Source organism: Daucus carota, chromosome 5 (genome assembly GCF_001625215.2).
Source record: "Daucus carota subsp. sativus chromosome 5, DH1 v3.0, whole genome shotgun sequence".
Classification (NCBI taxonomy): Eukaryota; Viridiplantae; Streptophyta; class Magnoliopsida; order Apiales; family Apiaceae; genus Daucus; species Daucus carota.
The window spans coordinates 6,660,621-6,715,622 of NC_030385.2; the positions used below are offsets into that span (position 1 = coordinate 6,660,621).

Genomic DNA, 55,002 nt, shown 5'->3' on the forward strand with positions numbered 1-55,002 from the left:
TCTTCTTTTATAATTTAATTTAAAATTTACAAAATATTAATTAAATTTAACTTTATTATCTTAATAAAGAAATTGATTAAAACTAAATTCAAATTAAATTAAATCTATAATAATAATATATATAATATAATTATTAAATATAAATGAATATATAGAGGGAAATGATGTGGAAACAATATAGATAATGCGTATTCATTCAATAGATGTGCGTGTTTTACATTATCCAAAATTATGGCTAACACATCACAGCTTTGGAGTAGTCTGGTTTTCAACTATTAGGTATATTTTTAAACATGACACCTAGATGCATCCCTTTGGAAATACTCTTAACTAAAGAAAATGTGTCACATAGATGTCACATAAACACTTTTACCTAACAGGTCTAATGCTTTGGAGTTGCTCTAACCCAACCTTGCTAATTAAAATTTGGGTTGGATTGAATCGGTTTAGGTCGGGTTTTAAAAATAAAAATAAAACTATCAATGCTAAGAGAACAGACTCCCTGTTTCATAATGAGTCATGAAACCAAAGTAATAAAACATTTATAAATTTTGAACTATGTGTATGCACTTAATATCAAAGCTAGATATTCATTAGAAATTATTACTCTGCTAGCTCGTTGTCGTTCATTCTTCTAGAACAAAGCTAAAAGGTACACATGAAAAATCTTGCACGAATTAGACATATATTACTTAACAAAACAAATTAAAATGCTGAAATACAATATAAGGCTGTACATACGAATTTGCATTCACTATGTTGTTACATCACTATATTTAAACATAAAAATGACATGGCAGAAACTAATTTGTTTGTTTGGTATATAAACGGGGTGGGTTAGGTTGATTAAGAGTTATAATATGTTAACCCTGACCCAAAATTTATTAGGGATTTTAAAAAATGAACCCATTTAATTATCGATTTTGAATGTTTCATTTCAATCGATTTAAAAGAGGGTTGGTTTGGGTCGAGTTTCGCGGTTTGGTTCGGTTTTGTTCACCCCTACTAATTACATACCTTACAGATTCGTAAAAAAACCCGATTAAAATAGGTTGGACCTTAAAAAAAATGGCTCCAATCTCAAATAAACACATGTTAAACAGATCGGTCCGGAGTATGGAACCCAATATTTTGAGTTCGAATTTATTATATTTAAAAACTTGAATCTGACTTAATCGATGAATATATGAAACAAGATTTGATCACAAATTAATAAGGTAATTAATTGAATTATTAGACATTTAATCAATTCGATGAGCTATAACACATATGATTAATCATGACTAATCACTGACTTTTAGGACATTATGAAAATCATGTATTAGAATTTTTTTTTTCGATATATCAACTTTTTTCATTTATTAACACCCACTTAAAATCAGGTGAACCACTAGTAATCTTGCACGTGCTTCACACACGGGAAACATTTGTAATTTTTATATTTTAATAATTGATTATAATATGTTTTTAATTGTAATGCGCTCAGTAATAAATATATAGAATAATACAATACAATGTTCAGAGTCGTACGAACCACAACTATTATTCTTTGACCTGAAATCTAATATTCATCTAAAATCTATCAAATATATGATGTAAACAAATTATAATTTGATTAAAGGAATTATACCATTTACTGAGTACAGATACTAAGTACATGTTACTGGAGATTTAAAAGTGAGTCGGATTTGTAACATACTCAAGGTTAATTAATTAGACCAAAGTAAATAAGTAAATATGAGATGCTTGAGACGGTTGGAGCAATAGTCTTCAAACTTAAAGCCCGTGCTTCGCACGATAAAAGTTAATTTTTTTAATATGATAAAAGATATTTTTTTAATAATTAGTTATAATATATTTTTAATTGTAACTCACTCAATAATAAATATATAGACTAATACAATACAATGTTCATAGTGGTACGAACCACAACTATTATACTTTGACCTGGAATCTAATATTCATCTAAAATCTATCAAATACATGTTGTAAACAAATTATAATTAGATTAAAGGACTGTAACTTAAAGCTTGAGACGGTTGGAGCAGTAGTTTTCAAACTTAAAGCCCGTGCTTCGCACGATAAAAGTAATTTTTTTTAATTCGATAATAAACAGTTATTTTCCAACTATGCACTCAATTAGTGAACATATTTTATAAATTGTAGCGTGTTTTTAGTAATTTTTTAATGTTGATAATTTCAAGCTAAAAAATCATCGATAAACAATGACAAGATAAAATATTTTAAATCATCATGTATCAAGTAAAAAATACTGAAGTCTCAAATAATCTTAAAATAGAGATGAGAATATCTGACTTTTTCCTTCAATAGTACTGTAACAGGTTATTGTCTTCAAAGTTTTCACTTTCTCCTGAAATCAAAATTGATGGCCGACATCTCAGTGACACGGACTTTGACAGTCGAGTTTGTTCTGCTTCCATCAAGAGAAGAGAGTTGATCATAGGTATTAATGGTGGTTTTTTTTTTTGAAAAGCAAGCATACATTTGATAGATAGCAACAACCACCAATTATAGTAAGGGGAGATACATAACCAGGACCTAAAACAGACATATTACCCTAAACTGATACTAATTATACCACAACAAACTTGCAGAGGAGAAACCTAAACATACCGACCCATACATAGACTAAGTACTCGATCCACTAGTGCAAAAATGACTTTCAACGTCGGTCAAAATAGCCCTAAGGCGTCGGTCAACAGCGTCGGTTAACCTAGCGTCGCTAATGGTGAACCAACAGCGTCGATCTTCTAGATTGCTGAAGCTATAAGTCAGTACAAAAGCGTCGGTCTTCTGAATTGCCGACGCTATAGGTCAAGACCAACAGCGTCGATATTCTAAAACGCCGACGCTATTGTCTTGACAACAACATCGGTCTTTTAGAATGCCGACGCTTAAAGTTGTGCCATCTGCGTCAGTTTTTTAGAATGCCGACGCCTTTGGTGTTGATATGGCGGCAGCTGTTTTTCTACTTAACCGACGCTTTTGGTATTTTTAATTTTTCTTTTTTCAGATTTTTTTATACCTACTAAACCCATCAATTATAAACCTGTTTCATCATAAATTCAATATTCAAAAACTAATAGCTCAAAATTATAAATACAATACACCCAAAATTTAATATAGCTCAAAAATTATATTATAATAAATTGAAAAGATTGTTTACATTAGAAAGAGTACAATATTAATTATAATCTCTCTACAAATTAAGTCAGATACATTAAACATCTTAGAGCATAAGAATCTCTCAACTAACTCCGCTTTTCTTAAAGCTCATTTTTCTGCACTCCCGTTTTTGCATTAATTGCCATCTGTCATGAATCAAAATAGTTTATGTAAGTACATAAAGCATATTGAAAATCACTCTTCGAGAAATCATGAATTGAGAATATGAATTATTTACATGTACTTCAACAAATTACCCGGCTAGAGACATTCAAGAGTAAAAAACTGAGCCCAAATCTCTCGAATCTCATTGATTTCCTTTTTGCCATAACTCCTAGAACCAAGAACCTGCCAAGTATACCAAATATAAAAGATAACATATTTCAAAAATAAAACTCTAGAATTAAACTTGTAAAATAGTGTTTGAGTTGTTTCTCTTACCACTTTCCAGTTCGTGTTAGAATTTTTCTGAGAAATCATGACTATGTCATACATGTACCTCATGACAAAAAATCCACATTCTCTACCTCCTACCTGTTGAGGACACTATACATAGATAAACAAAATTTAGTAAGTAATAATTAAATAAATGAGTAAGAAAATAATTTAAACAAAAGAAAGTTATACCTGAACCTCAGTGTGATGCCATATAAATTCTTTTCTATTGTTCCTCAGTCCACCTTGAGACACGTATAATTTGAATGCCCTATAAAATACGTATATGTCATCAAATCACTTATAGAACTAGAATACATACATTACATTACAGAACATGAAACTTGAACTTATATATAACATACATTCGTGCAGGTATTGTCAACCGTATCTTCCTTTCTTTTTTCAATGAATCAAACACGTAGATAGCACTTTCATTAAGACAAAAAAGGAGCAACATCCAGTGGTCACTACATTAATACAAACATATATAATTAGATAGGACTACATCATATAACAATACAATTACTAATTAAAAATGATTTTGTTCTTACTCTTGGATGTAAGGTGCTATGATATAACGTTTATCTTTATTTGCAACCAAAAAATTAGTCAAGTACTCAGTTGCTTCTTCCTTGCGTCGTTGTTGGTCATGGTTATTTGGTATTGCTAATCTAGATGGCAACATGAATGCAAACGTATCATCCTTCAATTGTTTGCACAATGTGCTAAGATACCTGCATATATTATTTATCACAATAAACATGTGTGTAGGGATAGCTTTTAAAGTAATAAAAAGACTTAGTCTTACTTCTGAAAGATTTCCAAAATGGGTATGTTTAACCAACTCATTGTCAAAAATTGATTAACATCTTCAGGAGTGATGTATATTGGCTCCTCTCCATTTTCCAAAAAAATGAAAGGGTCAGTTTTCTTAGGGTGCCTCTTTTTAAGTAAGAAAGTTAAACCCGCACAATGGTCACTTAAATTTATGTCATCACCAGCAACTGTAGGGCTTTTTCTTATAGGCGTCACCGACCCTATACTTTCAACCTTTCTTGACTTCTGAATTTGTTTAGGGGCCATCTCATGGACTTTTTTCTTTTCCAATGATATAGGATCCTAATCAAAGACATTCATAACTTATTAGACTACTACAATAAAAAGGAAAAAACTTTATAACTGAACCACAAAATATATACCTGTCCCAACATCACAAGGTCCTTCGGCCATTGAACAAAGCTACCTGTTGCATTTCCTACCGTCTCATGTTCATCACATGGCATAGGAAGTGGAGTAAGTTGGTATTCAGTTATGACATCATCAACTGATACTCTCACATTTTGAGGAGCAATGGGGTTATTATGAATCATCTCTCCTTCGTTATTTGTTGGGAAAAGAGTCCCCCTTGCAACAACAACTCTTCCCTTCTCTGGATGCAGTACACAAAGACGACAAAGTGTAAGAACCTGCATCATATTAATTTTTAATCTAAAATAGAAAATGCATTTTTTGTAAATCTGTGTTGTAAAAGAATTTATTACATATAGTCAAAATTTCAATGCATATAGTTAGGAAAAGTATGTGCAATTGGCAAAACAATGCATATAATCAGAATTTTAATGCATATAGTCAGAAGTAACTTGATATTAGATAAAGGGTCTTCCCGCTGCACTGACTGACAACTACTTCGAACAATTTCATTTTTTTTGTACACCAGCATCATCCATAAATTGATCAGCTTGTATTGAAACACCCATCTGCCTTAACTGGCTAAAGACACCTTCCAATTTTGAATTCATCTTGTTCAATTTTTCCTCGAACTCTTTATGAACCTTTTTTGTAATTTCTTGTGTAATGGTAGCCAACTCATGTACTGATAGGAGACCACTATGTTTGCTTGCCCCTGACTTAAATACATCTTTTATTTTGGCGCCTCCACCAACACCTCTTACTCGTCCCCCATGCTCCTTCATCCCAAGTCCACGTGATAATAAGTCATCATGGCCTTGTGGACTCCATGACCAATCTGAAACTTGTTTTTGCAACTCATCCTGTTAATAACATTCATTAGAAACACCTCATTTGTAGTATACAGCGTCGGCATACCAAATAACGAACACTGATTGGTATCAAGGGTGTCGGTCCTCTACTTAACCGACACTAAAAGTGCGACTCCAAAAGTCACTTTTGTACTAGTGATCGAATTTATAAAACTGACTACACCATAACAAAGCAAGCATTGTACTGACACTCATTCAACCCACAATCACCACAGCTTCGTCCTCTTCATTTTCCTCGATTTCTTCTTCAAGAATATCAAATGCAGACAAAACAACAACATTAAGATATGCTTAATTTTGTATTTTTCTTTATTTTCATGTCTATTTATGTTTATATTATCAGTCAATGCTTAATTTGAATATATAATTATGTATGTGAACTTTATCAAATATAAAATATTAATTAGAAACTCATGAATATTTTTTTAAATTTTGCTGTGGAGAAGTTTTTATATGAGTCGTATATGACCTTTTTTTAATTTTTTTTGATATTTGGTGTTTTGTAAGGAAGTTCGAAACATGTGTCAATATTTAATACTTTTAAATACGGTGTGTAAACCACATTATGTTTAAGAAAAGCGACCCGAAAAATTAATAACTATGACTTTGATATTTAAGAACTTTCGCATAAATAATATTAAATCATAGAATGAAATGAGTATAGTTATATAAATATAAACATAAATAAATTTAAGTATGACATATTTTAATTCGAGCTTAAAAATATTCATTATACCTATATTCATTAAATTTATTAAGTATCATTTTAAATAATAAATATATATATGTAACAAATTTATTATGCTTTATAATAGGAAATCTTATTTATTTTTTTTGAAAGGTGGAAATCTTATTTATTATTATCAAAAGGGAAGAATCAAATATTAGTATCTAGACTTAATTGCGTTTTGATGGACCCAGCTAGTTTTTTTAGCAGTAAAATGCCTTAATTAAGAATATTAACACAAAATGATCGAACAACTAATTTGTAAGCAGTTTATTGAATTCCGTTGAGAAAAAACTAGCGGCGTTACATCTTCTCTTCTGACAACATAATAGGAGGGATAGACAAGTAATTACAACAAATATGTCAGGCTTTGTCCCACATCGGTTGTGGGAGGGGCATAAAGCTAGAATATAAGCAGTCACAACAACTCCAATAAAACGAGGTCTTTTGGGAGGTGCCCAAAAACAAAGCCGTGCGGGCTAGGCCCAAAGCGGACAATATCGTACTATTGTGGAGTTAGGCTCGCTTAGCTGGCCCAACAAGCATTGTTAGGGTTATACTGAAATATTCGTTTGAAGTATATAACAAGTATTGTTAGGGATAGTAGAAGATTAGATTGTCGAACTCCTTATATAATATAATAAAAGTTCACGGGATAGTAGAAGATTAGATTGTCGAAATCCTTATATAATATAATAAAGGTTCACAGTCCAAATGGTGTTAGACAAACCATTGGAACGACTGAAGTATTATTTGGAAATAGTTTATCTTGACTATTTTATATACTTTGTGTATATTGAACGGGATCAAAATAGTAGAATAATTGTTTCTTTAATTCTGACAATAAAAAACTAAGATTCTACGATGTTATTATTGCGTAGGTTCTTGGATATAGTAATTGACACTTGTATTTAATGCACATGTCTTGATTCATATGTTAAGTAATTTATTTTAAATTACGAATTTATGTATTGGGCAATGACATTATATACAGAGTGGAATATTAACTATAAAAGGAAACCATGTCCGAAAAATATATTCGGGTGATGATGTCATCTTGAAAGCTCATAAATATAATTATGCTTTAGTCCTGCAGGCAGGTTTGTTCTTGCATAATTATGAGGGTTGAGTGGATGATCAAGGATAAAAGATATTGATTAAATTAATTGTCAGAAATTAATTTAATTAATGGACATGCGATATCTTAAACGTGGGGAATTTATAAGCAATTAATATGGGAGCCGAATTAAATAATTAATTTACAGAATTAGGAAAGGTAGTGCAAATATTAATTCTTTAGTGGATTGAATTAATATTTAATGACATTGGGCCTCGCCCGGAATGTCATTGGAAGGCCTAACCTAATGGTCCATGATCCCTACTGTAGCCTATATATATTCTCATTCTCCTAAAGCTAAAAGATACACCAAAACGAATTCTTCGTAGGGTTTGAGAGAGGCAGACCAGAATTATTAATTTTAAGGAGAGACACCCCTTGGGAGATCGTACCTCCCAGGTTTTGGGTTTTGCGTTATTAATTTTATCTTTCCCTACGTACTTTAATTTAAATTTAAATTTTTGTGTTGCCCTTACCTCTTGCTGATAATCGTACCTGAATTTCATAATTCATGGGGGCCATATAAGATGGATTTATTATGCATATTGTACCATTTATGGTTAGTTGGTGTATACCAAATTTATATTGTGCTAATAAAGGATATTTGCTAAAACTACGATATTTAGTTTTCACAAGATTTTGACTTTCAATTTTAGATTTGTTTTTAATTTCAAACAGTATTTTCTTATATGTATTATTATGATTTCACTCCTATTAATAGGCAATTATTTTCAAGTGAGATCTAAACTTTATTATATACTTATTTGTTAGGTTTCTAACCAAAGAGATTTCATTATCTCTTTGGTGTAGATTTTTAAATTTTTTTCTCTTATTATAGTTTTGAGTTACTTTCCTTATTTCTTAAGAATCTCTATAATATCTTTATATATTTATTTTTTAATTATTAGTTTGCTGACTTTTCTCTTATGTTGATTTTAATCGATTTTATTATATTTCTTGTATATATAATATCTTTATATATATATATATATATTGACCGCTTATATACAAATGAATTATCTTAAATTGATAAATTTAAATTTGAAATTAGTTTTTTATTTATATGTCTTAAATGTGTTGTAATGCTCCCTAAATGTGTTGTCTGTATATTATGAAAAATTGGTCAACTTTTCTTAAGTTATAATAAATTACCATCCTAATTTGAAAATTGATTACTTTTATTAATTTTCAAAGATTCAAAATTTAAAAACCATTTATGGGTGTCATTGATGATGACTTTATTGTGCCTTTAATGGCTTTATCGTGCCTTTTATGGCTTTTTGTTCCAATTATGGATGCGATTTTTAATGGCTTATTGACCATTTTGATGATCATTATATTTAATTATATTTTATCCTTTGTTTTTACTCCTCACTTAAATTTTAGTTTTTATTGTGCCAAAAAAAATATTAATTTTTATGTGTCTAACGAAAGGATTTTCCTTTGGTTAGAAATTAATTAATATTTCTATATTATTTTATTTTCTATCTATTATATATATATATATATATATTGTTTTGCTTTTTATTAGATTTTCTATTTTATTTAAATTAAATTTATTTGTGTGTGATTTTCTTGTATGTTGATTTATGTTTTGTTTGATTTGTTTTTTCAGGATACTCTGGAAGCTACGGGACTTATGGGTTTTTTTTTCTTATTCATTTAAATTTTATTGTCTAAGCGTCCGGAGTTATGTTTGCATAATTTTCGGTTTGATGATAAACTTTCTTGAAAAAAAGAAATCCCGGATGCGGTTTATTGTATTTCGGTACAATTCATCTACGTATATGTAGACCTTTAAAAAAAAACTTCTTATGTTCTTGTATTTATGTTGTATTTTTTCAGGGTACCTGACATGAATAAAGGACGAAAAGCAGATCGGACCTCTTATGGGTGTTTTCTTATCGAACATTAAAAATTTATCGTCTAAGTGTCCCCGGTCATCTCTGTATGTCCGAGGATTAGATGGTAAACTTTCTTCATCGAAAGGAACTCCTGGCTATTGTATTCAGATACAATTCGTTTATACGAGAAAGTATCTTGTGACAAAAAAACTGTTTTATCCTCATTATATAGGTAATATTTGTTATTAAAATATTTATTATTTAAAATATAATATAATATAGAAAAAAAATGGAGTGTAAGATTTTTTTATAAAATATAAATTAAGCGGAGAAGTGTTTTGAAAATAAGGTTAAAAAGATTGTCCATCAATATGTTGGATCAATTTTTATAAAATAAACTTAAGTATAATTTCTCTTAGAAAGTTACAAGCGTGTAGACAAAATATCAATATAATTTTTAAACAATTTCTTACTAAATAAAAATATTTATATTCAGAAAAATCTAAAATTAGTACCGTTCAAATCGATATATTGTGGCAAAAAAAAAAAAAAAGTACTGTTTAAATCGATTATAGATACTCCCTCCGTCCCTTTTTACATGTCCCTTTTGGAAAAAAAAATTGTCCCAAATTACTTGTCCACTTCTCTTTTCAAAGCAATTTTTTGTATGTTTTTTCAAAATGTAACAATTTCCAATGTTTGACTAGCATATATATACACACAACTCTATCTAATTCATTACATTTATTAGGGATATGTATGAAAACAAGATATCCACATAACATTTTCTTAAGATGCGTTATTTTTTCGAAAGGGACAAGTAAAAGGGGACGGAGGGAGTACTGTGCAAAACGTCAAACCAATTGTATAACGGAGCAGAGGGAGTATACATTAGACTGCATCTCGCCAGCAAAATCACCTTCTGAACGGCTATACTGAGAGAGAGAGAGAGGGGAGGGGGGGAGAGAGAGCTGCTGCCGCCGCCGCCATTGTTTAATCCTTACATAACTACAAAGCCTCCTCACCTTGTAGTTGTAGTTATTATTCACATGTGACTAATGAATTCATCAATGTCTGAATCTGAAATGAAGTGAAACATACAAGGATGAAAATCACTCGAAATCTGGACCCTCCATCCATACCAACAACTAAATCCCCAAACCCATCTGCTTCACAACACTCAGATCTTCCCACCAAGACACGACTACCCAGTAGCATCCGCAAGCCTCCTCACCGGAAACCTCGAAACACCGCCGCCGGAATCAGATTCAAGAGACACGGAGCTCCCAGTGGTAAACGGAGCAGACCCGAGAAGCAACTAGTTACTGAGTCAACTCGGAAGAATGTGAGAATAGTTAATAAAGGCAAGGATGTTTCCGTTTCCATCTCGGCCAGAAAACTCGCTGCTGGCCTTTGGAGATTACAGCTCCCGGAAGCTCCTTCTACTGTCGGCGATAGACTCAGTAATGAGCAATTAGGGTTACAGGTATTTTTCTTTTTATTATTATTAACTGTTTCTCTAATTGGCTTCATTTTCTTATAAACTTGTAATCTCTTCAATGTGTGATTTGGGATCTGTACTATTTAGGGGTTTTTTCAAAATTACTCTGCAAATTTTCTTTTCAAAAATACGGTGCTAACTTATACAACCTAAGTTGCAACTGTTAGCTACTGTGTTGCAACCTCGAATGCAACTTTGACCGTATTTTGAAAAAAAGTTCAAAAATATGGGTATTTTTACAAATTTCCCTGCTATTTATGCTTGTCTTATTGTTTGTGTTTGCAGCAGTCTACATCGGGGCACATCGAATATTCTCATTTTAGTCATAGTAATAGTAAACTGTATTCTTCTCATCTCAAGGATCTGCCTTCAAGTCCTCACTCTGCCCATGGTCGGAAAAATGAGACTTCTCGTAAGGTACAACTGTTTTCCTGATTAAATATATATGTTTCTCACTTTCTGTTATTAATTTGGGGGATAAATTTTCCATCTTTGATTTTGTTCCAGTTGTATCCACATATTTGTTGATCGTAAACCATCAAGTTGTTTCCTGATTAATTTGTAGTTTTTATACTATAAAGTTGCTATCGACTTCTAGATGCCCTTAGCTTATTGTAACATATTGATTGAGTAACTACACTGCTAAGAAGTTTCCAGCTAGCAGTACAGAAGGGAGGTGTAGTAAAACTGTAAGGAACTTGTGACGACTACAACAGAAATACTGAAAGTCGTAAATGTGTAGTTGGCCACTGCATTTCACCTTGGGCTAGATACATGTGTTTTGACACGTGGGTTTATGTGATGTCAATTACCAAGTGGCAGGAGTAACATTTTTTAACTCTTCTGATGGGAATTTTTCTAATTAGTTTCAGTTTTACTTTGTGTTGTACCGAAAGCTAGTGTCATTTTGGATTATTTGTTTGTAACTAGGTTCTCAAATAGCTTTTAATTTTTTTATAGAAATTTTCATTACATAATTCCAATCCTGCAATGGAGGGTGCGACGAAGTGGGATCCTGTGTTATATAAGGCATCAGATGAAGTCCAAAGTATATACAGCCATGCGAAGCCTATCCGTGAACAGGTAGGTGCTGTGTATATGGTCTCTTCACTGGAGCTAGAACTTGAGCAGGCTCGCGGGCGAATTCATGAACTTGAGACTGAACGACGATCATCAAAGAAAAAAGTGGAACAGTTTCTTAAGAAATTGAGTGAAGAAAGGGCTGTATGGCGAAGCAGGGAGCATGAGAAAATTCGAGCAATTATTGATGATGTAAAAGCTGATCTGAACAGAGAGAGGAAAATTTGTCAGAGAACTCAATTAGTTAATTCCAAGTTGGTCGCTGAGTTAGCCGATGCCAAGCTATCAGTAAAACGTTTCATGCATGATTTTGAGAAGGAGCGAAAGGCTAGAGAACTGATTGAGGAAGTCTGCGATGAGCTTGCTAAAGAGATTGGAGAAGACAAGGCTGAAGTGGAAGCACTAAAGAGAGAATCCTTGAATCTGCGAGATGAAGTGGAAGATGAGAGGAGGATGTTGCAGATGGCCGAGGTATGGCGTGAAGAACGAGTGCAGATGAAGTTAGTTGATGCAAAGGTGACACTTGAAGAGAAGTACGCACAGATGCAGAAGATAATAGCTGATCTGGAGACATTTCTTAGTTCAAAAAATTCGATAACTGATGTAGAGGAAACGGGAAAAGCAGAGTTCCTTCGACAGGTTGCAGCCTCTGTGAATATTAAGGACACAAGTGCATTCACATATGAACCATCAAATCCTGCTGATATTTTCTCTATTTTTGAAAATACCAACTTTGGTGAAGCCAATGAGAGGGAGACTGGACATTGTGGGATGTACAGTCCAGCAAGCCATGCTTCGAAAGTTCGCGCAGTTAGTCCACATGCAAAAGATTTGTATAACAATGAAGAAAATCAGAAATATGCAAACGCTCATCTCAGTCAAAATAGAGATTTGGAAGATGATGATAGTGGATGGGAAACTGTAAGCCATGTTGATGATCAATGCTCAAGTTATTCGCCTGATGGCAGTGATCCATCCGTTAACAAGATGCACTGTGAAAGTACCGTGTCTGGCAGTGGAACTGATTGGGAAGATAATGCAGGTGAGAACACACATACCGAGATCATTGAAGTCTGTTCTGTGCCAACTGGGCAACTGAAGAAGGTATCATCCATATCCAGGTTGTGGAGGACACTACCGAACAATGGTGAAAACTACAAGATCATAACAGTGGATGGTCTAAAAGGGAGAGTTTCTCATGGAAGGCTTTCAAATGGGACTGTTACATCCCCAGATCAAGGTTCAGGTAAAGGAGGGTTCAGCCCAACAGAATTGACTGGACAGTGGAGTTCACCGGAGTCGACGAACCACCATGTAAATCGGGGGACGAAAGGTTGCATTGAATGGCCACTTGGTTCCCAGAAAAAGAGTTTGAAAACAAAGCTTCTGGAGGCAAGAATGGAAACCCAAAAGTTTCAGTTGCGCCAAGTCTTAAAGCAGAAGATCTAGGTTCAGTTGACCTGTACTAATAAAACTGGACAAAGTCAATGTTCTCGTACCTGGTCATGCAAGTTTTATATCTTGCCCGCATAAGATTACTCAGATGCTGATGGAGGAGTATATGAAACGAGATACATGTTGATTTCTTGGAAGTTCTATTTACCGGGTCTTCCTCATTAATCACAATTATGGATACAGTTTCTCATTACCTATTGACGCCTTAACTACGGTGATCTGCATTTGAGAAGCTGCTCTGTTCTGTCCCAGGTGGAGCTCTAGTTTTGCTTATTTAGAGAATTCATATTCCTAGATAGAAGTAGACCTGAAGGTATGATGTATTGTGTACTACCTTATCATAGTAGAAGGTTAAAATTTCTCCTACTGTTGTTGTAACTTTATGTATAGGCATGTCACTAAAATGGTAAAGAACAATAGTTTCTTGCCCTCTCTGCTTCGATGCCACTTTACTATTATTATCTCATTATTTGTTGCTAATTGACTTTGCTACTGAACATGACAGATTTCTTTCCAAGTTGACAAGTTATTATTAATATAATATTGCTGTTGCGGCGCGAAAATCAGGAAAAACATGCTTCAGCAAGCACTGCCTTCTGCAACAAAATTCACGCTTCTAACAAATTCTAAAAGCTTGCAAAACCTACCAATTGTAGCAAGACCCTTTCTAAACTTTTTAGAACTCGTGGTTCGACCACATTGGTTATCAAGGAAGATGGATTTTAGTTTGAATTTGAGTTTGAGTTTTCTGGCCAACAAAGTGTTTTCCTGACTTGATTAATCACAATAATTGGTTGCATTACAGAACAAATAAGCATGTTAGATTAGAAAAGAAAATTTATTTTTATTTTTTAAGCCAATGATATCTACTTGCGTATCTATATTTCTATTTTTTAATCTAAAATAAATTATGTCTTTTACATGTTTATAATTCCTTTTTTAATCCAAAACAAATTTATTACCTACTAATTTTAATTCCGAAATTATATAAATCTCACGTTACAAAATCACTTTTATCTAATATATTTTCTTAAACAATATATTAAACAAAAATAATATTATGCAAATTATTAAAATTAATAAATTTGATTTAATCTCCACGTAATAAATAATTAACATCACAAAATTATTAACAAAAAATATTAAAAGAAATAAGTGAAAATACCGTAATACGAATTGATATTATATATAAAATTATCTCATACAAATACAAATCACATCCGTTACGATACCAAAATTTTCCCAACATAAAATTGACCAAGATCAGAATCTACCAAGTCGTCTTTACTGGGCATTGAACACAAACCACTCCATGTCGGCTCACCAACTTTTTCAATATCTCTATCCAAAAATCGTTATATAAAATTTTGTTAATATCTAAATATAAATTTGTCACAGAGATCAAGAAAAAGTATACGATATTTCATGAAAAATATGTCAAATATACACAAGATGATCGATAAGGAAGTTATCGTAATGATAGATGTCGCGAACAATACAACAATGATACTAAATAAACACGAAGAATTTAGTATGGCACAAGTAGTTTTGAGTTACAAAAAAAATTATTTTATATTTTATCTTTATTTAATTATATAATTTATTATTGATAAATTACTGTTTTCAACATTTTTATTATTTTAGTATTTAGGGACGGAGGGAGTACAATTTTAAAGAGCATACAAATTTTCGGAATGTATTTATTTGCTTTTAAAATTCACAAACTCCATATTTGCAGGCTGTTCCAAGTTTTAACAAAGCAATCAAGTATACTTTGCCCGGGACTTGCTCCCAAAGCAATTCAGCAGTTACGATTACAAAACGATGTTTTTGGTCATGAAGAGTTGGGAAACTTCTTTTCGGTTCTGTGAAAGCTGCCAAATGAAAAAACAAAAGGGAAGCGGTATTCAATAAAACATCTCAAATCGTAATCCAATACAAAATAAATTGCAGTACACCCATTGTTCATTAAAGATGCTCCACAATAACAAGTCTGTATCTTGATGCCCGGATTTGAGATGAAAAGGTAGGAAAAGATCCAGGATCCACCATCCAAGAAAATAAGTTACTCTTATATTAGTAATCGTGACAAAAGCCAAGTTGGATATAATGATGAAACATAGCTGATTAGAGCGCTGCTATGCACTCGATCTCTATCTTTGCATCCAATGGTAATGCTGCAACCTGGTATGTAGAACGAGCTGGTGCAGGTGCTGGAAAGTCTGCAAGGCAAACCAGTGTCAGATGTTGAATAAATTGTAAGAAATGCAAGCATTACTGCACGCACTATACTTAATTCTCGAACCCCAGGCCAGGCTATCAGAAAAGGCATGAAGATGAACTGTAAACAATATGCATCCATTCGGATGATTGCAAGTTTAACATCTGTATAGCCTGATGTAAACATCTGCTAACAAGTATATATTGAAAGTACATACTACTAGATATTCTTTATATTAATTCTAAACTCCAAGTACCAACGCACAAAGATGATCAATAACAACACACAGCCTTTACGAGTGTCAAATAATTGAATCATATATCGTGCAGTCATGCACAAGAAATCAATGATCAAAGAGCAAAATAATTGCTAGTCTAAGTATTCTGCTAGCATGCCTATTTAGTTTTCTCAAAATCGCCATACTCAATTTACATGTTTTTACCCCAAATTCTTCTGATAAAGATATACTACATCAGATCCACCTCAGGCATCCCCAAGAATCAAGATGACAACTACTTAGTTGTCCCCAGGCAACAACAGTAAACTGTGAAAGGTAGTAATTTAAAATATGGAATTGTCAAGGTGCCCACTGCCCAGTGACTATAATGTCATAGATACATAATTATTATCAGTTCTATGACTTACATTTAGCATAGATCTCATTCACTTTCTTGAAGTCTTTCAGATCAGCCAACCTGTAAGGAAATTAACTTGTTTAAAAATCATATATCATATCTTAATTATTTATAGAACAGATTATAAAGAAATACAATAACTAACATAATTGTTGTCTTCACTACGGAGGAATAGCTAGCACCACTTGCTTTAAGAATCTCCCCCATATTCTTGAGGACCTGGTAACATTAATACATGCTCAAATTTGACAGTTATAAGTTAACTACCACAGCCAACTTGAAAATTGTCGAGCTGTAACATGACATCATCTAGTGAATCAAACTCTGTAAACCATGTAGAAATTGTAAAGTACTAAATTTGGAATTTTAATGTGACATATTTCATGTTTTATACTGCTGACGCGGCTGAGAAGTGAGATCTGTAGCTTAATTATCAGATACATATAAAAGATATCCAAGTTTACAAGGTTATAAAAAGAATTGGAGAAGGGAACAGTATGAAACAAGAATCTCATGCTCGAGTCCAAACAGGTTTTATCCCATAGTTTGAATTCCATTATTAAACAACAGAAACACATTGGTTCTTCCGTTAACAGAAAGAGAGATGCAGAAATATTATCAACTTGCAACAATCATGCATTTTGAATTCTAGACATATAATATACATAAAAAGCACTTGAAACTTAAAATACATTACTTAATCCTAATTTACCTGCTCAGTTTGTTCTTCTACACCATCTGAGACGAACTTCCCCGTCTGCATTAACATCATACTAATATTAGAAGAGGAGCTAAGCATATAAGATTAAGCACCCAACATGACAAACCTCGGGGTCCAGACCAAGAACACCAGACATGAAAAGAAGATTATTGGATTTGATGGCCTGACAATAGGGGCCCAAGGCGGCTGGAGCTTTATCTGTTTGAACAGCCTCCTTGACACCTAAAAATACATTTTTATTCAAACTGAGTTACCCAAGTCACATGAAAAGAAAATGGAAGTCAAAAACAGACATGAGTATTAGTCTAATGGGGACAATAAGCAAAATGATTACGAAAACCACATTCCTTTAACCCAAATTCTGATCACGAGTGATTAAAAACAATAAGAAAAATTCAGTAGTACATCTTCAATAAGCCAAAAGTAATTATCTTAGGATAACAAATGATGTTGATGACAATACGAGGGCAACAAATTGCTTAGGTTTCTAATTTCCCCTAAAATATAAATATTGCAATTATGATAAAACAAGTAGAACACAGTTACACAGATGCATAAAACGAGATGTAATTGAGGAGAGAGCAAAAATGAGAACTAACAGGCTTGAGAAGAAATGGTGAGGGAAGCAAAGGGCTTTGATTTAGATGACGGGGATCGCCACAAGGTGGTTCCGGCGACGGAAACAAAGCCCAGCCCAGCTGCATATGGGCCACAACGGCTGCGTAATGCGCCCATGTCCACCGCCGGCACATTCAAGCTTCTTGCGACTGCTCCACACCAAGCCATTGTTTTTCTCTCTCTGACACTTCAGTCTTCAGCCGTCAATTAGAAATAGGAAAAATAAAAAGTGGTCGTGGGCTGGGACGCAGCAAATTCTCTGATTTGGAAGGCCCATTACGTATTGCAAGTCTTTTCTCCGAATTGCATTGCTATCGAACCGATTTTTTCTTAGAAAAAAGAACCGCATAAAGACATTCGAAACATGTAATTTTTATCGCGGCAAAAAAAAACATGTAATTTTTATAATATCATATTATTTGTGTATATATGATAATTATGTATATATGAACTAGTTCAGAAGCCGCGTTGTGACGATTTTCTAATAATATATCAACAATAAAAAAATATTTCTAGAATAAAATTAAATTTCTAATCTTAAGATAAAAAATTTGAAAAATTAGGCTAAAATCCACACATCTATCTACTTATATATATAATAAGATAATTAAGGGCGAAAATTGCCAAGAAAATGATTATGAAATCTCTCATATACCCCTACTACTTATATAATTACAAAAATGCCATTCAAAAAATTATTTAAGATCATTTAACCTATTATTGTTATTGATTGCTCTTCGAACATAAATTAATGACATTAGTTATACTTTTCATCTTATATAAAACTTTCATTTAGAAAGATGCCAATGACAAATTTATTGATACAAAATTTTAGGAGTCATCAATTAAGCTATTAATTTATGTAATATTTAATCAATTAAAATAAAAAATATTCATATATTTTATTTAAACTTCGCAATCATAATCACTTAAGTGATATCCCTCATGAATTTTATTTATTTTAGAGTTAATTGCATGTGGCACCCCTTTGGTTTCAGTATATTAAACATTGCACCTAATAATCTTGAAATAAACACTTTGCAGCCCTTACTTTTAACCTGTAGACACTTTGCACCATTTCTGTTATTTTATGCCGTTACTGTTAACTTTTGCAGGAGCATTTTGGGAAAATTTATTATATTTAATTAAAATCAGACCTTTAATTAAATTTTCAGACCATCTAAACGATATTTTTCGGAAAAACTTAAAGAACGAAAGTTGTAGAGAATAAAAAGATTTAGAAAATGTCTTGAGATATTTGTTTAGAATTTTAAATCACTCTATAAAATCTAGTAATATCCAATTAGAATTTTAAATTATATTTTTTTTGAAACGGAATTTTAAATTATATTTAAAAATCAGTTGGTATTCAATTAAGGTAATTTGAAATTCATTTAAATCTCGTATTATTTAATAATATATTTTTCTAATGTCATAAAATGATTAATTTTGTGAGATTGTACAATATATTGTTTTTTAAAAGTTTATCATAATTTATAAATCTTAAAAAGTCTATGTCAATTCGAACAATTTATCAAGAATCACATTAGGATCAAAATTAGATAAATTTTATTAAAATTTATAAATTATATATCATTCATTACAATTTCACTTGAATATGCATACAAATTATTCCAACCTATTCGATTTTTACCTTTTGGTTTTTTGCATCTCGCTTGTCGAAAGTTCAATTTTTATTTTCAAAAATTTTCAGAATTTAAAATCAAAAACACTTATTTTATAAATACGATAATCTTATTCTACGACCACACATTGCCGGTAACAAGCATATTATTATTATTATTATTTTTTGGTCACATTTTTTCTGTGTAATCACACATCTTAAATAAGTGTCTAAAATGTACACATCCTACTTATTAAACATAAACGATCTTCAACAATTTTAATACATTGGTGATATTTGAGGAACATACTTCACAAAATAATATATTTAATAGTGATTTGATGGCAAAACATACGCAATCTTCGAGATCTCCGATAAAATAACAGTCTTCATAAAACTTTACTATTTGGACTCTAATATTCTTTTTAAGAACTAGATCCAACTGGATTCACAGGTTCGATTCAATTTTTCGGTTCCGAATTAGTTTTGTTCATCCTTAACTTTCACACCCTGACTAGTACAACTGAAACGATGTATCTTAGAAATTTAACAAATTTTACCTAATGAATATTTTTTTTTAATTATCTTAACCAACTATTTTAACTAACTTTAGAGATGTTCTCACAAGAGATCAATTTATAAATTGCGTACCAGGGGAAAGAGTGAATTGTATGAATATAATTCTAATGATTTCGAATATAATTCAAAAAATTTCAGAAAATTAAAAAAATTTCAGAAAATTAAAAAAATAGAACTTACTTAATAGTATAATTTGAAACTGCCTTCCAACTGTTTCGAAACCGAAAAAGTTAGTTTTTAAACTTTCTTCCAATACCATAAAAGGTAATTTTGGAGATTTCTCCTTCCAATATTTTCGAAATCGGGAAAGGTAATTTGTTTTAGGTCCGGAAGTGATTGTAGACGGGGTTTGAATACAATCACCGAAAATTCGCGTGGAATAAATCTGATTTGGATATAACTGGAAATCAGATTTTAATTAATTAAATAAACAAGCTTCAAGTAAAACGTAATTTAAACTTGAAAGTCGTTATTAAATTAATTAAGTTTCAGTTTTAATGTCCACTAAATGTCTTATAATAAATTTGACAGAAGGTATTCTAATTTAGAGATTAAAAAACCGAGATCAAAGCACAGAAAATTGTGGATATAACAATAAGCAAGTTTAGCAACAACTTGAAAGCTTTTAACAGATGATGGAACACCAGCATGCTTTGCTCAAAGGTCCAAAGGCCACCCTCCATGACTTTCTGCAAATCCAGCATATGAAAGAAGACGTACCGAAAATTTCTCAGATCATGAACCTCCATTCCAACTTTTGGCCTCCAGAGTGAAGCCATGACATTTTGCATCGCATTGAAGTTGATATTCTTATCAGTTAAGAATCTCCCTACAAGAACATACGTCTGCACATCGTTTGTTATAGGCTCCTCTCCCACTAAGACACCTCCTTCGTCCTCCTCTTCCAATGTCATTTTTTCATACATATCCTCCAACGACTGTTTAGATTCTCCATGATAACAGTAGAAATTATTGATAAAGAAGATGGATAAGACTGAATAAAAAAGACTCACAACCTGTCAAGAAGACAGACAAAACTTGCCAATTAGCAAGACATATTCTTTTTAAGTTAATTCTATTTTCTATTTAACTGGATTAGTATTCATTGCCTTTTGATCATGACTTCTGTCATAACTGATTTTCTTTGATCACATTAGTGTTCATTGAGATGATAGATATTAGTTGTTTCTTTGCCAGAGTCAAGACTCAAAATATACTTCGCATGAGGGGAAGGATCAGTATGCAGTTTGCAGTGTCATTTGGCCGTAATGTAGGAACTCATATATACTATCAAAAGAACAGCCCTTTTACTTCAAACCGCTATGAAAATACTTCAAGTGAGCCCTTTCCAATGTTATATTGTATATGATTCTCCTTGCAAGGTTCGAAGAAAGTAAATTATACATCTTTTCTACAAATTGGGCAAGACCCTTGTCTTGTTAGCCATTCATCTATACAATGTAAATGAAAGCAGTGTCTGCAATCCGGTAAAGTCCTTGCCAAGTCCCCGTTCTTCGCATCCTGAAGAACCATTTCACAAAATCAAATTGGTAAAGTAATTCAATATCAAGGTTTTAATGAAATGTGTATTGATTATAACCTGTAAACAAATTGCACAAGAAGTCTCATAGCAACTACTTGTGATACTGGCCGCGCTGAATCTGTGTACGGGTAACTTGTTGATGTAATTCTGAGATAAACCTTTGCTCAAAGTGACTTCAAACAGATCTGAAATTTCTATTGATGAGCTTGCATCAATAGAACTGACCTGATTTTAAACAAACGAAAGTTTGCTTAGTAAATTTTTAGATAACAACAGCATCCTTAGATTTTGATAACGTATGAGTGATAACAATACAAGTATACGCGTGTTGGGCTATATATAGATGGATACATATACACTTACTTGCCACTGGTATGCTTTCAGTAATGCAGGACTCGCCCATTCCACAAAGACCTTGCCATTTAGAAGGCTACAGAGCAGAGCGGCCTGTAATATTTATATACGTATTAGCATAACAAGGATGACGACGCAGGAAGATGATTTTAAGATCATTGGATTACTCTGGACCACCTGTTATTCATAGTTCAAGTAATTTTTGTTGATTCTGTGTATTCTATGTTTTTAACCATCATATAAGATACGTAATTCTATGTAGTATATATAGTTAGGCTCCTTAATTGGATGGAGAAAAAGATTAGTGGGAATGACTTGCTATTGCCTATTGTTATGCATTCAACAGACCAGAAGTTTGCAGTGTATCTGATTAGCAAAATGGTAAATAAAAGGGTCTACTGTGATTTGAAATGAAGTGCTAATCTGGGGAAATCTTATTTGGAAAATGACCGCAATTCAAAGTTGTATACAGGAGTAACATGTTAATCTACCTTGGAAAATGACTCGCCGTTAGTTATAGAATCCATCAACTGGATGGCAGTGACAGCCCCTACAACCGCACCAATTCCAGCCCCACGTGCAAGCCCAGTCTCTGTTGTCTGCCCCTTAATGGCCCCTGTAATTGTTCCTACGACTGCCCCTCCTGTTCAAACCGACCATAATAACTTGATTAGTGCATGGAGACATAATAACGACAAGTCTACAACTTGATCTTAGCTACAGCCTATGAACCCTAACTATTTTTAGCTGGGAAACCAATTCATACATCTTAGCTACTAATCAAAAGTACGAGGATGATATAGGTAAGCCTGTATTGGTATCGAGTATTGGGGTTCTATGACGACAATTGGAACGTACCTAAAGCAAAAAGACACGTCGTAAGAGCCCATATTGCTTTCTTAATAACAGTGAAGAAAACAGCGGCTTTGATCTGCATGATGAATATTACCCAGAAAAGATTAACAGCCTTGAACCTGTTGTTTCAGAAAGAGAGGTCTAAACAAAAAAACACAAATGGTATAAAAGGTATGGTACAAGCAATGAAAGGTGTGAGCTATATATAGAGGTGGGAAATGGCAAGGGGAAGAAGCACATAGATAATAGAGACTAGAAAGAGCGAGAGAGAGCATTTAAGATAGTTTAGATGTGGGGAGCTACCAGCCATCAATTGCACATACCAAATAGGAGTAGAAGTATAACAATGTAGGCTACTCTACTAGACAAATGCATTGCATACCAAAATGTCCTGAATAACAGCAGCCTAACTTCCCTTTCACACCATATTTCTTAAAACCTGTATTGCCCATCCCGTACCCAGTATCCCATCCCATGCCATCTTGGTCTTTAAAGGACACAAACACACACACACACACACACACACACACACACACACACACACACTCACTCTTGCATAGTTGCATACTTATGTATATGGTCCTCAACAGGGGATAAGGCCTGTCACTACTTTTTTGCCATTTTAAGTGGTAAATGCTCCTTCCCAGGTTCACACATTTTTTTGTTTAGTTACATGCTCTCCGATTACAGCAGATCTAAGATATGACTACCAAATCGATCAAAAAAATATATTGTAGTCTGGTAGATGAGAGAGTTGTGCAGCTATAGAGTAATATCAATATGCAAGTTTTATCCGGGATACGATTTAATTTTTAATTCGTAATAATTTTTATTGTTAATTATACACTTTGTTAATTTGAAGACAGCGCGCAATTCTTGTATTCCTACAGGCTACAACAGTCCTACAGGACTCCTGCTATATGAAAGATATGACAATTCATCTCTCAGTCTCTCCACATATGGAGCATCTGATATGTCTTTATGCACATAATATCCTAATCAGTCCCATATTCCAAGCATCTGTCTAACGTACCATAAAGACCAGTAGAATTGATAGTGATAAAACGCTCATTTATATCTTGAAATGATGGATACAGACTACAGTTATGGTACTACTCATGCAATATGGGTAAAGTTGAATTCCAATGGACTCTTGCGTCATTATCACTGCACTAATCAATTAAGCGCTGTCCATTTTTTATTTGTCCTTCATAGCAAATATATTTCCATATTTTTTTTCCAGTGTCGCATTTGGTTTACTGGACAAGGAGGGTGAAATGAGAAGTCGAACCCAACTCCCGTGTAAGTATTTGCAAGTTTTCTGATTGTTCACAGAATAGGTATCAAGATTTTTGTAAAATATTATTTCCACCAATAATTACTAAGAGGAGAATGGTAGATGTATCATGCCAAGATTTGGAAGGAAGAATTTAATAGATTCAAACAATGGGCTATATAAGTATCTGTGTAAAAAAATCTTCAAAACCAGGTGCAGGATGCCTGGAACCATGGTTATAATTTAGCTTCTGTGGGCTTCTGAGTAAAGCAATTTATACAAATATGGGCTGCTGAGAACAAGTGGTTCTGCATTTTGCATTTATGAGGCTTACATATTTTTAGTCTGCTGCGTTGTTCCTCCTAGTTCAATACGAGTATATCCTCTGCACCTCAAGAGCAACATGGCTTTTTTTAAGAAAATGACAACAATTAAGAGGATAATAAATTACCTCCAAACTTGTTAACAGATTTGAACTCACTTAATCGAGGTTTCATTCAATTTAAGGATGCATAATTCAAATTATGATCAGTGCTTCACACAAGTCTTGTGGCACAGGGTGTGTATAGTTATATGAGTTAGGTTGTGATGCCCAGCTGGATGGTCTGCTGTTAGGTCTATCTCAATTTAGCTCCCGTTTATGAACAAATGCATGAATAAACAGTTCTGGAGGAAACTGTGTCTTATTTTACAGTTTTCCTTGAATGCATCACTTGTTGGCATCTTTAAACTCCAACAATCTGGAAGTAGCTAGACCAATTTTCTTTTATGAGCTTACCTGAGGAAATCAAGTTGAGATTATAATTATGTTAAGAGTGGGCTTTAAGTTGATTCTATAAGCTGTTTAACGGACTAAAACAATCATTTCTAGAACAATCTGGTTTGCAAGTGCACTTCAAATCTCTTCAGCTATTGATAACTGATGAATGCTCCCTCCGTCCCTCTGGATTCTATATGTTCACTGTTTGATACGCACTTTAATGCTTCTGTAAAATATGGTTTCATAACTGATTTTTAAAATTTTCTTTTTCTGAATAAAAATTTAATAATTAAACTTTTATTCAGAAAAAATGTTTTCAAAAAACAAATTATAAATATTTATTTTTCTGAACAAAAGTTTAAACATCTAACTTTTATTCATTTTTTTTTAAAAAAAACATCATGGAACTATATTATAAAGAAGTCTTAAAAAGTGTGCCAAAAAGTTATGTTAACAATCTAATAGGACGGAAGGATTACTAACATACAAAATAACAAACCAGCGGTCACCGAAATGTACCAGGGAATACCTTATATACTGATCAGCCTGGGCATCGCTCAAGTTCTCTGGTTTTAATGGATTGACTACAAAGAATCAAAACTGATCAGATATCAGAATTTGACTGAATTTTATGAAACAACTTTTACAAAAAGGTTTTACAAGAATATCTATGTCAATTCCTTTAGCGAATCGTCTGGTTATCCTCATCTTGAATGATATCTGTCTTCTCTCTTTTGGGATATTTAGGAACTTTATGTTCTGCTACGAAGTTTGTAAGTGATGCTTTTTAGACATGGGAGCACAATTTTAGGAAGAAACACAATGGAAATCTAGATTTTTGACTTTAATAATAGTCGGTCTGAGTCAAATTACCATTAAATATCACGATTGTTCGTTAATTTGATCACAACTTTATTCAAACAAAAAAGTTATTGTTTGTATAAATAATTTAAAATATTAATATATTTCAAAATTATATTAAAACAATAATGATTGATATACTCCCTCCGTCTCAATTTATAGGTCCAGTTTGGGAAAAAAATTTGTTCCAAAATACTTGTCCCTCTCTTCTTTCAATACAAATTTATCTACATATTAATTGTGATTTTTTTGAAACTCAACATGATTCTCATTTCTCAATGCACTAAATCCCTATATTTATTGTGATTTTTTTGAAACTCAACAATATTCTCACTTATCAATGCACTAATTAATGATACATGAGATAAGATTCCATCAAACCAACTTTTTTCTTAATATGTGTGTTTATTCCAAAATGGACCTATAAATTGAGACGGAGGGAGTAGATTTTAATGTCTCATGATGAATACTAGATCAAAATATACCATATTCAAATATTTTCTTCAGCTTTAAAAAGAATCCTACTAGATTCTTTTTGGTGTTATGGGTAATTGTGTAACTTTTTGTCTAGAGAATTTAAACATCAAATACAAGAATCTTTCTGGTTGAGTTAACTTCATTAATCATTAAAAATAAATTAATTCAAAAACACTGATACCTTTGTTTGAGGTGAATTTAACGAAGGAATGAGAACCTTCAAATCAAGGAAAATGTTCACAAAATTATTTTGATGGTATTAAATTTATTCATTAAAATTTGTATAACCCAAGGTGCGTAATTGTTTATAAAAAATTTAATTTGGCATAGAGGGTCCTCTTGGTGTTTTCTTTTTCCAAGTTAACTGGAAAATAAGACATTAAATTTTTAGTACAATTATTTATATTTTTAAAATGATTAATTCAAGTTACCCAAAGATTTAGATCGTACTGGATTCCTTACGGTGTTCGTGAGGAAATAGTTCAATGATTGCGGTCAAACTTATTCTAATTTAACCTTGTGTGTAGAATCTGTAGATTCTCTATTGTATTCGTTAATGGGTGAGTATAATTTAAACATCAAGTATAAGAATCTTTATGGTTGAGCTAACTTCATTAATCATTAAAATAAATTAATACAAAAATACCAATACCTTTGTTTGAGGTGAATTTAATCAGGGAATCAGAACATTCAAATCAAGGAAAATGTTCATAAAATTTATTCATTAATATTGGTATAACCTGCGGTGCGTAATTGTTTATAAAAAATTTAATTTGGTATAGAGGTTCCTCTACTTGTTTTTTTTTTCGGTTAATAGGAAAATAAGACATTGAATTTTTAGTACAATTATTTATATTTTTAAAATGATTAATTCAAGTTACCCAAAGATTTAGATCGTACTAGATTCCTTATGGTGTTCGTGAGGTGTTAGGAATATGTGATACTTGATGATACAAAGTTATCTTCCTCTTACTTAGAATAAAATTGAATGTAGCTGATCACTGGCTAGCATGCTTATGCAGTAACAATTGATCAGATTCACCCGTCAATGGCTGATGTGGTATTGTAACAAAGCTGGAGTACCTTAGCAATCGATAGGCTAATAATATGAGCTTTTAGATTAGTAGTTGATCTATCACTGGATGAGTAGATAGTGTGACATAATTGTAAATATTTGAAGTCATGTAATCTATCCAAGTGAAGTGATGATCGATCGCTAGTCAAGAAGTAGTTGATGGTTAGTAGTTGAAAGCTACAAGTTAAGTAAAGGACAGAAAGCATATTGGTTGATGTGACAGGTGCTGCACCAGTTTTGGAAGCTAAACTAAAAGCAGTTTAGTCAAATATTGAGAACCTCGAAGCCTACCATTTCTAGCAAAGCAACAAGAATTTCAAGCTGCCAAATGTACTATCAAGTCCAAGAAATTCAACATTTGTAACAGCTATAAAAGGTGTAGGAAAATACTTTGGCAGACTAGCTTTGTTTGTAGTAGTATATATTCACATTGTAATTTTTATTTCAATGTATCCAAACATTGAGAACTGAAGAGCAAATCATTAGGGATAGCAAGCAAGAAATTGTAAACTTCTGCTCTTCATTCTTTTGTAAGCAGCCAAGTAATTTCTACTTGGAAGGTTCATAATATAAAAAATCTCTCAGGTGGATCAAACAATCCACCTGAAATTTTTAAAGATCCTTGTTCTTTTAATTTCTGTTTTAGTTGTAATTTTCTCTTGTATCTTGAATATGACCTGTTAAACAAAAATTAGTTGAAATGTTTGTCGATTGTATTCAACTCCCCTTCTACAATCTAACTTATTGTTTGCATTGTCTCAATAACAATTGGTATCAGAGCGAGGCGTCTAACATACAAGAAGTGAAAAGATCTCAGACAATCAACAATGGGAAGAAGAGATGAAGGAGTCAAGATTCCAATGCTGGTTAATGAACACTACTTTCACTGGAAAGTGAAAATGAGGATGCATCTTCTCTCTCTTGACACTGCCTTGAGACTTGATGGAAGTGAAGCTGAAGATATTGAAGTACCTAAAACTGCCTCTGAGTTCACAGAAGAAGATGAGAAAGAGGTGAACTTCAGAGATTTAGATGGATTAGCAGATTGTAAACTTAAAAGTTTAGTGTCATCAAATGTAACATTGACACTAACTTTCACTAATAGAGTATCAATTACAAAAACTCTATAAGAAGAATTAGTATAACCAACAAAGATGGCTTCATATGCCTTTGGTTCAAATTTGTTCAGGTTCCCTTCTCCATCCTTGAGAACATAACACTTAGCTCCAAAGACATGAAGGTGTTAGACATATGGTTTCTTGTTGTTATACAGCTGAAATGGAGTTTTCATATGATCCTTATTGATCAAAGTTCTATTCTGGGTATAGCAGGCAATAGTCACAGCTTCAGCCCAAAAGTACAGTGGAAGTTTTGCTTCAGCAGTCATTGTCCTTGCAGCTTTAATCAATGTATGATTCTTTCTTTCGACGACTCCATTCTGTTGAGGGGTCCTTGGTGCTGAATACTGCCTTCTAATTCCCTTTTTTGAGTAAAAGTTGATTAGAGTTTGATTCTTGAATTATGTGCCATTGTCTGACCTTATTTCTTTCACTGGCACACCCTTATCCAATTCAACTTGCTTTATATGATCAATCATTATCATCGGAGTTTCATCCTTAGAAGTAAGGAAGTAAACTCAACTATATTTCGAGAAGTCATCCACAATGACCAAGGCATATCTTTCTCCATCAATTGATGTAACATTCACGGGGCCATACAGATCCATATGCAACAGTTGTAGTGGATCAGTGATGTTGTTGATGGTTTTGCCTTTGTGCGATGCTCTCTTCGTTTTTCCTTTCTGACAAGCTTCACAGAGATCATCAGTTGAGAAGTCCAGGGAAGGCAAACCTCTCACTAAATCTCTTTTGACTAGAGAGTTCATAGTTTTGAAGTTGAGGTGTGAGAGCTTCTTATGCCATAACCAACTATCTTCAGCAGACGCCTTTGCGTAGAAACAGTGAACTGCATTCCCTGGTCCTGAAGACAAATCAGCTACGTATATATTGCCTTTCCTTATGCCACATGGTGAAGGACGCTCATTCTTGATATGTTTAATGATACATATCTCCTTTTCAAAGTGAACATAGTATCTCTTGTCACAGAACTGACTGATACTCAGGAGATTATGTTGAAGTCCTTCAACTATAGCAATATCCTCTATGATGATCCTTCCAACTTTATACTTGCCATATCCAACAGTACGACCTTTGCTATTATCAGCAAAAGTAACTGACGGACCAGTTGTTTCTCTTATGTCTTCTAGCAGGGATCTTCTGCCAGTCATGTGCATTGACGCTCGACTGTCAAGCACCCAAGAAACTCGAACAAATCCACTGGCACCCTACAAAAGACAGGTTGATTAAATCTTCTTTGGGACCACACTTGATCGAGTCTAGCAAACTTAAAGAATTGGTTTCTATCAGGTAATACAACAGAGCCTCTTGGACTGATATTTGGCTCACTCTTGACTTAACTTACTTCCTTAACAACAGCCTTGTAAACTTTGGTTTTAGGCTTTGGAACATAAGTCTCTTTCCTAACACGAGGAGGACTAGTAGTCTTTGATCTAGCATGCTTATTTTTTGTGTCTTGTCTAGGTGATGTGTTTTCATTTTTAGCATGCAAATTTCTAAAATAAGCAGACATTGTATTGAAAGCACAAAGCATACAGTTATCAACACCACAGCATTTATGGCATGCATCAAATACAGGAGCAACAGGAATATCAATCACAGTAGTAGGAACATCAATAGATTCAATTCTAACTTTGTTAACAGATTTAAAGTTCTCAGTAGAATGACATCTATTATCTCTGTTCTTACTGTTCACAAAATTATTAGGCTTGTTGAATTTAGTTCTCTCAGAGTTGACACCTAAACCAACTTTAGGCAACCTAACATTGTCTTTCACTTTGATTGGTTTCAGTGATGTCATGATCTCATCTCTATTCTCATTACTCTCTTTCATTTTAAGGTCTTCCTATTTGAGTTCATATTTAATGACAATAGGAGTTTCTAACAGAGGTTCAGCTTCTGAGGATTTAAACAATGGCTGAGGGGAATCTTTCAAAACAAAAGGAATCCCTCTCTCCTCAGCACTCTTCTTAAAGGGAGTAATGTTACTAGCCTTACCTACAGATTTGTTATAGTCAAAACCTATTCCAACAGTTCTCTTGATCTCTTGTTTATCATTAAGTTCTTTGACTATCGTGGAGGCATCCTTAAAGGCTTTACACTTAACATTCTCTTCATCTAGCTGAAGTCTTAAAGCAATCTCACCTTTCTCTAGAACTCTGACTTTAGCAAATCGTAATTCTAAATCCATAGTCAATTGTTCAACTTTAGGCTTTAATACTTTCATCTCATTCATTTTATAAGCATGAATATCTAAGACTAAAGCATTTATCTTAAGATTGGCAACTTTCAACTTACTTATAGCATCATCTCTTTCGAGTCCTAAGTGCATAAAAGGTTTAGGGCATGTAGGATCTACTTGAAAGCTTCCAGCAGGAGGAGGTGAAGATGATCCAGTATTAGCCATGAGAGCAACATTCTCAATCTGCTCTTCTTAATCACTATCTGTATTATCCCAGCTTTTCCCTTCTGCCAGATAAGACTTGCTCTTGAAGCCTTGTCCACCAGAAGTACCCTGATGCTTTCTCACTAATGCATCATACCTCTGCTTCAGCTCGTCGTAGGAATCTTTTCTCTTTCCTTGAACCTTGGGCTGTTTGCATTCAGTTGAAAAGTGTCCCGGTTCACCACAGTTAAAGCATTTGAACTTGCTTCTATCCACCATCATAGTCTTGTGTCCTCCTTTGCTTGTAGAAGATGAGTAACCTCCTTTTTGAAATCTGCTAGTAGTAGGTTTGTACTTGTTAGAGGGGTTCTTCCGGAATCTCATGTTTCCAAACTTCTTGGCAAACAATGATAGAGATTGATTTTCTAACAGTTTTAGCTCTTCCATTGTACAGAACTCTTCATCACCACTAGAAGAAGCAGTCTGACTCATCTCAGGCACAACAAATTCCTGAGGGGTTTTAGAAGGAACACCAACATCCTTCTTTTCTTCTGGTGTAGGTGATTCAAAAACTAGAGCTCTCGAGTTACTCAGTGTTTTACCCCAGCCATATCTCTACTTACTTTGAACTTGTTCGAGTTCATAAGTTTTCAAAACTCCGTAGAGTTTCTCCAGAGAAATCTCATTCAGATCTCTGCTTTCCCTAATTGCAGTGATTCTGTGTTCCAGATGTTCAGGAAGTGTTAAAAGAAATTTCATGTTAAACTCTTTCTTGTCGTAGTATTTCCCATTCAGATTTAAATTATTAATCAGGTTATTAAGTTTGATAAACACTTCTGAAATCCCTTCTCCGGGATTGGAACCAAACAGTTCATACTGAGCCATCAGTATCTCTTTCTTATTTTCTCTAACTTCTTCTGAGCCTTCGTTTATAATCTCTAGTGTATCCCAGATTTGCTTTGCATTCGTACAATTTACAACAGCATTGTACATGACCGGATCTAAAGATTCAACCAAAATCAGTTGAAGAGCGTCATCTAAATTCATTTGTTCACTCTCTTCATCTGTATACTCAGAAAGTTCTTTTGGAACAGTTTTATGAGGTATTAGCACACCATCCTCTTTGTGTGCTAGTATGAGCTTCATCGGAGTAGAAACACCTTTGTTTAAAATCCCGATATATTTTCTGTTGGCGGTGCGGAGGAATAATAACATATGCCTCTTCCATAGGTCAAAGTGTTCCTTGCTGAACGATGGGATTTTAATGCTACTGATCTTTTGTGTACTCATATTTAGGGATTTAAAGTGAATAGTGTTTGGACGAGATTTGGATTTTTGAAAGAAAAATATTTTAAATCAAAATTAATTTTTGGAATAAAATTAATTCGAATAAAAAATATTTGGACGTTACAAAGTGTGTATAGGATCTAATACGGTCCAGATACGATTGTAGAAAGGGGGGTTTGAATACAATTGTCACAAAATAATCGCGGCGGAATAATCTGATTGGAGTTTAACTTGTTAATCTGATTTAAATTAATTAATATAACAATTTTTAAGTCGTTATATAATTAATACAGTTCAGTTTTAATGTCCACTAAAGTTCGTAGAATAAATTCGACAAGATGTATTCTAACTTAGTGAGTAAAACAACCGAGTGAACAAAGCAAAGAAAACTGTGGATTTAACGAATAGCAAGTTTCTAACAACTTGAAAGTTTACAAGGCTTTGAACATTTTACAAATGAAGAGGTGAAGGCCTATTTATGGGCAAATCACTTGAACTAGTATGACAAAGGTAGTTATGACAATCTTAGGAAGTGCTATGACAATCACACAAAGTGGTATGACAATTACATGGGAAGGTATGACAATCTAAGACATTGTCATGCCACAAATGGGAAGGTATGACAATCTAAAGGATTGTCATACCATGTGATAATCGGTATGACATTACAGTGCTTGGCCACCAAGTTAGTGCGGCATGACAATCTTATACATTGTCATACCTACTGATTTCGGTATGACAATATGTGATTGTCATGCCTAGATTAGTCGGTATGACAATCCTAAGGATTGTCATGCCTTCTGTCAGAATGCATATTTTAAGGTGCGGTATGACAATCTAATTGATTGTCATGCCGTGCCCAAAAACAATAAAACAATACATTTTCTTTATATAATTAATTCAATAATTATTCACTTAATTATATTAATTATATAAATTCATAAATTAAATTAATTCGAGTGTGAATCAATTTAATAAATAAATTATATAACCCATATAATTATTTTGAGATGTCAATTAGTTAATTGAATAATTATATAGTGCATTTTCCTAAGCAGCAGGTCTTCTGACTTCCTTTAAACGATATGAATTTTTGTCTTGATTGAACGACCACCTATTGTTGATGCAGAATATTTAATCTAAGTAGCTGACACATAAATGTACTGTCTGGTTCATCTGTATCTAGCTGAATCAAATATTCTTTATCAATTAAACATTTGAGATGTGGCTTGTTCGTCGAGTTTTTGTCTTCGTAGTTCTTCTTCATAAGTAGAAATAGTATGGAATTTTCTGAATAAATAAAGTATTAAAACTTTATACCTTCTGCACTTCTGGACGTGCCACAAAAAATTATTTGTACATTGAGGCTTGAACATATTAATGAACTTCTTTCAGTGGTGTGCAGCAACATCCTGAAATTGTTCAGACATATGATTTTAATAAGTCATTTGACGTTCTTCGTACGGATTCCTTCAATAGTGCTTGCTATTTAGTTAGCTGTCTTATCATAGTTGAGTTGATACCTCTTTAATTCCAAATAGACTAAACATATGCCTTTCAGAGAAGATCTGGATAAACAAGGCAGATAAAGATTAAGGAAGATTGTACAGATCAGGACAGCAGAAGATAGCTAGTGATTGATTTATCTTAGGAAGCAGATCATTATCTAATCAATTAGTAGATATCGTGTAACTGTGTATATAAACACAGCTTGGGGTTTACTCTAGATGAGTTGAGCAATCGAGAAAATTATTCTTGTAACCTAGCAGCTCTTAGTCACTAAGAAATTATTTGTAAGCTACTGTGTTTGAGTGAATAAGAATTAGTTAATTTATCAGTCAAAAAAAAAAAGAGTTAGTTAATTTATTCTCTTATTTGTGTGTTCTATTATTGATTGTGTTCACTATATACATCTATATAGTGTTCTTATTCGGCTTAACATAAGCTTTTGACAATTACTCAATATATTATTTTATAACATTTAACACATTTAATAAATTACAAATCAATTCACTTATCACTTGTAATTTTTTCCTTATTTTAAATTATTTTTTTAATTAAACAAACAACACGGATATTACATTGGTTCCCAATGGCAAGTGGCAACTACCAATATTATACATTCAATAGAATCCCCGAATTATTGGTCGATTGGCTTTAATTCAATGACCCATTTTACCAATAGCAACAACATTTCATAACTCCTCATTATATCTGTGTAAAAGCAAGTCGATTGATTGTGACAAGTACGGTCTAATAGAGCACATGCCGAGCGTTTAAGAAATGGTTTTTTGTAAAATTAAAATTGAGTCCAATTTTAAAGGAAGGACCTGGATATACGCCAGACATTACCTTTTAGGCTTTTACCGTCTCTTCTAAGTTGGCCCTTTATTTTTTACATCCCAGTGCAGTTCTAACCACTAAATATTTTTAGCTAAAATCTGATTGTGATATAAAAATAAAAAATTATCTACAATAGTTTAATCACTGTAATATAACTACTTGAAATAAACGCCCGTTTGAGAACAAATAATAAGAAAATTTAACCACTGTAATACAAGTATATAACTACTTGAAATAAACTGTTGAAACTTGAAGTACCCTATCAAACTTTGACGACAGTGTAAATGACAAGCTGAGGTTCAGTAACTTATAGTATTAATTAGTGGAATTGATGTGTAAACAGTCTATTGAATTTACTATATATTAATTTTTTTTATTTTTTGACAGATAATTTACTATTAAATTTATAAAGTACTTCGTATGTATAGGAAAATCCTTTACCAATTTATAAGGTTCTTCACGTGTGTAGGAAAATCTTAATATTACTAATATATATAAAATTTAAACTAATAAGAAATTAACAAATCATCTTTTTCAATATTTTTAATAAAATCTTTTTGTTGCCCTGGAATTTCTCGTTATACAATCGGGCCGTTTGGACAATCGGGCGGCCGTTTGATAAAATTGCTTCTATTTATTTAGACAAACGAATTAAAAAAAGTAGAATCCAAAACTAGAAGCCACTTCCTCTAAACAAACAGACGCAAAATTCACATTTGACAGTTGAAAGCAGATAAGAGAGACTCTCCCAGTGGTCTATATATATGGGAATAGTGCCTAAGTAGTCACTCACAGAGTATTTGTATCCACCTCTCTATCTCCCCATCTATCCTCCAATCAAGTGATGATGGATAACAGTGGAAGGCAGCAAAGGGGCGGCATGCCTCATGTTGTGTGCATGCCTTATCCAGCTCAAGGTCACGTAGCCCCAATGCTAAACCTAGCCAAGCTTCTTCACCACAAAGGCTTTTACATCACTTTCGTCCACACTCACTTCAACTACAACCGCTTGCTCAGATCAGGCGCCCTCAATTCACAATTCTCCTCCCACTCCCCCACCTTTCGTTTCGAAACCATCCCTGACGGCCTTCCTCCCCCGGATAACCCCGACGCCACTCAGAACATCATCGAGCTCTGTGTTTCCACCTCTATTCACTGCCTTGCTCCGTTCCGTGATGTGGTGGCTAAGCTCAATAAGTTGCCGGACGTGCCTCCGGTGAGCTGTATAATTTCTGATGCAATCATGGCTTTTACACTTGAAGTATCGCAGGAGCTTCGCATTCCCAATGTTTTCTTTTGGACGGTTAATGCTTTTACTCTTGTGTGCTACTTGCACTACTCCGCTATCCGCAACTTAGCTTTGCAGCAACATGCAGGTGCGCGCTTTCATTTATCGATTAATACCATACAAAATTACCTATACTCCATTGTATGTTCGATTTTATGTGATGATTTAAGAACATTTTAAGATGGCTTGGTGGTAGATAGAAATTCTTAATTTTAAAATTAAAGAATATGTGAAGAAATAATATATCAATGATTTTTAGTGTGCTTTGATTTTAACATATTATTTATTCAATATAATATTCACTTTTCTTCGAGTTTATCCTTTTTTCTTTCCAACCTTTCGCTAGATAATAATAAATATGAATAGAAACTAAATAAAAAAAATAAGATTGGAGTTATCAACATATTTGATATATTAAGTTGTTAGAATCATTATTGACGTGTAACAGTATTTAGAAGCTCTATCATGTTTTACCATTTACAACTTTCTAACTAAATAGTTAAATAGTTTAAACGATGAGGATTGGATAGCTTAGTGGTGGGTTTATTGTCTGTTGTCTCCGAATATCGAGTTTGTCTGGCTCACCCTGAGAATTATTATAACATAATAATTTATTATAAGGCATATAAGCATACATCGTAAAAATAAACTAAATAGTTTAAATATTCACCGTTTTCCTCCATCTTTTTACAATTTTTTCATTCCTTCGCCATATATTTTAATACACATTTAAAATTTAGTTTCATAGTTTATCATTGAAATTTTTATTTTTTTTAAAAAAAATTAAACATTAACTTCTACATAAGAAAAGGAAATTTAAAAATTTAAAATTATTTCAAAAATAATATTTTATGAGAGTATTAGAATATTTACCGAATCACGTGACTCAATGTAAATAATTAAAGAGACCGAGGAAGTAACGCTATTTAAGAAAAAAGTTGCAGGATTGTTCTAATAATATAAACTCTTAATTGTTACGATACAAAACACAGACAGAACAAAAAGCTGTACTCACCCTGTTTATTGCCTAATCATATCCTTAGTCAATAGTGTAATTACAATATATTTCATAGTAAATAGCAATAAATAATTTATTTGAACCAAGTTAACAATGTAGCCGGCCTCTCACAAAAAAGAAAAAGCAATGTAGCCGGCCTTTGTGTTTGTGATGATACCCTGAGGTTCGAACGAAAGTTGGAGTATAAAAACAAATTAAAATGAGACACAATGATTGATGGATTGTGTGGAGTATTAGAAAAGGATTTTGTTAGGGCAAAGATAGAGTAAATGATAAAGTGGTGGTCATAATTTTACAATATGGTGGTTGGATTTTAAAAACTAAGTGATGGTGACAGAAGTTTACTTTTGTATTTTAATAAAGTGGTCGTCGTGAATTTTAGTTAATTTTTCTCCGTTAATTCCATAAAATAAAAGAGCAAACGATAAAGTGGTGGCTATAGTTTTCCAAATTTTACAAAAAGTTGGTTGGATTTCCACAATTTTGTCATTTATTCTTTTATTTTTTAGAGTTAACGGAGGAAAATTAACAGAATTTCATGACGGCCACCTTATTAAAAAGCGGAAGTAAACTCCGACCGTCATTATATAATTTTAAAAATCCAACCACCAGCTAGTAAAATTCGAAAAACTACCACCACCAATGATAGAAAAAATAAAACGTAAGTTCATTCTCAAAAGATCCAAATCCGCAGAGAATGCAAAACAATTCTTAATGTTTCTTTATCCAGCTGTCATGTATTCATGTGTTGGATTCGTTATCGTCACGGATGTCGGATGACCTTCAATTCGTGCACGTTTCTTTAATTGTGGCAATTACATGATGAGACAGTTATCTAATTTGGAATTCGGCCTGTCACGTATTTATGTGAATGGATGGAATTATTAATTGTGGATGTTTGTTAATTGGGGTATTTTTTAAAATATCCAAACTTAAAATTTTTTAAAACAAAAATACTGTCATATTTGTAAAACAAATAATAAAAAAAATATTTATAAAAATACAGAGGTTGTATTTGCAACCATATCTACAACTGCTAACAATCATATATATTCAAATATAAATGTGACTTTGAAAAAATCTGTTAAAAAATATATTTAATTGCATGATAAGTCGCAAGTGGTTGCAAATAACAAAAATTAATAATTTTGCGGGGCCAATACTAATATCACAAAAGTAACCATGAAATCAAATAAAATCAACTAAAAACAACAACTTAATAAAATACTTTTTTAAAAAGCAACCTCGTGCATCTTATTATTCAAAGAAAAGCTAATTACACTTTTATTACTCGAAGAAGAGTTAATTATACTTTGTAACCCCTAGGTTTTCTCCAAACGTAGTTTACTACCTGAACTTTAATACGTGGAAATATGCACCCTACACTTAACATTCCCATGCAAGTTGTAAACCCTAGTCACTATTTCGTCCAAATCTGCCGTTAACTTTAACTGTTTGGGAGGTAACAGTGTGTATAGTAGTTTCTAACAGTTACTTTACTCCCTGTGACCCCTCTAAAATTATGTATTATATTTTGAAATTATTTCTGAATACACACAACGATGTGAAAAAATTTAAATTAATTTTTAAAAAATGTATCTAAATTTAGAATCTAAAAATTTATTTATTTTTTTACATAAACGATGTAACTTATTTTTTTTTGAAAAGGATAATAAAATTCAATAATAAAACGCCATACGGCATCTACATACATGATCGAAATTGAACAAACGCGTAATAATATCGTTGTTGAATCCTTCCATCTTGGATAGGCAACCAAACGATTTTTTGAAGAGATATATACATATTGTAATCCTCCAACTGTTGTTTTGAGCAATCGGCCATAGATGTATCACCATAATAACCTTCATCATCGAATCAACACCATGAAAATCAACACCATCAAAATCCTTCAGATCTAGAATCTCGGACATGATGAACAGTAAAGAAAATTAAAATCAAACTCTCACACAAGGAGAGACCAATCAAACCCCAAATAAATTGAGAACTTATTGAACAAAAGCAAAAGATGAACAAAAACCGCTAAAAGAAGAAAAGATTGGGGCTTTCCACCGGTAAAAGCCGATGGAAGCCCCTCAGATTACAGAGACGGCTACTTCAAGAATAGAGAGAAAAGAGAAAAAAATACGATGTAACTTATTTTAAAATTTTAAAATAAATACATATTTTAAAAATTATTTTAATTTTTTTTTACATCATTGTGTGTGCTTATAAATAATTTCAAAATATAATACATAAACTTTGAGGGGTCACGGGGGTAAAGGAGAAACTAATATACACACTGTTACCTCTCAAATAGATAAAGTTAACGGCAGATTTGGACGGAATAGTGATTAGGGGTTACAAGTTGCACAGGAATGTTAAGTGTAGGGTGTATATTGACACGTTTTAAAGTTCAGATACTAAACTACATTTGGAGCAAATTTAGAGGTTACAAATTGTAATAAACTCTTCAAAAAACAACTTAGTCTATGGTCATCGACGTATTGTTGTTCATCTTCATCAAGCCAGTTGAAGTTTGTTTCATATACTGAGCTCCATATTTATACGTACCGAATCCAGTGTGATAGTAGAGGGAGTTATCCCACGAAGAGGAAACCATATGGGAAGTGTCATGAAAGGCAGAATTACGGAAAAGGAATTCCCCGTTTTTAGGGACCAGGTCGAAGATGACATACACCGGCAGTGGCGGAACCAGGACTAAAAGTTAGGGGGGTTGAAAAATATTTCGTCATCTATACTTACATAAATAGCTTTCTCAATATATATCATCATATGATCATTCATGCATCTTCCATCCTATTACGCTGATAAGTCTTGATTGCTCTCATAGCAAAAAAAACTCTCTCAACAGTAGCAATAACAACCGGTAAAACCTGAGCTAACTCAACCACAAGATAAACTAAGGAATAAGCAGTGTGTCTGTGTGTTTTGACCATCATGACAGAAAGATTTCCTATATTTTGAAGTCCAGATTAATCTCCGCTCTTATATCATAGATAAAATTGTGTAACTGATTTGGCAACAACTCCAAGTCTAGTAAAGAGAAATTCTTTGGATAAAATTTTGCAAGGCAGACCAGTTTTGAGTTATTGAAATTTGAAAATTAATTTTTAGGATCCAAAGAGCCAATACAAAGTAGTAGTTCTATGTTTCCTAGCACCTCTTCAAAAACTTAAGAGCTCTATTTGCTTCCTCAGCAATGAGGAGCACACTTTCCCTCTTAACTATATTTTATATTATTTTTCAAATGTACAAAGTACTCAGCATACATCATACAGTTTGCATGATCTAGTTGCTCTGAGTGTATCTGTTTGAATGTATTTGTTAATTAGACTCTTTTTAGACTAAGTGCCTTCTCTTTTCTTCTTTTATATTAAGTCCATCTCTATGACATTTATAATTCAACGAGGCTAATAAAATTATATTGACATCACAAATTCAGCGGGGGCTGGGAAAAAAATATATACTGTATTTTTGAGGTTAGGGGGGGTTCTAGCATCCCCTAACCCCCCTCTGGTTTAGGTCCGTAAACGGATCGGATTTGAATCGGATCTAGCTAAATCCATATTCTAATCCATTTAAATTTATCGTATTCGGATCAGATCGGATCAGGAGTTGGATATTTTACAAGTCAATCCATATCTGGTCCACTCGGATCATGGATAATCAGATCAGAGCTCCGATTCACTAAAAATTATAAAATATATTTTTTCACCGTGAACAATGTTTTAACTTCCATACAAAAAAAAGTGATATTTTCTAGTTATATTAATTCATAAACTTTAGCGTAATAGGTAAAAAAACTAATAAAGCAGTATTTAATAAAAACTTTGTTGGTTGTTCCTATAAAAACTTCAACACAGAATTTATCAAGTAAATAGAAAAATAATAACTAAGTTGCTTAATACTTTCGGAGGAAGCAAATTATGATTTGCTCCTCTATTAATAAGGATTAAAATCCATAAATATGTTTTAAATACGGAACCAGGTGATTGAGGAAGTTTTAAGTGGAAGAGTTAGCTCATGTGTTTATACTCACTGTACATATAAAAAGAGTGATTATTACATTAAACGGATAACAAGAGTGGGAGCCATGTCAAGAATTAGGAGCGGCTGATCGATTATAAGAAAATATGATTTAGGGTTTTGTCTTGAATCTTTAGAAATTTTTATTTTGTATGTAATATATTAATAATAATATATTATATTATAATACAATATAATATAAAATATATAATATAGTTAAGCATGAATCGGATCGGATCGTTAACAGATCGGATTTGATCATATCCATATCCATTCTTTATTGGACCGGATTATTATCGGATCGGATTATTAGCAGATCGGATTTTTTAAATAAGGATCCATATCCATTTATTTAATCACGGATCGGATCGGGTCGGATCGGATATCCGATCCATTTACATGCCTACTCTGGTTCCACCACTATACACCGGTAGACGTAGGAGAAAGTGACGGGATTAGCGGCGGAGGAGACGCTGGCTAGAGTTTTGATGGAGGAGAGGATAGTTGAGTCAGGTTTTAGGATGGTTGAGTGGGAGAGCGTGAGAGGAGTGGAGAGAGATTATATTTTTGCAATTTAATTGTTTGTATGTTTAAAAATATATTATATTTGCAAGATTTAGATAAGATAGTATATTTATAAATTTATATTCAAAAATTAGTATATATGTTTGTTAAATTTCCTTGTTTATTTGAAGGGGAATATCGGCACCCATGTCCCATCAATATTATTATTATGTTTTGATCAAATCAATATTATTATTATTATTTGAATTTTAAAATATATGTCAAATGATCTAGAAATGTGTTTCATAAATTCAAATAATTTATATTTTAAATAAAAGGAATAGTTGATTACAACATAATAAATTGACGTTAAAATTACTATTACTTGTCAAGTTGTCATCATTTTTACATATATGATTTGTCTGGTATGTGTCTATGGAAATGAAGTTTAATTTATTTTAGTTGGCTTTTATTTTTTAATTATAATAAACCTCTAAAATACACAAAAATTAAATCAATTAAAATAAATTAAATACATAAAATTTAGTGTTTAACATGTTCCGTCTTGTAAACGCATATTTAGCCGTTTAGATTGTCTCACTGATTAATTACACTTTTCCCCATGCAGCGAGTATCAACTCCAAAAATGATTATCTCGACTACATGATCGATTGGCTGCCTGGAATCGGTAATGTTCGTTTGCGTGACACTCCATCTATGATTTGGGATCCCGCCTTGCCTGATTACTTCGTCGAGTTTTGCATTCGTGAAATATCCAGGACTCGCAAGGCTTCTGCCGTGATTCTCAACACTTTTGATGCACTCGAGTCTGATATTATTTACCAAATTTCCAACATGATTGATCTTCATGTCTACCCCATCGGACCCGTTCACAGCCTTTACAAGTCGGTCATTCCCGATGATGTGGAAACCGGATCTATTCAATCCAATTTGTGGAAAGAAGACTCGACTTGTATTGAGTGGTTGGATTCAAAACAAGTCGGGTCGGTGATTTATGTCAACTTCGGTAGCATCACAGTCATGAGCCCGCAACACTTGGAAGAGTTTGCATGGGGACTCGCCAATAGCATGCACAATTTTCTATGGATCATCAGACCGGATCTAGTCATGGGTGACTCACCACTTCTCCCTCCGGATTTCATAACCCAGACTAAAGGAAGAGGTTTGCTAGCAAGCTGGTGTGACCAGCAACAAGTGTTGACCCACTTGTCGATTGGAGGGTTTTTGACTCATTGCGGATGGAACTCGACCCTGGAGAGCTTGTCGGCCGGAGTGCCGATGATTTGCTGGCCATTTTTTGCTGATCAATTATGCGTCCGTCATTGTGTTTGCAGAATGTGGGAGGTTGGAGTTGAAGTTGAGGAAGACGTGAAGCGACTAGGAGTGGAAAAGTTGGTGAGGGAGTTGATGGAAGGAAACGGGGGGAAGGAAATGAAGAAGAGGGCTCTGGAGTGGAAAAATAAATGTCAAAGGGCCATAGCTGGTAAATGCAACGGTTCGTCATGTTTGAATCTGGACAGAATGGTGAATGAAGTCATTTTATCACAGATTGATCGGGAAAAAGGGAGTAGTAGGTAAGGTAGATGGATATCTTTACTCGTCGTGCTTGTTGATTGAAATGGATTTATTGTTTTGTTCAATGCTTTACATGCAAATTCAGTTTGAAATAGGTGCAAGTCTCTTTACAAAAATAATTGATTTTGCGAATCTCAGTTCACAGACCGCGAATTCCAATTACCAAATCACGTCTTTCCCCTGTATAATTTGATTGAAAAATAAAACACATATATTCTTAAATAATAATTATAAAATTGAAAAATACAAACAAATTTAAATTATTTTAATGATATGGGATGAGGATATAACAGAAAAAAATTCAATTCGAAGATGAGAACTGAATATTGAAGCGAAGGACCATTGGTTGTTCGAGTTGTCAAGTTTAAAGCCCACATAATTATCGATGTTAAAAAAGGAAAGTCCTAACACTGCCCAGATTATAAGACATTTCAAGCAAATAGTTGCTCCAGCAATGGTCGGTGAAATGGTGGAATTTATTGATTTTTAATATAAATGACAACTAGCACCTCAGTTCGCCCAAAAAATCTATGCAACTTATATATGTTTGCAATATAGACACTTAGAATGTTTTTATCTCAAGTCTACCTCTCAATATATATGCATTTTAGCTTGCACTTTTTTTTGTTCTAGTCGATGTGCGATCACAAGTCACAAAAAAAGTTTTATTCGTTATTTATATTATTCTGATTAATTAATATTAATGATATAGAATATATTAAGAGTCTGATTATCAAAATTATCTTAACTCAATATATTTAATATTAATAATTAAATAATTAATATAAATGTATAAACTTGTAATAGAAAAAAGATATTGAAGTTTTTACTAGCATTAGGCCACACAAGCATTCCACTTATATTAGTAGTTGTAAACAACACTAATACAAGTTACTACATAAACTCTTTAACTTTGTTTTACAATATCAATGTGGGACAAAATCCAAATAACCCATTTCAACCAAGCAACTTTACCTTAATATATTAATGGATTTTGTTAAGAACATGTCTCAGATCCTAATAAGAAGGTTTAAATTTTCATGACAAGGAAAAACCTCCAACTGATAGTTTCCGAAAATTACATCAAGAACATATATAAAATATGACTCACACTTTCCATTTCTAACAATACCCCATGAATCCATAATAGAATTGCATATCAGATTTCATCATGACTTATTTTTAAGAGTCGGTACCCTTCCGTGTTTGCACCCTCCTAAGTCCTCTACTTCGATGGCTATTGGATATAGATGGAATGTTTCACCTTGAATCTTTATCCATTGGGTGTAACCACACCTTCATAGATGACCACACGTCAAAGGCTATGGTTCCAATATACGGCTTTGAGACATTAATGATCTTGTCTCGATCATGTTCGTCAAACAACTTCAAGTAATAACCCTTTTTTTCTAATTGCGACCTCACAATTACATTCGCTTAGCTGGGCATCTCCAGAGATGTACTACTACCATCTCGTCTAGTAACTTGGCTCCATTTAGAATTTTAAAAAACTCTTGCTATACTAGCAGTAGTGTTAGTAACTTTTAGATTTACCGGGGATAGACTCAGATACATCAATATCTAAATTTATAGTTAAAGGTACTACCGATTAATCCTTACAGCCTGTTATTATCACATTGAATACACTTCGAGGGATCTCCTCTCAGAATTATTGGGTTCCCGCTGTAGGTGAATCATGATGGATTATCAGTCCCATCCCTAAACTTGACTTAAGGACAACAACATGCTCAAGTCCTTTAGTCATTGGATCGGCTATGTTATCTTGAGTTCCAATTAAGTCAATAGCTATAGTCCGATTAAAAACCAAACCCCTTATAGACTTAAGTCTAACTTGGACGTGTCTCTTTGTTTTAGCATTATACTTGGCACCTCTGATCTTGTATATAGTTGTACGACTATCATAATGAACAGAATTTCTCGATAACGGACGACTTACTACGGGTAATACAGACATAAGTCTGTAACCATTCACCCTCCATCCCCGTGGCATCCAATGCACAAAATCAGCCTCAAACGTATACCGAGTTACTATGTTCTGTCTAGATAACTTCCGACATACTGCGCCACCCGCAAGGGTAAACAGATATCCAGTCACTCCGTTGGAACTAGACTTCTTAGATATCCAACTTGCATCACTATATCCTCAAGCACACCATGATATCTCTTGTAATGTAATCCAAGTGTTATGGCCAAATATCAACTCGGCAGATGATTGCGTCCTCGCCTTAATCAACGGGAGGGACCGATCTCTGGGATCGTCCTCGCCCACTTCATGGTCCTTGCCATCTATAGGGCCTAGAAAGTGAGGCCCAGCAGCAGATGGATCCGAGTCAACAGAAGGGTCCTCACCCAATATGGACCTTCGTCCTAGGCATGTGTCAAGCCCCGCGGCCCAATGACTGGCGGCCCAGGTCTTGAGGAAGTCCTCGCCCTTCCTCACCCAGTATGGAAGGGACCAGATACGCCTGGTTCTCAAGCCTAATTATTATTGTTTTATCTTGGGCCCAGGCCCACCATCAGCCTCGCCCTAAGAGAGGACGGAGGGCTAGCCTATACAGTTGAGTCTGAGGAGGTCCACGTGGCCTAGTGCTAGTCAGCCCACCTAGTTCCATGCTCCTCGGAGGAGGCTGGGCTCTAGAAGCCAATATTCGTCTAATCTAAGGCGGTGGCCCATCGCTGGAACCAAGGAATGAGAAACCTATTCTGATTAGGTTACTTGTTCCCCAAGAACTACGTCTGGCTTGATCCCTATAAATAGGGTACGTAGGCACATCGTTTGGGGATAAGTCACAACCCTTGCAAGAGCGAATACTCCTTCGATCTTGTGAGAAACCCTGATTCCCCGAACGATCTCAGCCAAACCTAAAATCACCACCCATACTCCGTCGTCCGCCATCATCGTCCACCACAAGTTCTAGCAACCCTCCCCGAATCTTGTTATCACCAGATTCCTCCGTTAACAATTGGTGCTAGAAGGAGGGGCTTTTGACATCTATTGGAGGAAGGATGTCGCAGGAGATGAAGAACGACGCTATGGATGAGAGCCAGAAGGATAAGGTAGATCCGACCGTCATTGAGATTACCGATGTACCGCTACCGCCACCGTCGGACAATCACCAATCCCTACTCGATACCCGTCTGACGACCATACAGGCACCCATCATGATGTCCAACACTCAAATCTTTGATACCTTCTCCGCCTTCACCAACACCATGAAAGTTGTCTCCGCCCGCATGGACTCCAGTTGCCAAGAGACACCGGGAAGCCACTGGAACAGAATCGTCGTCACTACTCTGGAGAAGATAGGTTCAAAGGAAGATCCTCCCATGGAACGCATCGCCAGGGAAAAGAACCTATAACGGAACCACCTGAATCACACAAGAAGGCTCATGACAGGTTCCGCACTATAACACCCCAGAATTTGCATTATGACACACCTCGGACACAACACCCTCCTGGAGGAGGGAGACAACCAAAAATCGTAATCTCCCAGTACCTTGACAAGTCCCTGACGGAAGAGCAGCGTTGCGAGGCTGACAGAAAGCACGAAGAGGATTTTGCCCGTGATGTCCGCAACATCAGGAGACAACACCGACACACCACTGTGAAAACCGAAGCCAGGGACCATGCTCCACCTCCAGTCGAAAGTAGTAAAAAGATACTTGGAACCTCTGCTGAGAAAGGACGCTCTTCTAGGAGCAGAGATACCAGCGAGGGAAAACAGTTGGTAGTCTATCAGGGAAAGAGAAAGCCAGTTTATTCGGAGAAAACCTATGCAGGAAGTACCAATAGACAGATTCGCCCTTTATCGTCTCCCAGGCGTCGAGACTATCGTCAGAACTCCTCTCAGGACCATCGCTTGGGTTATCACAAAGACTCAACTCAGGACTATCATCGGAGCTATCGACGTCCCTCGCCCCAATACTATCGTCGCCCAAGGACACCTCCGATTTAGCGTAGTTCAACATCTCAATCTGAAAGGCGTTCAACTCCCATCGATAGCCGAGGTCCTCCTCCACAAGGAAACCTTCATCCTCCGCAAGGAAACCTTCCTCCTCCTCCGCAAGGAAACCTTCCTCCTCCACAAGGAAACCTTCCTCCTCCCACGCAAGGTAACCTTCCTCCTCCACAAGGAAACCTTCCGCCTCCTCAAGATAACCCAGTAATGATTCCAGGACTAGATGGCATATCTGTCGACGCTTTGAAGGGATTGTTGGTAAAATTTGGTGTGCAAGGACAGACGGTCCCGGAGGAAACAACCTCTCCCTTCTCCACCGTAGTACGACAATCTCCCCTACCGGCAACCTTCTGAGGCACAGGAGATCTAAGGTATAATGGAACGACCGACCCGGCAGAGTACATTGGGTGCTTTACAACGGAGATGGAACTACACCAAGTATCTGATCTGACCAAGTGCCGAATTTTGGCTTCAACTTTGAGAGGACCCCCACCAATGGTTTCAGAAGATCGGACCAGGTACATCGGGTCATGGGAGCAAATGCGTAGGATGTTCCTTACTCAGTTTCAATCATCAATCCATTATGCCCCGCCTGTGACCACTTTAGCCAACATCAGACAGAAGGAAGGAGAGACGATTCAGGCCTATTTCTGAAGGTTCAACGCTGAAGTACTACAGGTGAAAGGAGCAACTGACGAGACCGTCAAGAATTTCTTGATAGCAGGAGTCAGGGTAGGCACTAATTTTTGGAAAGCACTTCAAAGGAAAGAACCACCAACGTTAGCAGCTTATATCTCTTAGCGGAGCCCTACAAGAGAGAAGAAGAGGCTTTAGCAAGTATTACCAGGCATGACGCTAGTTCATCAAGGTCATCTAGGCAAAGGAAGAGGGACAGGACACCTAGTCCCAGGAAAGAGAAAAAGAATACGGTCAACGCCCTTGATGTCAGGCCTGTCTCGGAAGAGCGGAACAGTCCACCAAGCCAACCTAGCCCCATACGAAGAAGGTCAAATATCGATCACTATACTCCCTTAGTTGCATCTATTGAACATATATTCGAGGCGAACAAAAAGACAGTAATCTTCAAGAAACCAAACCCACTGACCTCTACTCAAGTCAAGGATAAGAAGAAGTTTTGTGCCTACCACGAATCGCATGGTCATGATACCCACGAGTATCGCCAACTTAAGGAAGAGATTGAACAATTAGAGAGGTGAGAAAGCATAAGGATACTCCCATCATCACTTTGGTACCCGAAACCGAGTCTGAAGTACCTGCGTCAAGTGAACCCCGAGAACAGCCAAAGAAGGTAGCATTCATACGATCTTTGGAGGTCCACATGTGGGAGGAGACAGCAGAAGTGCCATGGATAGGTATGCGAGGGAAGCCAGACAACCCTCTCTCACTAATGTCTTTCGCCTTTCGAAGAGACCACCTAAGTTGTTCAAGGGAGAAGATACTCAGATCATATTTTCGGAGGAAGATGCTCGGTGGGTCCATTACCCCCACGCCGATGCTCTGGTCGTAAATGTAAGGATTGGATCAAGAAACGTGCATAGAGTGTTCGTAGACAATGGTAGCTCAGTGAACCTGTTATATTATTCTACCTTGCAGAAGATGGGTCTGTTAGACAAAGATATGACTCGAAAGACAACTTACCTGTACGGATTCACCGGCGACGCCGTCAGAGTTAAAGGGACTATCAAGCTTCCGGTGACACTCGGCGAGGATCCGGTCTCTGCTACTCAGGTGGCTGAGTTTATAATCGTAGAAGCCCCAGCCTACTATAATGCCTTGATTGGGAGACCTATTTTAAAAGACATGAGAGTTGTAACCTCCATATATCATCTGTCCATGAAGTTCCCAACTCCCACGGGGGTAGACTGTGTAAAAGGTTGTCAATATGATTCTAGGGACTGTTATAACTGTACCATAAAGACAGCCTCGAAGTTCAAAACTGATATTGACCGAGACGAAGAGATGCTCGATTTCAGTGAAGAGAATGCGGAAGAAACAAAAAGATCCTTCAGACCACTCAGGTTCACCAAAGCTTCCACCAATTTGATCTATACGGTAAAGTTCCCGGACGAAAAGAACCCACAACATATGAATCAAATTTTCTTTGAAATTTCATAATAGTCTCTTAATTTTCCACGACCTTAATTGTCTAGTATGCTTGTGAATTCATTAATATGCATATATTGATGATATGACTTTAGGAGACAAGTACTCTATACTTATTTATGCCTAGTTTGGTTGATTATAATATTATTGCTTAATCTTAACATGATTGCGTGTCTATTTATTGATTGATGTGATATTAAAATGTTCTTTTTATATATGATGAACATCTCTCATGTGCATATATTATATTCCCAGTGATCATATTTTATATGCTTTTAATTAGTTACGTTGAATGTTCAGAGTTCTATTAAGTTACCCCCAATTATATGTGAACTTTATATAAATCATGGTGATTCAATCTTTTACTCTTGAAGATATATATGCTTAGTTATTAATGTACAAAATGTGGTGATTCTTAACTTGTGATCTCTTAAATTATTTTATATATGACAAATATATAGGATATAAGGAAAATTTAGATTATGCATTTGTGATCAATTTAATTTAATAATGAATAAAAAATATGAGTTATTAGTGACTCTCTAATCTAAAAATTGTAAGTGGTTAGTAGATAATAAGTCATTGTATGTGACCTTTTAATCCGAAGTCGTCTCCCTCAAGTCATTAGTTACTTTAATATGAGTTTGAATTATACTAAACTCAATAATTATAATAAGCTGCAAACGGATTAGTGGAATAACTAATATTTGTATGAGTGAGACAAAAGATTTCAATACCTCTTATTTTAGATAAATCATGTGCGACCTTGTATCTAGTTATTGTCAATGAATTCACGATTAATATATGCTACCAAAGTCCTTGCATACTTTTGGTCTGAGTAAAATGTTTTAGATACGTACTTTTGGATTTACGTAAATTATTTCTAAGTCTTTTGGATATGATAATTATCTGAATTTTAGTAAACTGTTTTGGACCCTTTTGGAATTTGATGAAATATTTCGGATCTATGTTCTCGACTTTCTTGGAATATGACTATTTGTCTATATTTCATCATCAAATCTATGAGGTCATCTAAAATTTTGAGATAGTCAAAATACATGTATTATGATTTGGAGGTGATAACTAGTGCATGCACATATTATTTCTTTTATATTAAGTTGTCTTGCTCACATGTTTGAATATGTTATGTATTGTGCATGCTCCTAATAACTGATATTTTGAAATCTCCCTATGATATTTTTGGTAAATGATAGAATTTCAATATCACTACGTGACTTTAAACTTTTAGTTTGTTTACAATTAGTATTTGTGAATGAGATTCTTATCTACTTGAGCTAAATGATGAAGGTATTATCGTCAACACCTATTTGACGTAGTTTTTAATGGATTGCTTGTAAATAATTGTAACCAGAAGTTGCACATAACAACAGAAGTTGTCTCTATAAAAAAATCATTTATTTTTCATCACACATTTCTGAAGGATGAAGGATGTCAATAGTAAAATTTGATATATTTAAACACTTGATCACATTCCAGACGAAAGATATATTAGCATAATATTCAAATTATGAGTTTATCCGAAATGATATAATATCCCTGAAGGATGGATCTATATAATGAATAATATGATGTTTAGATTTAATTGAATAAATATATATAACAGTATCCCGAAGTTATAATGTTATGAAATTGGGTTGTTAAAATCATGAGCTGATATTGTGACTAGTTGTAGTTTATTGAATTATGGATATAAAGATTATGTATTGCGACAAATGACACCCCTCCATTCCTTAGAATAAATAAGACAATATTAGAAAATCAAAGACCGTGTCTGTAGCAATGGTCTGATATTACAAACAGTTTTTGATCGTATTCCTACCTTGTGTATTAAAAAATATTTCCCCTGAATGAGATAAAGATGTCCGATATCAATACCAAATTCTAATATGAGTCATTCAAAGGGGGAGTATTATATAGAATGTCTCATTATATATTCTTCTAAATGTAAGGCTCCCGAAGAGCTTGTATAAGGCTCCCGAAGAGCATGTATAATGCACCTGAAGAGCATGTATAATGCACCTGAAGAGCATGTATATTTTATCATAAATATTTTACTCTGGAAGAGTATGTATATTATATATGTAACTATACTCTCCCAAACAATTGAAGTATATTTTATATAAAATTACTAATAATAATTTTGAAGTAAACCAGAAGTTTACTGATAACTTTATAATCGGGCATGACCAATTAAGCCATCTGTTAATGAAGATGCGAATAGTAATTGAAATTTATATATGAACTTTTGTTGAAGAACCTGCAGATTCTTCTCAGTGATACATATGTTATTTGCTTGTAAGGCATAATTAATCACCAGTAAAGTAATAATTGTGATTTATCATCTTTGAAAATGAATTAATGAAGACATGACATGAGATAAAAATCTCTCACTATAGTATAATGAGATATTTTATGAAAAATATGATTATATATCAAGTTATTATAACCTCGCCACATTAAGTATGTGAGATTCATTATTTAGAGTATGTGCTTATATAATGCTGGTGAATCTCAAAATGAGTATTATCTTATCCATGAAAATTGTTGAGTATTTTGTATCATTAATTTATTGATTCGCATCATATACAAATTTTCATAATTTCTCCCGTTATATACAAATTATTTGGTCATCATAATTTCTCCACCACGATAGTAATATCGATTCTACAATTGAATATATGTTACATATGAGTGCATTTATTTATGACTTGATTTAACGAGTTTGTTATCCTGAAATCAGGGGGAGAAAATAAATAGCTGGTGAATATTTTAAGAATGAATTATCATTGCCTCATCTTGATCCTCAAAATGACAAATATGAACCATAAGTTCATAAGATGATTCATTCATATATCTGATGACTAGAAATAGTGACTATGTCACAAACACCGGCTACATATGCTCCATTGATATTAATATTACAGAAGGACAACCTCAAAATACTACTATGTCTAAAGAACGCCTGAAGCGTGATAGGCAAGTGGGTTCCATATCTTATAAAAAATGATAATAAATATTTGAAAAGGAGCAACGATTGATGATGGCTGGATTGAGAAATCAATAACTCTTGAAATATCTCCAGATAAGATTATAGACATGGCAAGTTAGAGAACAAGTAAAAGTGTCTAGGATTATGACTAGATTTAAAAGTCAATAACTTTTGAAAGATCTCCGGAAGAGATTATATACGTGACAAATCAGAGAAATATAAAAGTAGTGAAAATATTGACATCTTGATATATTATGTCATGTCCAGAATAAAATGGAACCACAAATCGGATCGACATCGATGTTATTTATAGAACTTGAGGTTATGAGTAATAATGAGGATCATGAAGCAGAACCCGTTAGAAAATATTGACAAATTTGACCAAAGAATAAAGGACATAATTGAGGCAATTATAAAGAAATTTATTTGGACCGATAGTCCTTCCACACCTGAAGTTGTGAAAGTAGTGCGCCCTATGAATTATTATCTCTTAAATAGAGAATTTTTTTAAACCGCAGTTCACACACCTAAAGATGTCAAGTCAGTGGGATATGAATGATTATTTGTGTGAAACAAAATCAAGTTTCAGAATTTATAAATGTAAAACTCAGATTATCGTACAATGACCTTGTATTGGTTGTGAAGAGAAATGTATCTTGTGGTGGATATGATTATTTGATTGCTAAATAATCTCATAATATGTGTATGATTTAATCTAAGTTCTATATATGACCCACTTGACAGTGATTATCCCAGAAGGATCTTAACTGCCATAAGCAGTATAACAAATTCTCAAGAACATCACTCTCCTCAAATTAAAAGGGGATTTTTGGACCAGTAGACCGATATAAAATTATTTCACAAAGTAAATGTTATCATTATATATCGAATTATAGGTGACAACTCATAAAGTCTCTGGCCAGAGCAGATGGATACTATAATGTGTTTCTAGTTGACATTAAAATGAGTTGCACCTCATAACCAAAATACGTATATGTTATTGAAAGGCATATGTTAAGCCTATTTGTATTTAAGAGTATCAACTCAACTCTGATAAGAAAGAAAGTAAATTGCAAGCACTATTGAAGGAATCCGTACGAAGAACGTCAAGTGATTTATTAAAATCATATGTCTGAAGAATATCAGGATGCTGCTGCACACCACTGAAAGAAGTTCATTAATATGTTCAAGCCTCAGTGTACAAAAAATAATTTGTAGCACGTCCAGAAGTCCAGAAGGTATAAAGTTTTAATACTTTATTTATTCAGAAGATTCCAAACTATTTCTACTTATAAAGAAGAACTACGAAGACAAAGACTTGACGAACAAGCCACTTCTCAAATGTTTAATTGATAAAGAATATTTGATTCAGCTAGATACAGATGAACCAGACAGTACATTTGTGTGTCAGCTATTCAGATTAAATATTCTGCATCAACAATAGGTGGTCGTTCAATCAAGACAAAGAATCAGATCTTTTAATGGAAGTCAGAAGACCTGCTGCTGAAGAAGTGCTCAGTATAATTATTCTTTTAATTTATTCACATCTCAAAATAATTATATAAGTTATGTAATTTGTTTATTAAATTGATTCACACTCGAATTAATTTAATTTATGAATTTATATAATTAATATAATAAAGTGGATAATTATTGAATTAATTATATAAAGAAAATACAATTTATATTGTTTTTGGGCACGGTATGACAATCAAATGGATTGTCATACCGCACCAAGTCATCTGCCATGGTCAGTAGGCATGACAAACCTTTGAGTTGTCATACCGAATGACTAAGGCATGACAATGTTAGTTTGTCATACCGAAGTCAGAAGGTATGACAATCCATTGATTGTCATGCCACTTGAAGACTTAGGGATCAAGTTACAATTGTCATACCTTCCCTTAGTTTGTCATACCGTTTGTCATACTGATTGTCATACCGATTCTAGGAGAGCATGACAATACTTTTGATTGTCATACCTTCTCACTTGTGCCATGACAATGCTTCTAATTGCCATACCTTTTGATATAAATGTCTTAGCACTTGTTTAAATTGTCATAGAGCTTCCTAGAGTTGTCATGCCTAGCTTAGTCATACTAGTTCAAAGGTTTGCCTATAAATATTGCTTCAACCTCTTCATTTGTTCTTGTTCAAAATCCTTGTAAACTTTCAAGTTGTTAGTAACTTGCTATTGTTATATCTACAGTTTTCTGTGCTTTGATCACTCGGTTGTTTTAATCCGCTAAATTAGAATACTTCCTGTCAAATTTATTCTACGAACTAGTGGACATTAAAACGAACCATATTAATTATATAACGATTTAAAAATTGTTATATTAATTAATTAAAATCTCATTAACAAGTTATACTCTAATCAGATTATTCCGCCGCGATTATTTTGTGACGATTGTATTCAACCCCCCCCCCCCCTTCTACAATCGTATCTGGACCTAACAGTTATCTTTTGTGATGAAACTTTTGGTGAATATATTGAAATGAGAATATTCTTCTAAATGGATGATATATTGTTATACGAAAATCCTGGAAGGATTATAAATACATGATAGTACACTGACCTTTATGAATAGTTGATATGAAGAAAGTTTCGGTCCTGAAGTACCGTACTTGACTAAAGTAAAACATGTTTTATTGATTATACATGTCTTGATATAATTATAAGCATGTCTTATCTAAACATGTTTGGATTCTCAAGTTACATTAATAATTTTATTCGATCTCCACTAACCTAGCTCATAAGGGATTTGAGTTAATTTTGCAGGAGCAAAGTGCTTATTTCGATTATAATGAGGGATCCGAAATGGAATATTTATATAAAATACATCGGAGATTTTCTTTTGTTATGGAATAATTGTTGCACGCATTTGTTTTTAAGGGGGAGCAGATGTACGCTGCACTCTTTTTCCCTTATCCATGGTTTTTCCTGGTAAGGTTTTTAACGAGGCAACATCACGTGCAAGGAAGGATATTAAAGTAGATTTGTTCACAAAGACATTTCCTACGACTCCTTTCGAGAATTATTTTACATGATCAGGATGCACGGACTTCAGGATATATGCTAATATTCATGATCATATTGTGACAGGGGAATACATAAATGATATATTTTATTTTGTACAACACGTGTACTCTTTGTCCTTCACTAGGGTTTTTTCCCACTGGGATTTTCCTAGTAAGGTTTTAACGAGGCATGATGTTGATAAAAGTCATCCAAGGGGAAGTGTTCTGAAATATAAATGTGGATGACTTTTG

At 33.9% G+C, this 55,002-nt stretch overlaps 4 protein-coding genes and 1 long non-coding RNA gene across 6 annotated transcripts; 2 read left to right on the top strand and 3 right to left on the bottom strand.

Moving 5' to 3' along the window:
* Nucleotides 1-3,607: 3,607 nt before the first annotated feature.
* On the bottom strand, nt 3,608-4,226 carry LOC108222680 (uncharacterized). Its single transcript, XR_001807040.2, has 4 exons — nt 4,176-4,226; nt 3,987-4,091; nt 3,814-3,892; nt 3,608-3,732 (listed from the first exon to the last, which is right to left on the bottom strand). It is a non-coding gene; the product is annotated as an uncharacterized LOC108222680 (long non-coding RNA).
* Nucleotides 4,227-10,249: 6,023 nt separating this feature from the next.
* Nucleotides 10,250-13,837, top strand: LOC108223726 (uncharacterized). Of its 2 annotated transcripts, none has more exons than XM_017398110.2 (3): nt 10,250-10,858; nt 11,159-11,290; nt 11,834-13,837. In XM_017398110.2, exons 1-3 carry the CDS (start codon nt 10,478-10,480, stop codon nt 13,400-13,402), a joined length of 2,082 nt encoding a protein of 693 aa, XP_017253599.1. In that variant the 5' UTR covers nt 10,250-10,477; the 3' UTR covers nt 13,403-13,837. The 2 variants fall into 2 exon arrangements, with proteins under 2 accessions (XP_017253599.1, XP_017253600.1); XM_017398111.2 differs by having other exon boundaries at nt 10,290-10,858; nt 11,162-11,290.
* A 1,453-nt stretch (nt 13,838-15,290) lies between these two features.
* Nucleotides 15,291-17,850, bottom strand: LOC108220518 (reactive Intermediate Deaminase A, chloroplastic). The gene is made up of 6 exons (XM_017394311.2): nt 17,585-17,850; nt 17,092-17,207; nt 16,977-17,021; nt 16,410-16,483; nt 16,275-16,324; nt 15,291-15,630 (listed from the first exon to the last, which is right to left on the bottom strand). Exons 1-6 carry the CDS (start codon nt 17,769-17,771, stop codon nt 15,536-15,538), a joined length of 567 nt encoding a protein of 188 aa, XP_017249800.1. The 5' UTR covers nt 17,772-17,850; the 3' UTR covers nt 15,291-15,535.
* Nucleotides 17,851-20,914: 3,064 nt separating this feature from the next.
* On the bottom strand, nt 20,915-23,831 carry LOC108222355 (NEP1-interacting protein 1). Its single transcript, XM_064094466.1, has 5 exons — nt 22,562-23,831; nt 22,195-22,346; nt 21,713-21,796; nt 21,407-21,574; nt 20,915-21,327 (listed from the first exon to the last, which is right to left on the bottom strand). Exons 1-5 carry the CDS (start codon nt 22,638-22,640, stop codon nt 21,205-21,207), a joined length of 606 nt encoding a protein of 201 aa, XP_063950536.1. The 5' UTR covers nt 22,641-23,831; the 3' UTR covers nt 20,915-21,204.
* An 11,046-nt stretch (nt 23,832-34,877) lies between these two features.
* LOC108220865 (7-deoxyloganetin glucosyltransferase) lies at nt 34,878-42,707 on the top strand. Its single transcript, XM_017394745.2, has 2 exons — nt 34,878-35,535; nt 41,648-42,707. Exons 1-2 carry the CDS (start codon nt 35,004-35,006, stop codon nt 42,616-42,618), a joined length of 1,503 nt encoding a protein of 500 aa, XP_017250234.1. The 5' UTR covers nt 34,878-35,003; the 3' UTR covers nt 42,619-42,707.
* Nucleotides 42,708-55,002: the final 12,295 nt, after the last annotated feature.

Bases quoted from the DNA above. Each gene is read 5' to 3' on its own strand.
- LOC108223726 (XM_017398110.2), top strand. From the start codon at position 10,478: ATGAAAATCACTCGAAATCTGGACCCTCCATCCATACCAACAACTAAA. The intron at 10,859-11,158 runs GTATTTTTCTTT...TTGTGTTTGCAG, and splicing joins ATGAGCAATTAGGGTTACAG to CAGTCTACATCGGGGCACAT. The intron at 11,291-11,833 runs GTACAACTGTTT...ATTTTTTTATAG, and splicing joins AAAATGAGACTTCTCGTAAG to AAATTTTCATTACATAATTC.
- LOC108220518 (XM_017394311.2), bottom strand. From the start codon at position 17,771: ATGGCTTGGTGTGGAGCAGTCGCAAGAAGCTTGAATGTGCCGGCGGTG. The intron at 16,325-16,409 runs GTTAGTTATTGT...ATTTCCTTACAG, and splicing joins GTAGTGAAGACAACAATTAT to GTTGGCTGATCTGAAAGACT. The intron at 15,631-16,274 runs GTAAGTCATAGA...TTTGCCTTGCAG, and splicing joins GAATGAGATCTATGCTAAAT to ACTTTCCAGCACCTGCACCA.
- LOC108222355 (XM_064094466.1), bottom strand. From the start codon at position 22,640: ATGCAGATCAAAGCCGCTGTTTTCTTCACTGTTATTAAGAAAGCAATA. The intron at 21,797-22,194 runs GTAGATTAACAT...TAAATATTACAG, and splicing joins ACGGCGAGTCATTTTCCAAG to GCCGCTCTGCTCTGTAGCCT. The intron at 21,575-21,712 runs GTAAGTGTATAT...GTTTAAAATCAG, and splicing joins TGAAAGCATACCAGTGGCAA to GTCAGTTCTATTGATGCAAG.
- LOC108220865 (XM_017394745.2), top strand. From the start codon at position 35,004: ATGATGGATAACAGTGGAAGGCAGCAAAGGGGCGGCATGCCTCATGTT. The intron at 35,536-41,647 runs GTGCGCGCTTTC...TTCCCCATGCAG, and splicing joins AGCTTTGCAGCAACATGCAG to CGAGTATCAACTCCAAAAAT.